The 72,089-nt window shown below is 38.8% G+C and overlaps 3 protein-coding genes across 6 annotated transcripts; all 3 read left to right on the forward strand.

Annotated features, from left to right (window-relative positions):
- Positions 1–20,285: 20,285 nt before the first annotated feature.
- Positions 20,286–36,642, forward strand: ttc12 (tetratricopeptide repeat domain 12). 4 transcript variants are annotated; one of them, XM_041235021.1, is made up of 21 exons: positions 20,288–20,568; positions 21,337–21,515; positions 21,956–21,986; positions 22,362–22,439; positions 22,555–22,676; positions 22,833–22,892; positions 23,338–23,409; positions 25,705–25,765; positions 27,252–27,440; positions 28,090–28,159; positions 28,790–28,878; positions 29,321–29,489; positions 30,458–30,550; positions 31,759–31,822; positions 32,149–32,283; positions 32,512–32,616; positions 33,328–33,396; positions 33,893–33,994; positions 34,638–34,737; positions 35,730–35,955; positions 36,284–36,642. In XM_041235021.1, exons 1-21 carry the CDS (start codon positions 20,514–20,516, stop codon positions 36,351–36,353), a joined length of 2,139 nt encoding a protein of 712 aa, XP_041090955.1. In that variant the 5' UTR covers positions 20,288–20,513; the 3' UTR covers positions 36,354–36,642. The 4 variants fall into 4 exon arrangements, with proteins under 4 accessions (XP_041090959.1, XP_041090955.1, XP_041090958.1 ...); XM_041235022.1 differs by lacking the exons at positions 20,288–20,568; positions 21,337–21,515 and adding an exon at positions 21,533–21,610; XM_041235025.1 differs by lacking the exons at positions 34,638–34,737; positions 35,730–35,955; positions 36,284–36,642 and adding an exon at positions 34,260–34,630 and having other exon boundaries at positions 20,286–20,568.
- Positions 36,643–41,575: 4,933 nt separating this feature from the next.
- Positions 41,576–46,193, forward strand: LOC121304076. The gene is made up of 5 exons (XM_041235044.1): positions 41,576–42,579; positions 42,849–43,082; positions 45,109–45,265; positions 45,494–45,620; positions 45,968–46,193. Exons 1-5 carry the CDS (start codon positions 41,597–41,599, stop codon positions 46,117–46,119), a joined length of 1,653 nt encoding a protein of 550 aa, XP_041090978.1. The 5' UTR covers positions 41,576–41,596; the 3' UTR covers positions 46,120–46,193.
- A 1,226-nt stretch (positions 46,194–47,419) lies between these two features.
- On the forward strand, positions 47,420–55,274 carry ankk1 (ankyrin repeat and kinase domain containing 1). Its single transcript, XM_041235060.1, has 8 exons — positions 47,420–47,708; positions 48,724–49,006; positions 49,803–49,954; positions 50,588–50,637; positions 51,092–51,247; positions 51,691–51,812; positions 52,114–52,156; positions 52,466–55,274. The coding sequence occupies exons 1-8, from the start codon at positions 47,521–47,523 to the stop codon at positions 53,767–53,769; spliced, it is 2,298 nt and encodes a 765-aa protein (XP_041090994.1). The 5' UTR covers positions 47,420–47,520; the 3' UTR covers positions 53,770–55,274.
- The last annotated feature ends 16,815 nt before the right edge of the window (positions 55,275–72,089 follow it).

The following is a 72,089-nucleotide window of genomic DNA, read 5'->3' on the forward strand; positions in this document are numbered from 1 at the left end:
ACAGTTGAAGGAGGATTTTTGCCGGAAACACCTTGAAAATAAATTATTTTGTAATATTTTAAACCTTATATGTACATGTTTGAAAAACATTTTCTTTCATGTACCTTCAATTTTGTACACTGCAGCATATATATATATATATATATATATATATATATATATATATATATATATATATATATATAATAGCGATCTCGCGTAACGCAGGCGGGCGTCTCACACAGATGGAGATAATCCACACACAGGCGGAGGGCGGGAGCAAACCCGGGACTTCTAGCACTGAAGCATAGCGCCGATACCGCGGTACAGAAGAGCCGGCTACTTTGCAAGGAGCGAATATCGTTCTTATGTCTTCGTATGTGATTACGTCACCTACCAGCGCTGCTGCTGCCTTCCCCCGTGCACGCCACAATTTATAATTATCATTTCTAGAATTTTCTTAAAAACAAAGAATTTTAGGAACAAATCTTTTGTAGAAAAACGTTTACTTTTGTGGATGAGGAAAATAAGTTACAAGAAATAGATGTCTACAATTACGAATTTCAGCAATTGTGTGAAATGATCAGGAGCCAGATGTCCTCAGCAAAATGTCATTCACTAAACAGCACACTTTATTCAGCAAGGGTCAGTACAGAACAACACACACGCACACACACGCACACGCACACACACGCACACACACACACGCACACACACACTAACCCAAAGAGCCTGGGATATAAACTGTGTCTACAGTAAAGGATTGCTTTCATTACCCGGTCCTGTAATTTTAGTTTTTAGCAGCAGTCATTATTATCAAGCATGTGTTTGACAAGGGCTCCATTAACAGCTTCCATTCAGTGGATTCTCCCCATTATGTTTTGTAGAGAGACACTCTGAAGACCGGCCTCGTGTCATATTATTATCTGCAATGTCTGCTTTCCAGCTCACTTGCTAACTGGCTAACAGGTGTATGAATGGGGAACGTTAATGCCTGATAGACACCTGGCTAGTCGCTTAACACAGAAACAAAACTTATAAATGTAGCATTGTACTGTTAAAATGTACTTATTATGTGATGTTACAATTTCACAAACACCTAACAATATTTGCCAGTAATAAGAAGGAGAGGTAACACTTTAAGTGTCTCTAATTAAGATGTATTTACATACTTAGTAAATACATGTGTATTTACACTTAGTTACAATGTACTTAATGTGTACGTTATTATGCATGATATAACTTTAACTCTAATCCTTTTCTGATACAACTGTGTACTTTGATAGATATATATATATATATATATCAAACAGGAAGATTTACACGTTACGTATATTGTAACTATGCATAATAACATTGTAATTGCAAGTTATGATTTATCTAACAGATGCTAGTATCCAAAGTGTCTTACAGAAGAGACTTGGGGGTGAACTATGCATCACTACTGCTGCTGCAGAGTCACTTGCAATAGGACCTCGGTTTTACATCTCATCTGAAGGACAGAGCACAAGGAGGTTAAGAGCTTGCTCAGGGTCACACACAGTGAGTCCATGGCTGAGCTGGGATTGAACCCAGACACTACTGCTAACAAGCCTCTTTCTTTAACTAGCGCACCACTAAGCCTCTTGCACTTGTTATGTAACTACGCTGTAATTAGAGACATATAATGAAAAGTGTTACCAAAAGAGAACTTGAGAATGAAACGCTATGCAATGTAACAGTAAAACAGTTCCTGCTAGACAATAGTGGAGCATTTTGACAGATATTTTATTATGGGTTGTTTTTATTTTTATTTTTATTTAGGTTCCTTTCAGTTTATTTAGAAAAGTACATATTAATAAAAAAAAAAAATAAGAAATAACTTGCAAATATATTATGATGGGTTTCATTTTACCTGGTGATTTCCCTGCAAAGTACATTGTCATTGACAGTCACTTAGTGTTTGCACAGCAATTTCTAGAAAATGGATATCAAAACCCCTTACAATAATTATATTACCTTCCTCTTGATTGCATATATTGACAGATATGTTGGCTAATACAGTGTTTAAAGATTAGTCAATCCTGTGTCAGTAAATGAACCATCTGCAGATAACCTAAACAAGAAACAGACACCCTCTACCACGGCTGTGAATTCACAAGCAGAGGCATCAGTCTGGTACAAAAGAGCATGACCATGACTGAGCAGCATGTATAGAAAAGCAATGAAACGTTCACAGTTCAATAAGCACATTCTCCAGATCTATGCAAACATGTTGGTGTGTCATACAGATGGATGGATAAACAGATAGACCCTTCCATATCACCCCAAAATCAGACCCTCCCAAACTCCCAGCCTGCATAAAGTTAGTTCCAAGTTTCATGACAGCTGATGAGCGGCTCTCCAGATACATGCACACGTGTAAGTGTGACGTGCTGGAGAACGGATGAACAGACTCCTCGTGTATTCCCCAAATCGGACATTCGTAACGCATGCTAAGCAGTGTTAATAACACCTAGAAGACATTGGAACAATGTGTTCCAAGCGTACCATTATATCTCCTTCGCAGGCGATTTCATCTGGGAGGGGGGGGGGGGGGGGGGGGGGGGGGGGTAATTGAAAAAAGCTTTCATTGCGCCTCTTAACATGAATACATTATCACTACTGTGGAGTTTAAGCCAGGCAAGCTGAAACAAAGGGCAGATCACCCCACTAGAGTCTCCCTGGACTCCATCTCTAGTCTTGATATACTGACTGACCTGGTGACGATGCTGAGCAGCGTCCTGTCTACAGTTATCACACCTCAGGAGGTGGAGAAGGCCATCACTCCACAGACATGGGCACAACTTGGATTTTAGGTGGTATTTTCTGAAAACATCCCTCGTTGAAATACCCTGTTGTAGGAAATTTTATTCATTTATTTATTTATTTATTTATTTATGTATTTATGATATGTTATTAGAGAAAATATGTCTCTTGGTACCTCAGACTGAAAAGTCTAAGATGTCAGCCCACATGTGTGTGACTTGCTTGCAAAGCACTTGTAATAATCAATCGAAAGCTGCCAGTTTTGTTTGCTCAGTCTTTCTCGTGTTCATGTTCAATGTTCTATTCTTCTCAAAACCATTAATATTTCTTAGATATAGGAGCTATTTTTTTTTTTTTATGATTTTAATAAAAATGCAAGTCCATCATTTTAGCTTGGTTTATTAAGAAACCAATTAAAATAAGTCCAGTTTCTGGATGTATTGTCACCTCAGGAGTATACTGTAGCATGCTAGTGATCCTTGTTGGGTTAAATTAGTTCAAGTTACACTTGTTTGGGCTTGAGGTCGATGAGAGCTTTGAGAACATCATCATCATCATTATCATATTAATTTATTATTATTATTATTATTGTTTATTATATCACATATTAAATTATTATCAGACACCCTCACATTACAGATAAGAGCCGACTTACAATTGTTACAAAATATCACATTACAAATTATTACATTGCAGAGTGTCACATTACAGATAAGAGCAGTTATAAAGTATCACGTTACAGAATATCACATTACAAATTATTACATTGCAGAGTGTCACATTACAGATAAGAGCAGTTATAAAGTATCACGTTACAGAATATCACATTACAAATTATTACATTGCAGAGTGTCACATTACAGATAAGAGCAGTTATAAAGTATCACGTTACAGAATATCACATTACAAATTATTACATTGCAGAGTGTCACATTACAGATAAGAGCAGTTATAAAGTATCACGTTACAGAATATCACATTACAAATTATTACATTGCAGAGTGTCACATTACAGATAAGAGCAGTTATAAAGTACAATAACCTCAGTGGGAAATAAGAGCGAGATTCCATATAAGGAAGAGTTTAACTGAGCTGTTGACTTATAAAATGAAAGAAATTTGCTGATGTGAGTAAAAGTCCAGTAAGAGCACGTAGGAAGTACGATACATTGGCGAGAACGATTTCAAATAAGAGCTATAAAAAAAAAAACAATGTGATGAAAAACTGGCACCCGGGCTGTTCTAGGCTTGGTCCTTTTTGAGGAGAGTCCTAGTTTAAGTTAATTTCAGATATTTTTTTTTTTTTATTTGGTCATTGTTCACACACTAATTGTTATATATATATATATATATATATATATATATATATATATATATATATATATATATATATATATATATATATATATATATATATATATATATATGTGTGTGTGTGTGTGTGTGTGTGTGTGTGTGTGTGTGTGTGTGTGTCTGTGTGTGTGTGTTCTAAATACATGTTCTTGCCATTCTCCATTCAATAAAAGCAAGACTGCATGACACATAGTCTGTTCTAAATGGAAAAAGGGGCTGAAATGAGGGATGGTGTGTTAGGGGCTCATATTACCAGCTGAACCCGAGCCTGTAAATGACAAACAGATGTATGTTAGTCTAAGCGCCATATTAGATCAAAGATTCTGTGTCGCACCCCGTGTAGAAAGATTCTGCTAGGGGTTCTCTAAAGGCTCTTAGAAAGATTCTGCTAGGGGTTCTCTAAAGGCTCTTAGAAAGATTCTGCTAGGGGTTCTCTAAAGGCTCTTAGAAAGATTCTGCTAGGGGTTCTCTAAAGGCTTTTAGAAAGTCACGCTGCCGGACTCAGACAGGGGCCCCTTCCTGTGAATAACAGATTTGGTGGAGTGAGCTTTTCCTTTATAGCTTTACAACAAACCATGATATTTCCATGGAGTCAGTACCCTTTCATTCGGCTGTCGTGTTTGGAAAACTGACCCCAGTGCTAGTTAATGGAACGGAGTTTACAGCAAATTTGCAGATCCAGTTGCTTTAATCCCCGCGGAGTCCTCAGAATCACCTTTGACCATTTTGCATGAACATACATCTGTTTCACATTTCTGGTTAAATTAGCAGCATCCTGCTGAGTTTAACGTCCCAACCCAACATCCTCTGGTAAAATTTCTATTTCAAAAAGTCATGTCGGACATTGTGAAATATAACTTAATCAAACAACCCAAGATTTTGGTAGCCAACTTTGGGGGAGAATTTTAAACTTCATGCCCATCTGTATTTGTCCATTTAAAGGCAAGTTTCCTAGTCTTCGTTATGTTAGTAGCAGGTTCCTGAACACTTCGTGCTCATGGGTTACGCCCTGTTTCTTCACATGCTGTCCAGAGGTACCTCTATGTGCATGGTGCCGGAAATACAACTAACATTCCTTTAAAAGACAGAGGGGCCCCTGCCTGAGAGGCACCTCATTTTAAATGGCGTGCTAGTCCCTTTCTCTACAGAGATCAATTCCTTTAAGTGCATAACATGTGTTAGTCCCCTAAGCTATATATAGTACTCCTTTTAAATGCATATATCAGCCCCAACATATAATACACACGCACGCACACACAGCCACACACAGCCACACACACACACACACACACACACACACACACACATATATATATATATATATATATATATATATATATATATATATATATATATATATATATATATATATATATATATATAGACACACACTGTATTTGTATTATGGTATTTGGCAATGGCATTCTTGAATGAAATATTTTTAATACAGATTAGCCCAAAATCCCTCTTTCCTGATTCAATAAAAACTGCTTACACAGCAATGCACTTTTTGTTTTTACAGACTGGGACTGAGAAAACGATTCAATTAAATACACTGGTTGTTTGCAGGACAGATGTGCACATACAGTAAGTGTTTCTTTCAGAACAATATTTAAATGGTACTTTGATGTAGGCTACATTGTTTAAGATATTTTTCACACCACTGCTAGAAGCGGGATGCGCAAATGTGAATCCATGAATAGAGGAAGTTAATCACCAGTCAGTCACTATTGAACAGATCCTTTCCTAATCAAACTCACTGAGTTTACTGGAAACAATGCCGCACCTTAGAAAATAAAACCTGGGAACAAAGTAGCGGTTTAAGTTTGTTGCACTGCAATTAAATGACGTTGCTTGGAGTATGGGGTACAGTAGAGTGCTGGAATTCTGTTTGTCTACAGATAGAGATCTGCTTTATTGTGCATTCCTGTGCTTCGCTATGGAACAGAACAAAATGTAACCAGGAACACGTGTCCACCTAATTCACTGTGGGGGTGGGAAACTACAAGGAGACTTGGGAGTACAAAATTCGCGTGGGTTTTTTGGTGACGTCATTTCTTAACATGTTTTTCTCTTCTGTTAATACATTTTCAAAACTGCAGACCAGAGTTGTTGTTTTTGTTTGTTTTTGTTTGTTTTTTTTTTGTTTTTTTGTATTTTTGACATGTACTCATGCTGGAGTTTACTTTTAGAAATTGAGGTGAGCAGTTTTATGATACGTTGTAAAACAAGGAACTTTTACAAGAAAGTAGCGTTTTATAGGTCGTAAAATAGGGTAGCAGGAAAATGCATACACCTAGCTTTATTTTAACATCGTCCCAGAAAAAAAGAAAAAAAAGACGCGTCTCCTCCTTCTCCGCCTCCCAGGAAAGTCCACGCCCCTAAGTGTACAATAAATTTAGAAGTTAGCCAAAGTCTTGGTTAGCATTTTTTTTATTCCCCCCTCTGAAAACCTCAGTTTGTTTTGCAGAGAAAGCTGTGTAAAAGATGGACGGAACCCAAGCTAAAGTTAACGTGCCGTCCTATCTGGTCTGGTCCATCTTAAACCTTTTGTGTTGTTGCTTTCCACTTGGCGTGGCAGCTGTGATATGCTCCTGCAGGGTAAGATGCAAAAAAACTAATAATAATAATAATAATAATAAATATAATAATACCAAACGTGGAAATTTTGCACTTTTAAAAGTTGAGTTTTTTCACTGTGCTTCGTTTAGTTTCTGTTTTTTGTTTTTAATTTTTTTTCATGTAAATACATATTATTTGTGTATACACAAACAATGTGTGTTTGCATATATATATATATATATATATATATATATATATATATATATATATATATATATATATATATATATATATATATATATATATATATATATATATATATATATATATGTATGTATGTGTGTGTGCGTGTGTGTGTGATGTTTACACTGTAATGTACGTGTATAGTTCCTATCCATTGTAATGTCCCTGTGCTTCGTTTAGAGCGAGAATGCCAGCGGAGTGGGAGACGTGGCGAGAGCGCAGGAAGCATCCCGAACAGCCAAGATTCTCAACATTGTTGGACTTGTGTGCGGAATCATTCTAATCATCATAGTGATTGTCCTCCAGGTCGTCGGGCGGGGCTAATAAATAAACCCACCGCCGATCCACGTTCAACAAGACGAACTCGCTGTGACAACCCCCTGTACCAGATGTTTGACCCAAAGACAGGACTCTCCCGCTTGTACCTCGTGTATAAACCATGTAATCAGTAATCCCGTATCTAATGTGGGATGAGAACACGAGAGGATCATATGTAGATTTGTAGGATCATTTGGGGATCATTAGCTTAAAGACTATGCATGTTTGTATTCATTGTGTTTTGTCTCTGTTATTTCTAAACAATGCCCTATTTTTTTAAATCTCATCTTTAATAACACATGTCGTTTTAAATAAACGAGTGTGTGCTGTAAAAACATTAAAGTTTGTGTTTCTTTTTTAAGAGATATTATTTGGTAAGTGCTTTTGTATTTGGAAGGTGCCGCGCATTCTGTTCTGAACGCATTCTCGATTGCTGCAGCGCATCCTCGCCCTCTGCTCCAATGGGTCATTATGACGTGCCGCTCTAGAATGAGAGCAAGAGTGAGCGCATTTCCTTCATATACCTCTCAGAATTCCCTTCTTCCGACAATAGGGAATTATTAACGACAACTTTCTTTCATAGTAAAACAAAAAGTCTGCTCACCGCTTGAATACAAGACGGGATGGGCTGGTGACGGTGACTCCAATTCCAAGATCCTCTCTTCTGCTCAGAGCGTGTACCGTGGAGGGGAGTCAAGCTGCTGGCCTATCCTCTTCTGCTTTATTATTATTATTATTATTATTATTATTATTATTATTATTATTATTATTATTATTATCTCGCTTGCTCCCGCTTGTTATGCCCAGCTAGGAGCGCTTATTTTAATTACAGTTTCCAGTCCTTTTCAATCTTATTTCACGAAATCGTTGCGCGGTTGTTAATTTGCACACAGTCACACTTCCTTATTTATACGGCAGCTCTGCTAGCAGGGCTATAATCAAATCAAAGCAAATCTGATTTTATTCATGAAGCGCTTTTAATAAGAAGAAAAGAACATTTACTACAATAAAAAAAAAAAACAATATAAAAAAATAAAAACAGCACGAGAAAAACAACATTTTAAAATGAAAGCAAATAAAAGCAACGAACGAGGAGCTCAAACCGAATAAATAGGAATAAATATATATATATATATATATATATATATATATATATATATATTATATATATTGATATATATCGTAGCTAACTATTCCCATTTTTCTTGCTTTAAAACGGCACTGTTCCATCTTTTGTCTTTACATTATATATATATATATATATATATATATATATATATATATATATATATATATATATATATATATATATATATATATATATATAATGATTTGACTGGTTGGATTCTGTCTAAATCTCCATCACATAGTCAGACAGCCCACTTTAAAAAGAAAAACAAGGTTGTTCCATTACCGTGAAAGCAAAGGCAGAATATTATTTTGGCTCAGACCACATGAAAGTGTCAGAATAGTACAGATCGCATATGATGATGATGGAGGAAGTGAAAGCGAGAACCCCACCCGCAGAACCCTACCTGCTGTGGTCGATAATAAATCTCCTGTGTTGCTGTTTCCCTCTTGGAGTTGTCGCTGTCATATATTCCATTAGGGTAAGCTGAACTTCAAACGTGTTATTATCATGCACTTCTGCATGTTCATTTAACATGCGTGTGAAAACATAGGTATAATCTACTGTTTCTCCATTATTATTATTATTATTATTATTATTATTATTATTATTATTATTATTATATAATAATAATAATAATAATAATAATAATAATAATAATAATAATAATAATATATAATAATAATAATAATAATAATGCAATTGGGGCAAGGTATATCGAGAATGTTTGAAATATTTAAATGAACAAATCATGTTTTTATTAAGTAAGACTGTGATTCTTGCTGTAATTGTACGGTGAATTAGTGGAGTAAATGAAAATATTTCCAAGGTTTTGTGTATTTGTAACTTTTTACATCACATTGACAATTTCTCATGTATTATGCTTAACATGCTCCTACAATCATGTTTAGAATATATATTGCCCTGACATGTCAATGTGGTTTGTTCAGGTGGAGAACGCTGTCTCAGTTGGAGATATGTCACGAGCGGCGGAAGCATCTCAAACAGCCAAGATCTTAAACCTTATTGGCGTGGTTACCGGAGCGCTAGCACTGATGCTGATCTTTGTTATGTATGCCGTTGTGATCACCCGCCTCAGTCCGTGATTCACACAAAGCAGGAATCGTATCTCTAGTTGTGTGTCCCTGTCTTGGTGTTAACTTTCCGCATGCTTTAAATACCGTGGTGTTTCCTTGTGATGCTTCTTCCTTTTTGGCTTTGCTGAAGAGCACATACCTTTGCACACTTTTATTTTTTTTTTGTTGTCGACATTATCAGTGTTAAACATCACTTTGGTGAGAGCTGCTTTTGAATACTGTTTCCAAGTGTGTTGTGCAGGTCCAGCTGTTAACTGGGGGAAGGGAACTTTTGGAATTGTGGGCAATAGCTCTCAACAGAGAAACTTTGTGAGCGGGAAGCCAGTGATCTGAACGCACCCTCTCAGTCGCTCTTGGGCCTCTTTTAAGCAGGAATGCACCTCATTATGTGTGTGTGTGTGTGTGTGTGTGTGTGTGTGTGTGTGTGTGTGTGTGTGTGTGTGTGTGTGTGTGTGTGTGTGTGTGTGTGTGTGTGTGTGTGTGTGTGTGTGTGTGTGTGTGTGTGTGTGTGTGTGTGTGCGTGTGTGGGTGTGTTGGACAGATTCCATGTTGTCATTTGATACTGAGCCGAGTTCAGTCATCCGCTAGTTTCCATCATAGCAGATTGAGAAGAACCCAGTTTAAGGTTAGTATGGAGGGTTAGCAGAATTTACAGCATGATTTTCAAAAGGGGCAAAATAAGAAGTAGGTTACACAGTGATTTCTAAAAGCTGATTCGGGTCACTAAGTATCTGGCTTTCAAAGGGTTTAGCTGAAACATGTCTTCTATTCAAATGTTGACGCTTTGAAAATACAAATCAAGTGACGTGGTTCCATTCATTAGGCTTTACAAATCATTTTGCCACCTGGTTCTTATTTTGCCCCTTTTGAAAATCATGATGTTAGTCTCTTCATTTTGCACTAATATAGGAAGTCACCTGATCTAATGCAGAGGACGCAAGAGAAAAAAAAAAACACCTCAGAGGCACATAGGTAGAATAGAGCTGTCGATTAATTATAATACCAGAGAAAGCCGGTGCAGTAGCAAGGTGAATTAAATGTTGCACATGCAGGACACACACATTCATGATTTTCTAAAATGGCAAAATAAGTCCTAGGTTGCCTTTTAAAACCTGATGTAGTTCCACTGATCACTTCGTGTTTTCAAAATGGACCAAAAGTTTTCTTTTGAATACGCCGCTGTCTACCACATTCCAAAGTAGGTCTAAAAAAAAAAAAAACAATGAAAGACTTAGATCCGCTTTTGCCTCCTCTGAAAATCAACACACTATGGAGCTAATACTTGACCTTTGGATAACACTGTCGAGGCAAAATAAACTACGGACAGCAGATGGAGCCAAAGGTAGATATCAGAAGCCAGTTTCACAGCTTGGTTTTACTGGTGAAGATGCAGCTAGAATAAGGCAAATCATTTCATTTTTCAATTGAGTTATATTCTAACTGGGGCCTCCAGAGTTTGAAAGGCTACTGAATTAGCCACCCCCCCCCCCCCCCCCCCCCAACACAGAGAAAACTATAAATCAGCTACCGCTATACAGACGATCATCTTGCAATAAGCTTATCTCATATTGGTATTGTTGCCAGCTGTGTTTTATATTTTGTTTGATAATTTGTCAGATCAGGTACTCACGAAAACAGGTTACATTTAATATCAACTGCATGTAGTATTATTTTAAAACAAAACTCGATAATAAGTAGAACAGTTGAGTTTTGCGAGAGGTAAAAGGATTACCATACACTACAGAAAGTCGTGTGTCAATCTTTGTTGGAAGTTTGAATGTTGGATGTGACATTTCCTGTTCGAATGTAACATTTTGGTGGTAAATGTTGCTCCATTAAATGTGCTTAATAACTTGGGGGCTCTATGAGGAACTGTTAATTGCATTGAATTTCTTTATGTAAGTGTGTAATTGTTTGATGTTTGTAATGCATAATGGATTTTATTGAATAACTGTTTTGTAATTTATTAAACTGTGTCATGCTTTTGTCAGACTCATTTTGGAAACAAGGAAATATGTATAAAAAGACTGTGGTTATCAAAAGGAATATAATGATTCAATGCAGCTTTGCACACCTTCAAAATATGAAATACATGGGTTTTGTTCAGCATGGGTGATAATAAGAAAACATGTTAAACTTTCTTTAAATTATAATCGGGTTGTGTTGGCCACCCATCGTATCGTTAAAAGACTCAAGAGTATTTAGAAATCAGAAAATAAACTTTTAAAAGCCTTTGACAAATAGATAAATGTTGTAAGGTGTGTGAGTAACAGATTTGATCAACGTGTACCAGTGCTTGTAAACTTGCTACAGACTGTTTTTGAACTGGTAATTTACAAATCCCTACTGATAATAAAGATTAAGCTATGAGTTTGTGAACACAGTGTAAACCTCAAGTGTAAAACAATCACTAAACTCTACCAAGCATTGGCGAAGTACACTGGAAGAAAGAGCAGTCTGCCTGTTACAGAAAAAGACAGCCCAATAAAGGGTTACAAACCACTTGATTGACAGGGCTAGCTGTACATTTATATAACCCTAACAATAGTACGTTACTGAAAAGCCCGTAGAATTTGCAGACAAACTGCAGCTTTGATGGGAGTTCACATTTAAATCACTAAAGTTTACTTTAACTTGAAACAAAGCAGAGGAAATTACATTCCCTGTTGTGCAATTTTGTTAAGGTGTCCTTCCTCTCCTCTGCTCTGAACACTCCCACAAAAATGAGGACTTCTCCAACATTTTCTCTGTTTAGACCCTAACCAATGGAATTCTGAAATGGCAAGACTGGTATAGAATTTAATAGACAGACCCACTTCACGTCCTGGGTAAACCTCACTGTATCTGCAGATTTAGTTCGATGCTGTTTGCCTACATTTCTAGTAGCAGTCCCAGCTGCAGGCACACACACAATTTCTCTTTCTTTGCAACCTTATTATTCTGCCACTCTGTAAAGTAAACAAGCATGGCTGTGGCACAGGTTACCCATTCATCTAGTGTAAGAGTCCCACGCAGAATTCCTGTACTTGAACTAAACGGGTAAACACAGTGGTTTATGCGATAAGGTGCTGTTTCAGCGAAGTCAAACCCGTTGTTTCTTTGTTTTATCCAACTGGACTGATTACATAAACTGGAAATACGCAAAGGAACACAAGCTAAAGAGATTGCATTTCCTGTTAGGCAACTTCATATGATTAATCCCGGACATTTGCAGCAAATTGTGTTGAAAGGTGGGCCCTTTATATCCATATTGTACTGCAGCATTCTGGATATTTTAGCCCACGATTACAAGCAAAAGACGAGGAAGCCTCTTTTTTTCTGTTTAGACCCTAACCTCCCTTCCTTGAGACCTTGGCATGTCACTGAACAAGCACAGCCGGGACACAAGTTATCACCTCGCTCACTGTAAAAGCATTCGGAAATATCAATGACTCCAGAATTCTCTACAGCTCACTTCACTAAGGGAGTCAGACGCACGCTCAGAACGATAACCTTCACAGGGGTTATCGCCGTGCATTCCTGTGAAGAAAGGCTAAACAAACCGAGCCCGTTATTTTACACACTATAAAAAGCTTTGTTGAAGTGAGGTTGATAGGAAATTATAGTAAACAGGCAGATGTAAACCACGCACACATCACACACATCAGCCTGATGAAACATTATTCAATAACAGGGCGTCTAAAATTATCAGCAAATCCTGTACAGCAAGCAAGCACGGTTTTTCCCATTCCTCACCCCCCACTTCTTCCCCTCTGCCTAGCGTTCATACAAATGATAACAACAGCCGAGCCAAAAAAAAACTCAAGCACATGCATCGTATTAAGTGAAAAGCTGGAGCTGGAAGTTTTTGAGTAAAAAAAAAAAAAAAAAAAAAAAGGGCCATTCCAATTATCGCCCATGATGTAAGCAACACTGTTATGTTTTATTAATAAACACATTTTAGCAGAAAGGGAACTTGATAGGCCCAGTTTTAACCATATAGAATACAACTGTTCACATTCATGCTTGCCTCTACAGAAAGACAAGACCCAAAACATTGTCAGCAAACTCAAAGTGAAACAATAATAACGCTGATATATATATATATATATATATATATATATATATATATATATATATATAGAGAGAGAGAGAGAGAGAGAGAGAGAGAGAGAGAGAGAGAGAGAGAGAGAGAGAGAGAGATAGATAGATAGATAGATAATAGGAGGTACAGAATAACGAATTGGCACTGTATTGTTTCGTGTTGCTCTACTTCCACTATTCCCCCAGGCGCTGTTGCAGTTAATTAAAAAGATGTCAAAGACACGTTACAATTTTGTTCAATGCAGTTCTGACGTTAATGGGGGGATTGTTAAACTGTGTGTTTCTGGGAAGATCGGAAAACCAAACCAAAATAAATAAATAAATAAAGCCAAGCTGAAGAAAAAAACAGGCACGTAATTAAGAAAAAACAAACAGATGAAAGGACTGTTTGAAAAATCCATCAAAGGAAATGAGTCACCCAAACGTCATCGCATTCCACTTTATAGCTTGTCTCAATTTATGTTTAATACCCAGACAAGGAGGAGATGTGATGCCGTTATTGGACTAACTAAATCATTGCAAGCTTCACAAGCGTCCAAGACCTCAAAGGTGTATTCTTCAGGTTATTTACTTGGCAGGGAGTCTAGCTATTCCAGTAAAACCCTGTTATATATTATCTTGGAGATAATCTGTTATTGTAGAAGTAACACTCACAGGAAGACACTATCCTTACTGAAGCATGACCAGCAATTACATAAATTCCATTACTATGGCAGCCCTAATTGTCCTGCATTATGGCCAAGTGTACTAAGTGTCAAAGACTTGAATATTAAAGCCGTGGCCAGTGTCTTTCATGACAATGTTGACAATACAGATTATAGTGTGTCTGCAGTGGCTTTGAATTACTCTGAATGGAGCTTGTCGTGTTGCAGAAGAGTGGTGCTGTATATTGTTCTTAAAGTTCTAACCCTAACCCTAACCCTAACCCTAACCCTAACCCTAACCCTGGCTTTCGTATGTCTCCTCTTATTTCATTGTAATGGTAGATTGCCTGCTAACTGTCATCTACCAAGATCAATGGACTATGGCAGTAAAACAGCCTCATTTAAGATACTATTAGCTAACCTTGATAACGCCTGCTCTGTTTATCCTATTTTACCAGCAGGGCTACTGAATTCTATGGGGAACAGAATTGAATTAAGTTTCTCAACCAGCGCCATCTCTCTCTCTCTCTCTCTCTCTCTCTCTCTCTCTCTCTCTCTCTCTCTCTCTCTCTCTCTCTCTCTCTCTCATGGAAAGTAAACTGTGGGTATGTTGTGGTTCAAATACCTCCTGTCCTCCGCCGTGCACTTAAATCATGATTCACTGACCAGCTGGCGCTGGTTGCTTAGGTTCAGCAGATAAGCTAAATAAAAAAATAGAACATGTTTCTGCCTGTTGTACTGCATTATTATAAACAAAGTCAGCAAGCAGATGAGTGGATTACATTACTGTAAAATTACGTAAAATCAAGTTTATTGACTAGTTTGAGTCTCCCTCTTGTGGACCAATAAGATATATATACCAGTAAATGTCAATACCGCCTAAAGTAAATAATACACAGTGACGTGCCTTGACAAAATCTACTGGGGTATCTGACTGTATACAGAGTGTAAAAAGCCATTTCAAATATTGCTTTGAAGTTCTCAATATAATTCCCAATAATGGTCACTATAGTAAGCAATACCGGGCTAAATTCAGCTGTTCTTGCCCTAGCATATTTATGCACCGCCTCTTCTCACTAATGATTGGACAGATGCAAAACCACGGCAGATCTTTACTTTCCCATTGGTTAAACTCCCAAGACCGTCAACTATTTATGTCCCGTCTCTACTCACTCATGATTGGACATCTGTATAACAAGGACCCGACCCTTGATTCCGATTGGTTACAATTACTCAACACCTTCAGCCCGGGTAGACTTTCAACTGTTTATGTCCCGCCTCTGCTCACTTATGATTGGACTGCAGCAGATCTTCCATTGGTTAGTCGCATTGCATTAGAATAACATGGAGTACGTTTCGCAGTATATAAACGAGCATTGCAAACTGACAGCTGTTGGCGCTTTGAGTAGCTTGCACCATTATGGTAATCTTTTGATAATCTTATCAAGGTAATTACTGTTTTTTTATTTATTTTTTTTTCACTCCATTGGCTGATTGGAAAGATGTACTATAAGGAGCATTATAGTATAGTACTGCTGTATATATCCAGAGAGCCCAATCAATCTTCAATCTGATCTATAGTTTATCGTTTTATTTCACAGGAACATCTTGACTGGTATTGGCTGTCAGGATGTATTAATCCTGGTACTTTGACACAGAGACGCATTTCCAGTATTTTAATTAGTGTGAATGGCTGTCACTGTCTTGAATCTGATTATCGAATTCTCTTCTAGCTGAATGACAGAATTGTCCTTTTAAAAAATGTTTTGAAGCCAGCCTCACCTTGCAGTACAGTAAAACAACACAAGGGGGCACTGTTGGATTATCAGATGGCTATGTGAACAGAAAACACGAGGGCTTCTCTGGTAAATGATCTAATTGTACAGACAGATCTTACAGCAACGTGTGAGTCAATACTGCGAATATACACAGTCAAACTTTTTTTTTTTTACCAAATTTTAAACTGTTTATTACAATATTAATAGGATACATTTTAATAAATCAGCGTGCCAGTCTATTTATTGTATGCTCTTTTAATAATCCAGCTATACATTCTTAGTGAATCTGGGTGGAAACTGAAGAAATCCTTATTGAAGTTGCTGAAAAGTCACTGAACCATCAAATCCATTTTGTTGCCCAGACTGCTCATTGTCTGCTTCTTTAGCACAACTTCCCTTTTCAACCCCTTTCTTGCAAGAGCGTGCACACCCCTCTACTCTGGGTCTGTGTTACTGATTGTCTCAAAGCCAGTGGACTGGGGTGCACACTGCTAAAGCACTGTGGGGTTCGGTTCACCTCAAAAGCTTAACCAAGCTGCTGTTTGTTTTAAAAGTCCGTGCACAGAATATTTCATAAGAGCCGCTCTAAACAACAGCAATGCTAGTGATTAATGAACCCTTACCGTGGTTCTTGATAAGAAGCAGCTGCAGAATGGATGATTTATTGCCAGCATGATCAGTCTAGTGTTACCATTGCTCATTGGAACTCCCCACCACAGTGTCCCCAGCACAGAGAATATACAAATCGTTTATCCAAGGTGTGTCTCTTAAAATAAGAATGTGTCTTTAAAAAAAAAAAACACACTTGCAAGTAACTTGCTGCCAAAAGCAGAGAAATAAAGAAAATATATTTTGAAATGTTATCTGCTGTCACGATTCTTCTCAGAACTTCATAGACAGACAAGCAACACAAAATACAGAACACGTGGAAACACAAGAGACTATGTACAGGCTTGTTACCAGCAACCAGTGTGTGACCCTGCACAGAGGGCAGACAGATAGCCCATACCCCAGAACACAATACGAGAGGCCAATCATGTTTGATACACCCCATTCATATTAGCAGTCTCATTTTCAACTAATAAGCTAAACCGATTTCCCCAGCTATATTAACTCTCAGGTGGCCTTGAAATATATAGTGAAAAGATGGCAGAAGTGGAGCTCACTGCTCTTCTCCATCCTTATTGGGATGGGTACAATCCACCCTCAGGCGCCGTGCTTTCATCTAATAAGGCCATCGATAATACTGAGCTGTAAACTCCAGCTGCTAATTACCTTTTCCAAAGCAGGGTTGAGGTGCCGTGGGATTCACCTACAGTCCGACACGCTTGATGAATTATCAGCCTGAACTGTCAGTCAGACACTTTGATGGGATAAGCACCAGTGAAGGCAACTGCAGAATTTACATGCGGAATACACTGACTATGAAGAAAAAAAAAAGCCTTAGAGTCATTTAAAGATACATTCTCGCACAGAGCCCCCAGGAATACACCACAGCAAGATGAAAAAAAAGTCTGTTTTCTGCAAGCTTAATGCTAACTATAAATATCTTGTTATATTGTTTGTACCGGATATCTATATTTTCAATCAACCTTACCCAGGTTAGACCTTATCCAAGGACCAGGGGTCACAAATGGAGATTAGACAAAGGGGCATTCAAAACAGAAAATAGGAGGCACTTTTTTACACAGAGAATTGTGAGGGTCTGGAACAAACTCCCCAGTAATGTTGTTGAAGCTGACACTCTGGGATCCTTCAAGAAGCTGCTTGATGAGATTCTGGGATCAATAAGCTACTAACAACCAAACGAGCAAGATAGGCTGAATGGCCTCCTCTCGTTTATAAACTTTCTTATGTTCTTATGTTCTTATGTTACTAGCAATTGTCTCTTCCCCTGGAGAAACGCTGTTATTCCAATCTACTGTACACACTGTATTAGAGAAATTGCAATTAATTACAGGTTTGAACAAACTGGGTTGAAAACGTATGCACTTATTTATAATCCATGCGTTAAAGACGTCTCCAAGTCAAAAGAAATGACATAATGTATTCAAATCCATACACACATTAGAAGATGCGATTAATTAAAAGCTGTTTGCTTTGAAACAATAACGGTGGCCATTAGGAGAACTGAGCTGATAAAATTATCTTTTGTTAAACAAACTGTATAAACGTATTGACTTCTCTTGGGGGCGCTTCTCTCTAGCCACTGTCAGTTCATTCTTCTCTGGAACTTGAGTACCTCATCTGACAGAGGATGGCTCAAGGGGACACCAGTCAATCTGCCATGACTGTGTTAAGTAATACAAATCTCTCTGATCCACAAGTCTTATGGCATCTCAGGAGGGTGCATTGGTCTGGGAGCAGGTTTGACAGTCTCAGTCACACTGCCTCTATTCATGTGTGATGTTAGGGAGATATTAAGGATATATTCCTAGTAAAACATTACACCCGGCTGTACATTCACAATGAGAGCTCAGCAGGATGAAGAAATTAACAGAGTTCTACAGAACACCACAGAAGGAGGACTGGAAATGAAATGCCAATTGGATAAGTGGGTGGTATTTAAGATCTAGATATGATTGGCTGAGCGCATGCAGTGCTCGTATCACGGTAAAGTATATTAAAATGACTGATCTGCAGTATGTGGAATATCATCTCGTGTGCTCAAGATGCAAGTGTGACAGACGGAGTACAGGTAGAGGGACACCCCAACCTAGCCGCACAGTCACATTCTCCCAGTGAAAAAAACGACGTCATACACACAGTACATACGGACGACCGCCTCCTCTGCATCCTCGTACTCTGTGAAACAATTGCTTTGCTTATCATGCACCAATTAAACGCTTTAAACAATACTATAATTGCACAAAAAATAGCTATATTATAATTGATGTGATCTGCCCTTTAAGGTGTTTTTTTCTTTCTTTTTTTATTTATTTTTACTCATAAAACAGTTCAGTCAGGCATTTCTCTATAAAGACCACCTCATTATAATCTCCAGTTTATTCGCCTGTTGCAGAATAGCAGTGTTGCTTTAATCTGGGATTTTTCTGAAGACCGTGACCATGCATCAGTTTTTGCAGCTCTGAAAACCCAGGAATCTGTCCCTTGATACTCTGACATTATCAGAGGGAGACATCACTCATTTGTCAGAATGGAATTGCTTCTGCGGGCAGTTTTTTATTTGTTACATGGATACAGCAGTTGAAAACCCATGCATTTTCAAAATGATGAATCAGATAGCACATTTTATACACCTTGTAGGAGGATGCACTTATACACTTGCAGGAATGGGACAAAACGTTTTTTTGTTTTTATTTTTTACTGTATTTCAGGTGGCCATTACTCAATATAATGTTCTAATCCCTTCCTTCAGTGTTGCTGGGGATTAACAATCATCAGAACAGCCCTTGGCGTTTTCACTTTCTGATACTGCTCTCCTCAGCCTGCAAACCAAGCAGGACTGCTGGCAGAATTGCAGAAGGCATCGCCCAGTCATACAGGATAAAATATTAAAATAAATATTCCATGATATTTATGATGTTTAAAATAATTATACAATGGTGTCAGTTACATATAGCACGTCCCCTGCCATTGTCGCATAGTATCCATGTTTGGAAATCATGTTAATAATTAATTTCATCACCATTTAATCAGCGGTTCTACCATATATATGCACAATTAAAGTGTGACATATAGTGAACAAATGTAAGGCTAGATAGGGGCACTATATCACCAGAATCTAACACTGACAATAACACACGAGTAATCGTTTGAACACTCACTTCTATACACTCGGAAACTTAGCTGGAGTTTCTGAACTGTTAAAACAGTTTCCAAAACATCTGTCCACTGCTGGCACTATAAATAGAATGAACTAAATGTTCAGTACATTTTTATATAATAATAAAACTATAGTTTTATAATAATAAAACTGTAGCTCTGTGTTTGTTTGGCGGTATGGAGATGGGAGTAAAAAAAAATGTGCTCCGGACCTTGACCTTTGTGTAAGCAAGAATTTTGGACCTTCACTAAAATAACTTACCCCTGTGTTAGGGACTGAAAAACTTTCTGGGGTCGCTCGTCCTACCTACCCCTTTACAGCGACCGGTAACCATGGTAACCCGCTAAGCGTCCTGACTGACTTGTAGTTACAAATCTGCACTGTTCAAAAAGTAAAGGTAACACGTCGTTATCTTAAAACTATATAACAGACGTCGTTCAGGCACGGCACAACTTTTTTTTTTTTTTTTTTTTTTGTACTTAAATAAAAGTTAAGAGTCACGTTAAAATTATGGAAAACGTGCATCGACGTGCAACGCAGACAACACACCGGTGCCTCACTTCCGGGATCGTGTGTACAAACAGTTTAGTCTCTTTCTGTGAATTTTTATATCAGTGGCTAAGCGTTTGTAAATGTCTTGCACCTGCACACACAGTAACTAATGATATAGCCGGCAGTTTAAATTAACCTGCTTTAATAATACTGTTTGCAGGGGACTCGTTTCAGATCGTTTTGATTTGACCAAGAAGTAAATATGACAGCGGAGGCGGCCGATCTGGAGAAGTTTCTGAAGCAGGTGGACCAGATAAGTAAGTATAGTAACTAACTATTAGTACAGTATGTGTTGTGATGTAGTTCAGCTGCTTGTCGAGTATAGCGAACAGGAAGGGCGCTGAAGCATTATTATGCTGTCTGGTGTTTGTCGAGGTACATTAACTTGCTACCCGCTGTGCATTTCGTGCTGTTACTGTCCTGTTGGGTTTTGTGTTAACAGGTCATTCTTTGGTGTCTGCTGCCTGCATTCTGGTTAAGCCCTGTGCTCTCTCAGCTTTATTATAAATTACATCCCTATGTTTAAATTCGTGAAGGGGCTTTAACTGAAGCTGCAGGGGCGCAAGCTGGACCGCTTGCCGTAGTAACTGATTCTAGTTGGCAAGAGTAGTCCCATTAATGATTTCTTTAAACTATATCGAGCACACCTTTAAGCCTGTAGCGTTATACTGTAATGCAGTTATGCCTGTAATGAGCTGGGTTTTCGGTGGATGTATGCTTGCTGTTCTAGAGTGCAATAGTGTTTTTTCATAAAGGTTTAAGAGTTAAAGCTCAAAATGCACCCTGTTTCTGTGACTGAAACCTGGTTTGGGTTGAGACCAAATGCAATCCAATAGAAATGTATTTTTATATATAGCATCCTTTATACCATGGCATCCCAGAGTGCTGTACATAGTAAAAAATACAAAGAGAGCTCATATGTGCAATACACTCCAGCTACAGCTGATTATATAAAAGCACCTTGAAAAAAAAAAAAAAACATGGGCGATCAGATTGATTAATAAAGTTTTTGCTTTCTTTCCCAGGTGAGCTGGTGAAGGAGATGAACTCCAACGATGCTGTTTCACAACAAAGAGCTGCAGAAAAGGCAGATCAACTGATATCAGCCCTTAAAGAGAAGGGGGAGGTGGACGAGCCGTGCAAGACGAGACTGAACCGAACCGTAATAAACAATAAACCAGCAGAGAATCGCGCAGCTCCCTGTGTGAGAATACTGCCTTCAAACTGAACTCCATGTGGCCTAACAAGAATAAGAATTCATAGCCGAGGAGCAGAGCACTACAATCCTGCTCTGCCATAGTTGAGTTACCCTAAAGATACCTGCATGTGTTTTAGTGCCAGTATTGCTGATAACATGGCAGGGTAAACGTTTTTAAAGGGGTGGTACATGAAAAAAAAATATCATAATCATACTCTTTTACTACTTTCTTATGGCGATGGCTAATAATAATCTGCATAGTTGTATTTGTTGATGTGGGTCCCCCATGTGCTGCTTGAGTAATGGAAGGGGTCAGTTTGTGGTTTGGTAATAAAGCTATTCCTTTAGTTACTGCCGCAAATTGCTAAAGTACCTCCAACTGGTTTTCAAATGAATGCATTTCCGTGTAATATAGGATCAGTTGTCATTTCCAAAATATTTTTCAGGGTTTACGGAATGATGCAGACACTAGCCAAGGTACTGTGCCCTTGTATGCAAAAAAATAATCATAATAATAATTTTGCATGCTATGAAATGTGTACTGAGTCATTTTGCCTGTATTGTTTGTAAGATGAGTTAATGCTGAAGTTTGATCCAGTAACTGCTGTGCTGTTTTACACTGCTTTAGTGTTTCTGTGTTTGTTTGTGAATTGTGTGTTTTCTTTTTTTTTTTTTTAATATCAATGCAAAACCTACAACCTCTTCACATTAATCAGGCTCTGGTGCCCCCATTGATGAAGTTTAATGTGATTTCTATAACAGTGTCTTGTATTTCTGATCTTTAATAAAAAATATTATATTCACTTACCCTAATGATATATTGAGATATATGTCTTTTTTTTCTTTTTTTAGAGAACTTCATGAAGCTTTTAGAAAAGGACGCACTCGAAAGATCTGAAAGACGTAAAGAAAATGAATTGTTGGCTAAGGGTGTGTAATTACATGCATACGTTGTTCTTTTGTCTTTTTACTGGTGTATTATCCTCTATGCTGACGGCATTTGTTTAATTCATTATAAATAAAAACTGACCATTCCTTTTTGCAGCATTAAAAGAAATGGGAAATGAGGCGTTTGCCAAAGGTGATTATGAGACCGCAGTCCAGCGCTACAGTGAAGGACTTGAGAAACTGCGAGACATGCAAGTCCTCTATACCAACCGGGCACAGGTTTGTACTGTACAGGGAAAATCAGCTTTGTTTATGGGTTAGAGAATTGGGTGCAGTGTAGGGCACAGCAAAACAGCAGCACTGGCTGTTATAAAGAATACGATCAGTGCTTTAATGTTTGTGTCTTGTAGTGATTACATTGTTTTATTTTGCAAGGCTTATATCAAGTTGGAGAAATACAAAGAAGCTGTAAATGACTGTGAATGGGCATTAAAAGTAAGTACTGTGTATCTTTATAATTAGCTGCTTTTTCATTTTGTAGAGAATCGCCCAAAGCTGATAACAATGTGCAACACATGACTGTTAAAGTTGAATAATGTGCTAGCACATATTTGATCTCATATACATGTCCACTGATGGTTTCACATGGTGTTGATGATAGTAACACATTACATCGCTTTGTAATTTCATTTAATCACTTTCTTTTGGTGTCTTCTCTCTTTTGAAATCAAACCTGAGAAACCGAGAATAATAACTCCTGTTGCAAGGCTGTATCCAACATAGTAATCCTGAACTGATACAGTAGAGAACAGGAGGGAGTGCTTGTTAGCTGGAGTTTATTGTGATCCAAATTAATTCCATCGGGAGGCTTTTAACTTGCTCTGCAGCTGCACAGTGTACTTGAATGGCTGTTCATTATTTATTTATTTTTTCAACACAGTGCAATGAGAAGTGCTTAAAGGCATATGTACACATGGGAAGAGCTAACCTTGCATTGAAGAATTATGAAGAGGTAGGTTTATATTATATATTCTCTTATAATACTGATATAGGCACAAGGGAGACTGTATGTGTCAAATTGGTTTCTTCAGCATCTCTTGCAACTCTTTGGTCCTCTGACAGTCTGTTTCCTATTTGCTATCCACCTGTTGACTTCCCTGATGTGCTAACTGAGACTAAAAACTATAGTCCTTGTCCTTTTTTTTTTTTAACCTGGATTAGGCAATCTGTGAAAAAGGTTCCCAAGAAAAGGACATTTAAAAGTTTGAAACAGCTGCCTGAACTATGAGACATGCTTTTACTTAGTTACTCATTTTAACCGACCTCTGTAATTGTTCTGTCATCACTACAAACATTTCCCAGTACAACCCCTCCTAATAATAAAAAAAGAAAACACTGCTGCTTAGAAAGATGTTCTGAAAATCCAAACTGAATTAGAAATTGTAAATGTGCCGTTGCAATATACGGTAGTGTGCTTCGAAAGATTAACTAAAATCACTCGGACGTGATTAGTTCATCCAGAATTGCGTTTGCCATATTAATCCCTTGTCTCAGCACAGTTTACGTTTAATTGAGTATTGCCCTTTATTCTTTTGTAGAAAGTCGTGAATGAAATTGATTAAAGTATGTCTTTCTCCCAGTTGATTGGTTCTATTTAGCATTCTCCCCATGTGCTTGATGTCTGCTCTTCACGTTCCTGTTTAACACATTTTATTCCCCATTGCTTTTCACTCAGTGGAAAATCTAATTGATCCGGTGAAACGCGTTTTGTGGGCAGCTGGAAGTATCTTGTAATACAGTAATAATGTTAGTTACACAGCTCACATATCTGTGATTAAATGTGTTGTGTCCGAGCTTCTCCTCTGGGCTAATCCAGTATGACATGCTGAGCTCAGGGTTTGACAGCAAATCATTTACTATTATAGGAGCATTTTTTAGGATTGGGTGTTTTGTAGAGTTTTAAATGGACACATTTTTGAAGGTTGAACACTTGCTTTCAACACAAACTTTTTTTTTTTCATTGCAAAGACATCCCGAAATATACCAACATATTCTTCTGGTTCTGTGGTGTCAGTTTAAACAAATAACAGGCGTTTTAAATAAAGCTGTCGAAGGATTTTTAATAAGAGGGGCTCCCGAGTGGCGCAACCGGTAAAGGCTCTGCGCATGGAGGGCAGTTTTCACCCTGTAGCCTGGAGGTCTCCGGTTCGAGCAGGCTGTTCCACTGCCAACCCTGGACGGGAGTTCCCAGGGGGCGGTGCACAGTTGGCCGAGTGCCGCCCGGGGAGGGGAGTGCTTAGGTCAGCCAGGGTGTCCTGGTGATCTTGATAACACTATAGTCTAGTTAGTTGAGTAGGGGCCCTCTTTAATTGTGAAGACAGCTGTGCATTAAAGTAACATACAGAGGCAATATAAAAAACATTTTTAATATAAAATAGCACTTTAGATTTTCTCAGTGACTTTGTGTAGCAATGCAAGCTCCCTCTCAGTGGTCTACTTGCAGTTGGAATGAACCCAATACAAAGGTAGGAGATGTAGCAGTTAGAGTTGAAGTTGAAATATTAGCAAATCCTTAATTTAAACAATGATAGAGATTACCAGTAAGAATTCTAATAAAACTAGACTGTAAGACTGGCTTATTATAAACTTAGATTTGTTTCAGTTAAATTCCCCTATTATTGCTTGCTATGCCCTTTACAGACTGCACAGCTCTACTGCACAAGGGATGGCTGCCCTGTATACTGTGTAACAAGCAGATCACTGCCCAGCAGCTCCCAATTAAAGTGAAAAAAAAGAAACACAGACGGTACACAGTTATGTAAACTAACAGCTGTGTTTAATGATGTGTAGTTGTTTCATATCTGGGATCTGACGGAAATGTATTTCTGCGTCCCTCCAAGGAGATACAGCGATAAGCATGTGCTTGTATAAAATTTAAATCCATGCTTAAACCTTTGTGAGGTGGGTCAGCCCAAGTTCGTTCCTTTTGCTGTATAATGCATTTTTCACCAAAGGGAATAGAATAACTACATGGGGATTTTCCCTTATGCTTTCCAATACATTATTTTTTGTTGTTAGAAATTGCCGTAAGTTTCAACCAAATTAGGATTGTCAGACCTTTCTGGTTACGAAAAATGCTTGTGTGTGCTGGGAGAGTAACCTCATGAAAGCATTCAAATATAAGAATAGAACTACAATATTTAAACATCGGAAGGTACAGTCACTATAAAACCTCTACTGCTGTAAAGTCAGATTTTGGATTTTTGTTCTAGTACAATATGAATTGTCTTTTTTCTTTTTTTTTCAGGCTCACAGATGTTATCAAAAGATACTGGAAATTGATCCGATGCAAGAGAGGCTGGTAAAAGGTGAGACCAAGCCACCGTGCCTTGCTAAAGCTAAGGTTGTGTTCTGTGTTTTTGCATTCATCATTATTTCTTTGAAAATAATTATATAAAAAGTCAGCCCCCCCCCCCAAAAAAAAAAAAAACTTATCAATCAATCGTTAAAATAAAACTTATCATCAGACACCACCCAATTGCTAAAACTTGTCTAAATTTCACAATTTAAACAAATTGTTGAAAAGCCTATTGTGGTTCATTATCTTTACACCAACATTGATAAGAATTCAGAGAATTAGTTCTGAAGTTTGTGTGGTTCAAGGGGAATAGCAGATCTAATTCTACAGAGGTTTGCTGGAGATGCTTTTTAGTCAGAACAACTATTTGTTCTACCATTTAATTGAAAGCTGTCGTGGTTTACTGTCTTGTTATGTGCTTGAGTACAGTTTGAAAGCTACCAAGCTCTTTATTCAAGCATTTTACAGCAAAGGAAACGTAGAAATACTAAAAGAAGCACAAAAAACGGTCTAAAAGAAAAAAGCAAAGCAAAGTGATTAAAGATGAACGACGAAACTGCGAGATATATACTTAAATATATATATATATGAATTTAAAACTGAACAACATAACACTTGAGATTGGATTTTTCTGTACAGACGTCTTGCTTTTGAAGGTAGCAGCTGTTTTAAGATGGGGTAACTTTTTCTTCATCATGGTAATCAGCCAATATAACAAAACCAGTAAACTCAGCTTTCCGTGATATTTCAGACTGGCCAAGTGTCTTTTTGTTTTGAATAGCAAGCACAGCAGATGTCCATGCCCTTGCACCGTACTGTACATGTTAAAGTAATTCCAGCATAGGGAAGGACCTCGACAGCGTACCCCACATGAAGGGCAATATGCTCAAGTGTTGCACTGCACAGAAAATCAAAGAGCTCCTGCTGTTCACCTTGCTGTCACAGTAAAGCCAGAGCAAGGGGCTACTGTTAGACCAGAACGTGTGAAAACAAGATATATTATACAGCTAATTTCTGGTGATTTTTGTTTGATATTTTGTGAACGTGTTTTGTGAAATGTATGTGTGTTGTCGCTGCTCTTTTTATTATTTTTTCAAATCCTAGTTTTTATAATCTTGAGCTTCATAACATTGCCACTCCAGGTTGTACTCAAATTTCTATTATAAATGATGTAAACATTCATAACTTTTTATACAGCACCTGTTAAAAGGTTCCACATGTTTAATGTCAATATATTGTGTGTGTGACTAATCCATTTACAGTTGATGGTATATTGATTTCTCCTCTGTGCTTAATTATTTTAGTATTTTTGTTGTATTGGATAATAGACATGTTGTATCTCAAGAGCAATGAATCGAAAATGTATGGATCTCAGTTAAACAGCTGGATTCAGGGTCTGTTTTTAGCACTAGTCATTCTGTCTTTAGATCGGAGTGAATGCTAGATGGATGCCAAAATTAATTCGGTTGTTTTAATAACACATATTTTGCTTCAAGATTACATAAACCAGGTATATTGTGAAGAGAAGAAAAATACCCAGGAGAAGGAAGCACTGGAAGAATTTGAACAAGGGAAAGAGAATGCCACCTCGCTGCTTGAACTTCTTCAGAAACTTGCGAAGCCCGATCAAGTAAACCTTTACTATGCTGGTGGCATACGACTTTTGACGGAAAGAATTAAAGATTGTAAGTGTTAACAGAGCTAACAAAGGTTTATAGCCCAAGCAGACAAATGTTTCGACTTATGCCTTTATCAGCCAGACTTTACCTTTTAACATGGTATTGACACATTGCTTTTTAAATCTTCGTTTCTTTGAAGTTTAAAGCATTTCAGTGCTATTAGAGAAAAACGCTTTATAGGAGGTTGCTGAATTGACACACTCAGCCTTTCTTCTTCTTTTTAGTCTGTTTGTTTTGAACAGTGCTTGCCAGTGTGTCTCAGGGCAGGTCAAGGTTTTTAACATTTATTCAGCCTCGCTGGAGACTAGATTGAGTGCCAGAGTGTATTACACAGCATGCTGCACAGTTCTGAAGGAGGTTTCAGTCACCTTGTCAAGTCTGCTATTCAGATAGCTTTGCACTGCTTTGTAGCTGCTTCTGTATCCCGCCTCATGTTTTAGTGAGGATTTCTATACTGTGCATATACAAAACAGGAAAGCAATGTTGTGCCAGAATTCATTTCATGTGCACTGACGTCTCTCCTTGTTTCCCATGACCTTGAATTTTGGTTTTCGGTTTCGAAAACTCAGCAAGAGTCTTCATGAATGATAGATCTGCCAACCAAAGCCACAGCCCCGTGCTTGACTGGTTTGACATTATCTTTTATTTATTCTAGGCACCGAACAGACATTATTCAGAATAAACAATGGCTTCAGTGTCATCAACAGCAATATCATTGTACAAAGGTAAGGAGATCACGGCTGTGCTACTACACATGAGTTAGATAGTGAAAGGTACAGTGTGGTGCAGAATGGACAATTAAAATGTTTCAGTACTAGAGATCAAGGTAGTTCTGAAAGTCACTTGGTGAGAATTCGAGCATGCAAAGTGAGCTCTTGCACAAACCCTGGTGTAGTATGTGTTTGATAATGGTTCTTGTAATGGCAGTCGGCTTGCTTCATATGAATACACACAGCTTTCATTACCCTTTCTAGTGTGTTATCCACAAGGAAGGTATAAAGTCATATTTTTTCATTCAAAAGCGTCACATACCCTAATTATTATACAGTGTTGAGTTTTTGACAACAGCATGATAGTTTAGTATTTACCAATAAAAGGGAAGAGAAGAATTTTTCTGCCAATGAGATCAACCCATGCCTGTGTAGAGGTAGCCTGTACTTTTCACATTGTCTTTAAGAATTGGTAATTAATCCTATTACAAACAGAATGGTATTCAGGATAGTATATTATAATAAATGAACACATTTAGTAAAATGAGAATATGATTAAACACTTCAAGCTATCTTTTGTCATCACCTGTTATAAGAGACTAGAATGGTCTGAAATGAGATTAATATGCACACTGTTCTTCACAGGAGTCTCTCTGTAAAATCACAGGATCCTTTTAATAACGAACTGTGCGTTTCTGTGCTGGTACTCTGGCAGGCAGTTTGCAAAGGAAATGGTAAGCTAATTGATTTCAGACATCTGTAACAGCATTCAGTCTGTCCAGTCCCTGTTTCTCAAACTAGCCTGCGCACACCCACAGGGTAGTTGATTGCGGAATTTTCAACGTCTAAAATAAGCAAAAAAATTTAAATAAAGGAGAGCAAAACATTGAACACAATAAACCTTTAAATTAGAGGGACTTAATTGTTCTGCCGTTCCTTTCATATTTGACCTTGTTTGAATGGTAAACTTCCAGGCGGTAGTGCCCTCTAGTCCGTTTTCTTCTGCTTGAAAGTTTGTGCCCATGAAAGGTGCAACACAGAAAGCTCTCTCTGTTTAACCACAGCCTGTCAGTGTCAATGAGAGCTTCTCCCAAGGACCATCCTGTCTGGGTGAAGGAACCGTTCAGAATCCATCTACGTCATCTTGCTCTTATAAGGAATGCTGTTGTGTTCTAGAGGAAAACCAGCGTGTACTGATGCAGTGGGCCGGCAGCACTGAATGCCTGATTGAAATGCTGGCGTCGGAGAAGCCCGAGATCCAGAAAGAGTGCGTGGCTTTGGTGTTGATTTACTCACTGACTGAACATGGAAGGGCTTTGCTGCTTCGAAACCTGGATCTGACCAAGTATGCTTTATTATTCTAAATCTGATACATAAGATGCACACAGTTTTTCTTTCTTGAAGCTTGTATTGGCATTTGAAGCAGACTTTTTCCAGTGGCAGGTTTCAACAAAAACATTTTTTGATTTATTCTTTTCTTCGGTTTCCAGCGTTGATAAGATGACTGGGTTGCATGTTCTAGGCGCATGTCTCCATTAGCAGACCCTTCCACAGCAACAAAAACTACTGAAGCTGTCTTTCTTTGTTTCTGTTGTAAATGCAGTGCTTGTGACAGGGGAGTGACAATGGTGCCATTCTAGCATGTCCTGAGAGCTCTGCAAACACCTCGATCTGGACTTGTCTTTCAGTCCCGCCGCGACCGTATTCTTGTGACAGGGATTAACGTTGAGACCACAGAAACAAATTGTCAAAGGTCAAGCGAATCATTCCATTGCGCCACCTTAACCCCTCAAAAGCATTGTGCTGTATGAGTTCTAAAGAAATATTTTTGAATTTATTTTAAAAAGTAAATCATGTGTTAATTGGATGATCAGAAAATGATATGTCTGTCTGACATTGTAACTTTTAAAATGAAGGGACATCCACACAATTATTAAACTAACAAATGAAGTGATAGAGCCGGTATACAGCTATGCTCACAAGTTTTGCGTCACCTAGAACTTCACGTAATCAAAGAAACTACAAAATGATATCGCAGAAGTCTAATGGAAGCCACAATAGTAAGACAGTATTTGATTAAGTAGAGTGGAAAATTACAAAACGTTGTGCAATTCCACATGTTAACGTAACGTGATTCAGCAGGTTCCCTTTGACTTTATGAAGCAAAACGAGCTAATGCTATAGGGTGATTGATGCAAAACATTTGGACAGAGCTGTAGAGATATTTCCAGTTTGACTGTATTATATTTTCAGTAAGGTCCATGTGGAATACCTTTTCACAATTTGTTCATGAATTTTCATTTCTTTTTTCAGGCTGCTGGAAAGGTTGATGGGATGCATGCATCATCAAGATGTCATTGCAACCAATGCTGTAGGAATCATGGCCAACTTAGCCGTTGAAAAGAAGTAATATAGCTTTGAGGGTGTTGAATGTTGCTGCAATTGAGTGTTATTGTGATGAATGAGATTTGAATACACATTGTGTTTAGCTGGTTTCGTGTGTCAGTGTCTGTTTTCTAGTATTTGCAAAGTTAAGCATGAAGATGCACTGAACCTCTATGGCAGAGTTACTAGATCAATATAAAACATGCTTAATTCACAACAGAGGTGGGGTGTAACTAAAGGCTAGTTGTTTTTTGGCAGAGGTATACCACATTGTACCTTTACAACCTTAAAGTTTACCGCAGCAATTCTACATGGTATTTCTGTAGGTTTATCATGCTTTTCCCACACTATCCAGTGCATTTATCATAGTTTGCCGTGTGGATTAATGTACTTTACCATACCAAGCTATATATTCCTGTGCTTTCACTATGCTTTATTATACTTTGCTATGCTTTTACTATGGGAAACTTTTCTAAGGGAACCCTGTTAATGAGAGCATAGTAAAATAATCCATAGCATTGCTCAGCCAATGTAAATGAGTCATTCAGTGTTTCCTTTGCCTTATTGGATTGCAATTAAAGCAATGAATTCCAATCAGCAGAATACTATTATTGAGTTGTATACTAAATGTGTATTGCTCATCTGATACTGCTTGATGAAGATACATTTAGAAATGAAGTAACTTGACATTTTAATCTCTTGAGTGCTGAACCACATTTGCTGATGTATTGCTTCACTAGATGATTAATTAAACGCAACAAGAAGCCATGCAGAGTACATGCAAAGGTCAGAGTGTCCACGTCTATACTTTAACAATGTCAGTTAATAAACACGCTAATTGCAAAGCAGAGGAGCAGAGTTCCTTTCAGAGTGCTTTCATTAGTTCTCGCTTTTGACACATGTCTGAAAGGTCTTGTAACAGTCCTTGGTAAGGCAGATTGATTATTTTTGCAGTAGCTTTGATGTTGTGTAAATGCGTTCCCTAGACTAGAAGTTGAAATCCACCCCTATGTCAAGTGAGTTATGCTCTCATTACTCAGGCATTAGCCTAAAAATGTGTCTGCTGTTCTTTACCAAAGAATTGTGCCTAAGAATCTGCAAGTGTGTTTCAAGTTATAGATAACTTCATTATCACCCTGTACTTGTATAGACGCCTGTGCACCAAACTTGAGTTGGTATTGAGTCAAAGCTCTGCATCGTCTTCTAAATCTTGTCTCTCTTTTTTTTAGGTTTAGAGTTCAGTTTAGACCAAACTTTGCAACAGCTGTTATGCCTCATTTTATTACCCTGCTGGTAAGACCTTTTAAAAAGCCGCCTGCTTATTAAAAAGGCCAAGCTTGGCAGCTGAAGGGTGTTGATTCACTGCTTCATTAGGGCCAAGTTAGCTCCTATTTCTTCAATCTTGGCTAATTGTATAGTCGCATATGTTTATATTGGCTGACCCCTTTATTCTAACTGTGTTTTTGTACATTTTACAGGGAACTCCTATACAGCTGTATAAGGCTTTAACGAAACCCACTTGTTAAGCATGTATAACTCTGTAAGCGTGTGGTGAGTTAAAGGAACATGTTACAATTAAGACACCTTTGCTTTTACCTTCCTTATTCTCACCCGTCTAGAGGAGCCTCTCATCCTCTAATCGCTCCGTGCTTCCTCAGTGCATTTCAACAATGAGCAATATGGCAGGAGACGAGGGCATCCGGAAACAGCTGGCAGACTCCAAGGAGTGCTGGGAAGCCTGCCTAGTTGCCATGGTAACAAACTATAACCCAAGAAACGTTTTTGACAGGGCAACTTTAAAAAAAAAAAAATTAAACAGTCAGTCTGTTCTACAAAAATCTGATGTCCAAAACTTTCTGGCTGTCTTTTTTTTTTTTTTTTTTTTTTTTTTTTTTTTATGTTACTGAAAGGAGATGGGGTAAAGTGTTTTTAAGTCACACGTTGGATGCCAGTATAAACTTTCTCGTTTTCTTTTTCGTCAGGATGACTATCTGTCTTCCAGTAAAGACTCGCAACACAGAGACATTGCAGCTGCACTGCTTGGCTTGATGCTGAATCTCTCCCTAGAACGCAACGCTGTAATTCAGGTTAGAAATAGCTTGCTGTGCTTCCACTTGTACATCGATGCAACGCTATTTTGCAGTGTATGGGAATTTTTTTTGCGGTTGCCTGTGACGATGGTTCCAGTTGGATTTGTAGCTGGAATGGGGTGGTTACGCTTCAACCTGTGTAGCTTCCAGGTGTTCTTATTCTTACTGCGATTGGCTGCAAAGACAACGGGGCTAGCCAGAGAGTGGCTAATGTTTGCTGGGTTGTTTTTTTCTTGTGTACAGTTTCCTAGTTACAGAAGACATTGTATTGTGGGAGATGTAGTTGTTAGTGGAAGTTTTAGGGGAGGTGGGAGGGGAGGCAGGCGAGCTGTGCAGCAGTATGAGTATTTTAGCGCATTACATTTAAATTGAGTGCGTATTTGTGAGTTCTTTTTTTTTTTTAATGTGTACAAACTTATCTGGACTGCTGGCTATTCTAATCTAGTTGTGTTAAAGAATGTATTCTTAAATAGCAAGCACCTCTGTCAGGGTCTAATTTCTATCCTTTGGAAATGCATTGCAGAGCAGCGTATCATTATATAAAGTGCTGAGATCAGTCCCTTTTTAAAGAACTTACTTTGGCATGGTTTTTCTTTTAAACGGAATGCTATGTCCTACTTGTGCTCTAACTTTTTTCCTGACAGTCACTAAATCTTGTGTGCCGACTTTCAATTAGTTTTAATAGTGCGTCCATGTTTTTCACTTCAGGGGGAAGCTGTTAATATCACGGCTCGGGGTGTAACTCTGCTGTGCTGCATGGATGGAGACATTATTACAGTAAGCAGAACTCCTTTATTAACTCCTTTTTACTCTATCCATGCATTTAATGTATGAGCCTCTTAATTAAAATACAGCCACTTTAGCTCAAAGGTGCATGCAGAGGGGTGTGTGGTGTTTTCATTGAGTGTGATTATAACAGTTCAGATTAATTGCTGGCTTTTTATATTCATGTTATGTGATGTGTGAACTGCTTATCTGTGCTTTGCAGTACTTGCAGTAAAAGGGAATGATCCAAATGCAACTTTTGTAGACTCTCATGTTACTTCTTGTTGGGCCTCCTAAAGTCAGTACCTTGAAAAACCGAAGACCTGAGTTACATACAGAAAAATCTGCACAATCTGCACAATTCACACACGACATCCTGGACAAAGTTCTGTAGAACTCGAATCCTAGGATTACCAATGGCAGAGCTCAATTTGAACCGCATATTGTGTGGTGCTTTGCTTGTGAGCTTATGTCCAATGTCAACATGTGCTGTATGTTGTTGTTTCAGAAAACCACCCGTCTACTGAGCCACATTCTCCCACAGTCCAGCGAGGCAGTGGATGAGGCAGTTAAGGCCGGAACAGTGAAAAAAATGTTCAAACTCCTTAAGGTAATGCGAACAAGAGCCAAAACTCATACTTGCCCGTGCGCTATGCTGTCATGTGCTAACTACTGTACTGTGAATTCCAGGCAGGAGGTCAGGTGACCGTGTGTTATGCTGTCATGTGCTAACTACTGTACTGTGAATTCCAGGCAGGAGGTCAGATGACCGTTATGCTGTCATGTGCTAACTACTGTACTGTGAATTCCAGGCAGGAGGTCAGATGACCGTGCGTTATGCTGTCATGTGCTAACTACTGTACTGTGAATTCCAGGCAGGAGGTCAGGTGACCGTGCGCTATGCTGTCATGTGCTAACTACTGTACTGTGAATTCCAGGCAGGGGGTCCGGTGACCGTGCACTATGCTGACATATGCTAACTACTGTACTGTGAATTCCAGGCAGGAGGTCAGGTGACCGTGCGCTATGCTGTCATGTGCTAACTACTGTACTGTGAATTCCAGGCAGGGGGTCCGGTGACCGTGCGCTATGCTGTCATGTGCTAACTACTGTACTGTGAATTCCAGGCAGGAGGTCAGGTGACCGTGCGTTATGCTGTCATGTGTTAACTACTGTACTGTGAATTCCAGGCAGGAGGTCAGGTGACCGTGCGCTATGCTGTCATGTGCTAACTACTGTACTGTGAATTCCAGGCAGGAGGTCAGGTGACCGTGCGCTATGCTGTCATGACCCTTGCAGTCTGTACCAAACAGAGCAGGCAGGCTTCGGAAGAGCTGGTGAAACTGGATAAAAGTAAGCAGTTTAAAAAGTGATTATTTGGGGGAGGGGGTTATTTGTTCTGTATCTATATTTAAAACATGCAATGCGGTTATTTGCACGGGTACATGTTTCACAACAGCAAGTAAATGTAGCTGCGTTTTATTATCCTCTTAATCTTCATTATATAGTCGATGTTAACAAAGACAGTAGTTTGAATGCTGCATAATTAATTTTCTGACAGCTCATTACAGCTGATTTATTATTATTATTATTATTATTATAATAAAAACTTTAAATTACTCCTATTAAACACATTAGACCATTGAGTCAGCCCTGTTTCACAAATGTAATTATTTTTCAATGCAGTTGCTTTCTGTACAAAATGAAAAGACACGCAATATTTGCTTGCTCTTAAAGATGTATTATCCTGGGTTATCGTTCCCTTTCTTCCTATTGTAAAGGCATTATAACAAAGGAGGAAGAACAGTGCAGAAGCAGAATGAGCAGATGAATTGCCTTTTATTTACAAATACACTAAATAATTAAATCAACAAAACAGGCAAAAACAGACATGTCAGTGACATTCACCCCCCCCCTCCACCCCACCAGAATCAGAGCTACGAGCTGCAGAGAAAAGCAGATCACCACGACCTATATCCACTGGGTGCACATGGTAAAATATCACTTTGACATACACACAGACTGAATATGCGGTTCTCTATAGACACATAAACAGATCTGATACTCTTAATAACTTGTGCCAGTGTGGGATGAGTAGGGATCCTGCTCTACAGTATATGTCACTTTCCTTGGGAGCCCATTGTAAAAGTAAGCCTTGTGGTAAGAACATAAAAAAACTGGAAGAATTCCTGGTTGATGATCCAGTCTTCTGTGTGAATGGGTTAAATCTCCTGGCGTTGTTGTCCTGGTTCACTGTGTAAATACATATACCGCAGGGAAACACAGAGAACAATAACAGAAGTGTGTTTGTTTTTTTTGTTTTGTTTTGTTTTGTTTAATAACAGAGTTTTGTACATTGGTAAAACTTCTGTCTGTGGAGGATGAGCTGACTGTGGGCAATGCAGTTCTCTGCCTAAGTCAATGCATAGACATACCTGGTGCAGCCACAGCCCTTCTGAACTCTGACATTGTGAAGATCTTATTAAAATGTGCTGGAGGCGACGCGAGGAAAACCACAGTCCAGCAAAACGCAGCGATCGCTCTAGGGAAGCTGTGCACCGCAGAACCTCGGTATGGATTTCATTGTCGAGCCCTCAGTGTGGCGATGCTTTTAAAATGCGGTATCCACACAGCGATTATTAATCACAGTCTCTTAGCTCGCAGTTTTCATTTACTGTGCTGACTTGCGTTAAAAGTTGTCAATTTTGATCATGCGAGATTTACATGGAGAGGTTGTTGAAGATTGCCAGTTACATGTGTGCCGGTAGCATGTTGTGTGTTTATGTAGATATTTTACATAGTTGGCAGTTTTATTTCTAAGCATATAGGCAATGTTTTCTTGTGCTGAGATGGAATGCTTTTTTGATTCTAACTTGATTTGCCCTTCTTGCTTTTACAGACACCTGAGTCTACTTCGTCAACTTCATGGTTTAGAAATTCTTAATTCCTGCATGAAGCACATCAAGTAGTGCTTTATAAGCCTGTATATACAATGTGTGTATCTACTTTATACTGTGTTTATTTTTTTATTTTTTTTAAACTGCATTTAAAAAATGACAGTGTTATATTTATTGTGCAAATGTAGTTAAAGTATTCTTCAAACAATGTGTCATTTTTCCCTTACTGCAAGTCCTTTCCAGTGGTTTGCTTTTCTCAGTTTTGCTTGAATATTCTGCAACTTGCTATAATTTGCTCCCGGGACACTACTATTTTTTTTTTTTTTTATTGTTTTGTTGCAATAAACTGTTGACTGAATGACCCAAATGACTGTTTCTGTTTATGTATCATTATTGTTTCCAGAATTAGTATTCCTTAGAGCTGCACAAGTTGGTATTTTGCATTTACTGCATTTTTGCAGTGTGTGGATAATAAAATAAAAATGACGACGTGATATATTCTTTTACTTGGTAACTTTCTGAACCTTCATTATTTGTTTTACTCTGTATCCTGAAAACAATGGAGAACATTTGTGTTGTGTTCATGCTGAACTGAGTGACTTGACTCATTATTTAAAATTCCCTTTTCGTCATATATTATCCTAATGGCGCATTGCAAACAAAAAACATTTTGCAGACGATTAACACAGCAACCTGTGCACGTTATGCTGTTAAAATCAGCCATCGACAGCATTAGGGATGTCGTTTGTAAAGGCATGCAGCTCTTACTGGGATAAATGATCTCTCTGTCACTGAGTTGCTGAAGCAAAACAAAATAATTTAGATCTGTAGTCTTGTGAGGATAGTGTGCTTGTTCTGCAAATGAGAAAGTGGACATTGTATTATATGTCTTTCATAGCCTGCACATAAAGCAGCAACAGGGGCAGACAAGCTTGTCATAGTGACAGGAGCAAGCGTTTTTCACCCCAGCTTGTGTTCCTATGCAGCATGTTCTTATGCAACACCTTGTTCTTATGTGACACCAAAATAACTTGGCTTCACTTAAATGGCTTTTAGAAGTAAAGAAAAATAAATCTTTTGTGATGTGTGAGCTCTTTTTTTTTGTGTGTGTGTGTCAGCGCTTGGATTGTGTGCCCTCACTGGTAGAACATGTTGGCTATAACTAGCGTTATTGTTAAAGCAATCCAATCCTGGTATAAAACGAGAGCTTCGAATATACAAGAGCATGCAAATCAGAGACTGAAGTGAATTGCAGATCGAGCAAAACAGATGCAGCGTTGCAAGATGAAACTGTGAAGCTTTCGAATATGAGAAGCAGACTTTATTTAAACGTATTAATCATCGGACTGTTTCAAATGACAGGTAAGAATCTAGTTTTATATATTTTTTTTAAATATATGATTGCCGATATTATGTACAGCAAAATGCAATGCTTCTGAAGAATCGATATTCAAAATAGTTTTGTCTTTTGAAGATAAATACTGCATGTGCCAGTAGCCAAATTAGCCTTGTTAAATGCTCTCTGATTGTTTTAATAACATGTGTTAGACTGTATGCTTGCATCTGTTCCTAAAACTGTTGTAAGTGAAAGAAATGCATGCCAGCCTGCATGGTGCTACTTGCAACATGTTGTAAAGTCAAACCACGTATGCTGGAACGTTATAAAGAAATCTCCTTGAACAATCTTGTAGCACTCTGTCTGTTTAATGTATACCTGTCATGTTACTTGGTGCAGCACGCATGTCAAGCTTAAGGGTTTTGTAAAAACTTTTTAAAAAGTAATATGCACACTGAAGACCATTGCATTCTACTCAGAATCAGTTAATGTTTAAATCATTAAAACATTTTGTTACACAAAGCCAGATCCTAAATAGAATTTATATCTGTCTCTCTTTAAATCAGTGGCATAGACCCCTTTATCTCCATTAAATTAGCTTTTTTTTAAGTAGAAACATAGATATATACTTTCAGATTTAGTTTCAAATTAATCGATCCTGATCACCAATATATTTGTTTTTCTACCTTTTTTCTTTCTTTTTTTAACATTTCCTATAACAGCTACTTATGAAAATGAAGGACTCAAGAAATATCAGACACTTTCTCCAGAAGACAATAACTTTGAGGGAATTAAAACTCCAATAGCACAAGGCAAAGCACCTCCCGATGCAATGCAGAAAGCAGCAGTGCATCTAGAGAATCAAACTTCTGAGCCCCAGATTGTAACTTCTTCATCAGATGGAATGCTGTTGTCCACACAAAGCAAAAGCCACAGGCAAGATAAGGATGAATCAAGACATTCAACTACCAAAGAAGAACTGATGAGTGCAGTAGTAGGAAGCATTTTGACAAAAGATGGATCAGCTTTACTCAGCCAGACTGATGAGAGTTCTCTTGCAAGCACTGGCAAACTGCAAAGTCTCACACTAATCTCTAATTATGAAGCAGCGGTTTTGGCATCAACACTGGGATCCAGTAAGTCACTGATAAATGGGAGTCCTACAGAGATGAAAACTCTGTTTGGTGGAAAAGAAATTGAACACATTTCTTCCGGTCAGACTATGGCAATAAGCAATAATCTTGCATCCCTTGTATTTTTATCTAAAATGCCTGGTTCTTTCACAGAACCTAGTCCAAAACCAGCCCCCACTGTTTATCAGACAAGCAAACCTGATGTGATAACTACAGCTACAGAAAAGCTGTCGAGGACCGACAGGCCACCTTTTTTACTGGAATCATCCAAACTAGCAAACACAATACATAATGGCATCCTCCCCCAGCAGAAGGAATTGCACACAGCAAAAAGTATTGGAGATTTTATAGTTTTAACAACCTCTGAGGACAAAGCAGGTGTAGAATTGATTTCTACAACTGATAAAGTGCACATGCTGAGCATAAGTTCAGTTAGCCCATCTAATATTCTGCCAAATTCAGCTGGAACAATAATTACAAAAGTGTTCAAAACTACCGGTACTCCTGCTGATAATACTAGGAAACCTACAAATATAAAAACCTTAACGTCAACCATAGAAGTGTCTGACAGGCACACAGCTTCTGCCATGCCACTCACAACTAACAGTATTGGATATATGCTTGAAGGGCAGCTTGATTTAGTAGACGAAACTTCAGCTATAACCACAGCTGTAACTAAACGAAGCCCTGACACATTATCGGCTCTGACTGTGACAAGCACACAAATATTGCTTCCCACTAAAGGTAGTTTGATGTCAACCGCCAGCTCTGAATCGATTGTATTACCACGTGCAACAAGACCTGTGTTATCTGCAAACATTCAGAAATCTAGTGTGCCGTTCAGTAAGGGTCTGTTAATGTCAGCTACTTTTTCGTCGTCTGCTCTGTTTCAAGATGCTTTAACAGAGCGCGCAGCTAACCGATTTCAACAGGAAGCTGCTGTATCCCAAGCAGCGAGTACAGCCGTTACATTTCTTTCTCTCGAGCAAGATCTTTTGAAAAGCAGTTCAAGAAGTGCTGCACGCTTTATAACAATGGAACCTTTTGCTCAGGACATCTCTTCAAAGAGAACCCCTCAGCAGACCAGCATGGAGACTGATATCCCAACCACCTTCACCATGACAAGTGATACAAACTTGAACACAAGTGCCGACAGACTGCCGAGCCATTTAAACAGTGGTTATTTTAGACATGTCACAATAACGCCAAGTCCCGACAGTCGGAATGTAATCGTACCGAAAACAGTGACCGAGGGACAAGGCGTTAGCAGTGTTTCAACAGTACAAAATGGAGCTGGGGTGCAGATAGATGTGGCACGATCAACCAGTGTGGCTCACATACCTGTTAAAATCCCCCCATCACCAAGACCCCACTTGTTCATCAGCAGCACTTTGCCTGAAGTTCACAGAGGAACGCAAAATGTAACACCGACTACTTTCATAATTTTGAATCCCAAACCAGGCAGAACAAGCAAGCCTATCAGCACTGGTTCAAATAATCTCTTATTACTGAACAGTCATTTGACAAGCAGTATTCAACAAGAAGAGAACAGTTTAACTTCTGGATGCTCCAGCTGTGTTACAGTAACCCACTCTTCCCCTGTTTCTTCTCATCCACCTCAAACACCTGTTGCCAAAGATCTGTTAATGAACACCACTGTAGACTCCTTTGGTCATTTCCTCCATGTTTCTTCAGAGAAGCCCAGCACTTCTCTAAGTATAAAACCACTGTCCCTTCAGACTCTGTCAGATGTTTCCACACCAGTGTTGCATTTAACAACTCCAGTATCACCCAAGCCTGTACTTCCCTCTACCTTACCCAAATTAAATTTGATTCAGGAAACACCTGATCACAAGCTTGCACCCCCAGAAACGACAAGAGGATTACTAAACATTGAGGAGGTCTTCAAAGTCATAACTGGCTTGAGCACTGTTCAAAGTATTACCAAAAAGCAGACAGCATCTTCAGAATCCTTCTTGTTACCAAAACCAACAATGCCTTTAAACACGGACACTGCATTTAGAATTGAAGATGCATCTCGGTTACTTACTGCCAAAGCCCCTTCTCTAGTTCCCGACGTACTATTCAGCAAACCTAACAGCACTGATGTCAAACAGCAGCAGGATTTACCCTCGGCACAAATTCTAGAACTGGACTTGACAGTTGTTCAGACAACTACCCAGCCAATGCCTTTGCCTGCCTCTGAAACTGCAGCTTCTGAAGTTAAAATCCAAAGCAAAGAGAGTGTCACACCTCCAGCCACATCCAGCACATTTCGAGACATGAATGCATCCAACAGGTCTCCCAAAAGAACCGCCTTTACTGCCAAAGCCTTTGACATCAAACAAAACAAGACAATCATTTCAGACTTTAGTGCCTCATCGCACCATGAAGAAAGCACTAAACAAATTAAGTCTCCCACACCAACAATTCCAGTTCTAACAACAGCAGCGAGGTCAACTCTCAATCCGACCCAACAATTTATAACTGAAAGCATAGAAAAGCCCAGCACTGTCAACAGTAACACAACACAAATCAAGCCAGCAAAACCTCTTACAGTGTCAACTGTCAGCAATTTCCTAATCAATACCTCTGTACTAAACTCTACAACAGTTACCTTTCAAAGAACTGGGGCAGGAAAATCAACAAGTATAATGACTCTGCATGCAACAACCAAAGAGCAATCAATAATCACAGGAATGCAGGCTGTAATATTAAACAATGTTTTTACATCAGGTGACGCTGGTCCTAGTTCACCTAAAAGAAACATCAGTCATGATGACCGAAAAGAAATCAGAGATGTGGCAACAGGTCAGATTGTCGTGTCACAGAATACAATACAAGAGATGGTTTCTATTCCCCAAGTTCTGAATGCTGGGCTTGTCCATACTGTTTCAACGCAGGGTCCCAGTGTCAACACTAAACAATCTGATGGCTCTTCCCAATTTCCACACAGAGACATGCAGTCTGAAACAGAGTTTCTTCTGCCTCTTTCTGAAATATCAACACCTATTAATCCTTCCGGAATTGCAAAGGTTTTAGGTCTGCAAGATACAACTGGGAATAAAATGCCAACTGCTGGTTTTGAAAGAAATCATGAATTCACAAGTATGTTAAGTGAATTAAGCTCCACAATGCCTAGTCCTCTAGTTACAATCAAGATTGATCTGCCTACTGTTAATGTTGCCCAAACACCAAAGAAAGAACTGTTAAAAGTTAATGCTACAGACAAAGAGACACTGCTTACTGTAACAAGACTACCTCAAGAAATATCTGGAGATTTAATGATTAACATGGCTTTGCCTGTCCCTGGAAAACCCCAGTTGGTAACTTATTCGCAGAAACAATCAACTTTGAAGGAAAATGCTTTGACCTTGCCCGTTTTAGCAGATCCGATAAATGTAACAGATAATGTTTCACTAGAAAAAGGCGCTTTTTCACATCCTCCATCACATTCCGCATTGGAGGATTTTAATAAGCTAGAGTCCAGTGCTTTATCTAATCAAGTATCTTATAAAAACCCAGTCTCCGTTTCCAAGGAACCCTTTTCCACACGCAAGCCTGACATTCAGACATCAGGGATATTAGAAAAAGAAAGCTCTGCTTCTTCAGATAATATGGATCATAGAGAGGAACAAACTGTAGAAGCACTAGCAGAGACAGGGTTGGAGCCAAGGGAAATATCTAGACCCTTTGCCCTCCATACTGCCAGTGAAGTTCCTCCCATGCAACAGTCACTGAAGTCAAGGTTGTATTTACCAGCGTCCACAGTGGAAGGAAACGATGTTCAACAAATGTTGATGATGCCTTCTGCTGTTTATCTGAGCGGGTAAATAACATTATTTATTCATGCATTGGTATTTATTTATTTGTAAATAAGATGTAATAGTTATTAATAGTAAAATGAGGTTGTGTGTTTCTATGCAGTTTTATCTGTGAAGGGAAATAAATACCAGTATAGTCTTACCATTTGCACTGCAAGTGACTTTTGTGCGATGATATTGATCGGTGAACTCTGTTGAAAATGCAGGTCGAGACTACATGCGTACTGCACTGTAGCACACATTCTTAACCGTGGCTGTTTTGTTTGTTCTGCAGCTTTGCTGTTGTTTCCGATGATATATGTGGCTCTGGAAACTACTCGGCTGAGATGAACCTCAATCTGGGGAGAGAGCTAACCCCAGGCGACATCATCCCCCCTCAAGGAAATCTTAATGTTGATATTAATCTGAAAACTAATAACAGTCAAATTCATCTGGAGATAAGGTCATGCTGTCTCTCGCCTACTGCTGAACCAGACGAAATCAATAGCACCTGCTGTACATTTGCAAGGTGAAAAACAGAATAAACAAAGAAAGCAAGCCTGCACAGGAAATAGGAAAACCTGGTAGTTCAGGAGGGATAAAGTCAAATAGCAAATAACATCACGTTGTTAAAGTACAGGCATACAGAAGCTCGTTGAGTCACTAGACTGCTGTGTGCTTTGTTTTGTTAAACACAGGCTCCCCCGAGTTTATTGTACTCTACAATGGTCCTCATCTTCCCAGGTGTAAGATGCATTCAAAGTTGCACAGCATTTGAATGCAGGCATCCTGTGCTATAAATACTGATATTTGCAATGGGAATGCTGTATGCTTTGTCATTGTTTTGCTAAATAAAATGCTCCAGCAGTAAACAGCCAGGTTAGGACCCTAACAACATTGAAGGAGCTCTTTGCAATTTGTCTTTTTTGCAGTCTAGATATTCTTGAATACTTTCTTAGTGTTGGCTAGATGCCACACGAGTTCTGGTCTCTACTTTTTCACTATACAGACTCCTGATTGGTTGTGCTGTTAGGAAGCCCTGCCAGGTGAAATGACAATGAAAGTGCAAGACTATCTAAAAGCAAGGCTTGCAAGCAGAGACTTCTTTAAACAAGAGTAGTACCCTAAGTCCTGTTCTAAAATGACAATACATGCGTTGTGAACTACACATTTAAGACCTATAATGAACGGATACGCATGGAGGGGAGAGTTTCTGGAGTGATTTTGTTAACTGCGATCACTTTAATGACATCTAATGCACTGTGTGTTGGGTCTGTCTGTTTAATTTGAATGGGGTTTTGACAGTCTATCATTGGTATTATTAATAGCATTGCTTTGTTATGCTGTCTTTACACTGTTGTGTTTTAGTTTGATTCCACTGTTTAATACTTGTTCAGTTTTGAAAAGTCAACTAAACGGCAAGGACATTGGGTTTTCATTTACTTTGGCTTTCATACTACACAAAGCTGCACAAGGTTGGGACACCTCCATGGGGTTGCAAATTATAGATTTACAACCCCTTGTAAGCTACTGCATTAATGAAACTTACCAAGCTTTTAGCCCAGGTTCTTATCACTGAGAAACAGAATTATAAGGATGGATGGCAAACTAAAAATACCTTCTGCCTTGAAATTTAGATAGTTGAAATGGTCTAATAAATGCTGAGCGTGAATAATTTCTTGAAAGTTGAATAACCAAAGTCTCCTGGTTCCTGGTTCATTCAATACAGACACCATTGTTTGGGGTGTTTAAGAGAAAGGCATGGGTATATTTACTTTAAAAAGGTTGTGCTTATGAAGGATGAAGGATAGCATCTCCGGCAAGGATCGGGCATAGTTCCTCCAGACACCAGGAAAACGTCTCCTCGCAGCTCTGCTGACAGAGGTTCCACTGTCTTCTCCTCGCAGCTCTGCTGACAGAGGTTCCGCTGTCTTTCCTCGCAGCTCTGCTGACAGAGGTTCCATTGTGTTTAATGTGGACTAATGTTCACTTGGGTCTCAGTTGAGAATTAGCCTATGACATCACTTCTCCCTTTCTGAGATACAGTTTATTAAAACATGTTAATTTACTGTAGTTAGGGAGTCTTTTTCATGCCTTGTGCTGTTGAATGCCGGTTAACTACCCCAGGGGTGTATCGAAGAGATTATTTTAGTTCATTATTCTCTCAAAATAGTGAATTCAGTTGCTGTAACTGTATTGACCTTTAAATGCTTGATTATCCTTGAACTTTGAAGGAAGCTGGGTATATTTACATGCTGTACGCTGTAACATTTGGCTGCTACTTTTAGTTTTGCCTTTGTCTAATTCTCCCACAAACATTCTGAACCTAATTACTTGACTGAATGGCGTTTGCCTGTGTGAAAACTAAACAATGATAAGAGGGCTAGTTAAAAATGTGACTGAAGTTAATACATTATTGGGAAACCATACTGTTTAATTGCGCTGCTGATAAACAGCATATTATACAGGGAGAGAGAGGGATATATCTTAAATGATAACGAGAGGGGAAGAGCACATCATTAAAAACTGTGCTTGGATTTGTTTTGTTTTTACAGGTTGCCTTTAGACTCCAAGGATGTTCGATTACTCCGAAGCGGACAGTCTAAAAGAGCCAGCTTCACCATCCAGCTCTTTCAGATGATCAATTACTCAACGGCATACTTACATTGTGAACTGGGCATCTGCTTAAAAAACCACTCTGAATGTGAAACTGTAAGTAAATCCCAAACTATTCACCTTAGCAAGAGTGTCTAAGGATTTGAAAACTGTGCGGAAAGCAGTGTGTAGGGTCCTTTACACTCTGTGGGTCACACAATATTAGGTACAAGCAGCTTTGATCACATCTCAATAGTGAGTGATTTTATCAAGAGCATCTGTTGTGAATGTTCATATTGATCATTCAAAATAATTGCATGCTTTTTTTTTCTTATTATGTTGCAGCAATGTTTTAAACAGAGGAAGCGGTATACAGAACAGGGAGCTCTACAAAACTTGCTTCGTTCTGGCAACCTGATTTCCTTTGGTCCCATGCTGAAGAGAAGTGCCGAGCCCTCTCAAGAACAATGTGGTATTGGACTTTTCAAATGCTATTTTACCCTTTTTCTCATTTTACAACTTAGGACTATTTTTTTTTTTGCCAAAAGCAGCATGCATGTCTAACATTTTAAGTAAAAGCTGTTAATAATAAAAGTGGTCTTAATGACATGTGGCCTTTTTGGGTGCTTTCTGCAAGTAAATTCTTCTAAATAGTACGGATTTATTTGCAGGCAAGATTTTTCTGAAATATTTTGGTTTCAGCTTTGAACAACAGCAGACTTACTTTATAGCCCTACTGAAAGGAAAGCAGATTGTCTCACACGTTGACTCTGTACTTCTTATCATACCTACCTGCCCATTTTTGTTTCTTTCTCATAGGCTCAGCAGCAATGAAGAGGATCATTATACTGCTGGGGTGTGTGCTTGGGGGCTCTCTTTTGACGTGCACCTTCCTGTTCATGTGGTTAGCTCACAGAAGGAGAGCTAGAACTGTCTCTATGTTTCAACTGGGTTTCATTGAATATGCATGAAGTGTTTACATTGACCTTCTTGGTTCTTCTACTGGTGACAGTTTACATTGTACCAATTTGATTAAACATGGTCCCTCAGCTTACCCTGATAAATGACTGTCTTAATGTATAGAACTTCTTGACAATGACCTAGGCTGAGTAGATACTGGCATTGACACTGATCTTGAATTCAAAGGCTCCTGGATTCAGGGCACATTGCTAGTGCAAAACAATGTGTGGCAAAGGAGCAATGACTTCTTTTATTTTAACATAAGCAACGTGTTATTAAAAAAAAGCATGAAGGACATAATCGTATGAATCTACATAAATACGCCCTTTTCCTAGTTTGATTCCTTATACTTTATACAAGAGTGCCCATTATTTCAATTGGCATTGCAGAAGTATAAGCCATCGTCACATGATGCTACAGTATGTCTTTGACTAGCACAGCTTTTTAAAACGATGCAGGAAAAAAGTAACCTAAAGGGAATTGAAGTGCTTAATTACCACAATGATGTAGCATCACCACCATACTGGCTTTGCACTCTGCTGACACTTGTAAACTAGTACCCCAATAAAAGTTTACCACTGCATTTTTGCATGGTATTGTTTGCAGTTTTCCCAGGCTTTTCCCATGGTTATACTGCTCTATGCATTTACCGCAGTGTGCCATGTTTATTAATGTGCTTTACCATACCTCCCTATTCTTTCCAATGCTTGCCTGTGTTTTACAGGGTTTTCATTGTGCTTTATTACACTTTGCTACGCTTTTACTATGGTAGACTCATGACGGCAGGTTTTACTGGGTGCAAAAAAAAAACACATGAAAAAGCTAACATGTAATTTCAGTTTTTATCTCTCTCTCTCTTCTCTCTCTCTCTCTCTCTCTCTCTCTCTCTCTCTCTCTCTCTCTCTCTCTTATATATATAAAAGCAAATTTAAGTGCTTAATAATACCCCCCCCCCCCCCCCCCCCCCCCCCCACACACACACACACACACACACACACACACACACACACACACACACACACACACACAAAACAGGTCAATAACATATATTAATTACATAGCCACTTCAAAAGATAAACAATGCTTTTGCTAATGGATTGAAGTATGACAAACAAAGCCTATTTCAGCAACAATATCACCTGAAGGGAACTTGAAGAACATGCATATTAAGCAATGCAGGGAAGCTCAGAGTAAGTAATACAAGGTAACCTAACCGGTTATAACCTGAATCACAGCCGTCTGTTACAAAAGAACCTGCTGCTTTGAAAACATGCAAGAGGTTCGAGTTACAAAAACTCTCCACCTCTAAAGACTTCCCCATTCTCTTACAAGGAAGTATACTTTTATACTGATTAAGAGCTTGGGAGCTCCTGGCATATGCAGAGAACCGGTGCTTGTGAAATCCAGCGTCCATGGCTTCGACTGAGGAGAAGCAATTGAAAACCCTGAAGATTTTTACTAAAGAAGACTTCCATACAGACTGGGTCAGGATTGCAAGTGGCGGGTTCGGCCAAGTTTACAAAGTCAAGCACAAGTTATGGAGGGAAGCGTTTGCAGTGAAATGCTGTTCGTCAGGGTCTTACGACACCGGCCTGTACAGGTAGCAGGTGCTTTCTTGTAGCTGTCTTCAGATTTGCCTGGGGCAGCTTGTAAATTATAGATTGCCATTTGTAAGAGTTAGAATTTATTTTATTTTATCTTGCAGGTTAATCGTATCCTTGTCTTGGTAAATTTACAGGATTTTTTAGTTCTAATAAATAAATACTATTATCCATATGAAAATGTTCATAGATTAATTTACTTAATGGGACTAACAGTTCTTTACACCAGACAGCCTGAGGCTTGGGGCCCCCCAGAGGTCAAAATGTGGCCCTTTCTGTTTTTGTTTAAAAAACAGTTCGATCATTAAAAGTATTTGGACCTTGAAAGTAGAAAGCATAAAATTTAGCTTCTTCTAACCAAGCTGAAAGGTGTTGAAATAAAAGAATACTAACTAAAACTAATTTAATCAGGCAAGATATTAAGAGTTCTTTGTTTAAAATAATAATGTATTTTCTTGCTTTCTAAGACATTACAGAGGTTTAATATTGAGGCTTACTGGGCTCCATGGTGATGGGGGGAATGTGATGTTCCTTAAGGAATGTAAACAAACACGAACTGCTTTCTGGTTAAAGAACACCCTGTAAAGGAATGCTTTTAATAGACAGCGCGTTATATTTTACAGTACAGTTGAACACATTTCTAAGTGTATCCATTCTTCACACAGTGTGCCTGTTTGACATGAGAATCCTGTTCAGTGCTCTCCCCCCTAGTGTAGTGACTTTCTCAGGTGGGGATGATCTGACAGACGTTTTCCCCTCTGTCCTTGCACTGCGCTATCACCATGGTTGTCTGGTTAGCTCGCTGGTCTTAGGTCAGCTGTGGCTTGACCTTGTGTAGCTGCTATCCTGCCATCTGTAATCAGCATATCATCAACCCTGGGCCTGGTACATGCCTCACATCGGTGGTGGTTCTGTGCTGTGTACAGTCAGCATAAAGGAGGGAACATGACTTTTTAAAGGGGACACACAACAGCCTCTACTGCTTGCATAACTGCCTTCCATATTCCTTTGTAGAATCATGATAGAGGAAGCTTCCAAGATGGAGAAAATGAAATTCCGATACATTGTCCCTGTTTACGGGATCTGCAACGATCCACCGGCCATAGTGATGGAGTACATGAAGAATGGCTCTTTGGACCAGATACTCCCTACCCACAATCTCATGTGGTCCAAGAAGTTTGAGATCCTCCACGAAGTAGCCCTGGGCATGAATTTCCTGCACAGTGCTACTCCACCCTTGCTTCATCTCGACCTGAAACCCGGGAACATCCTTCTAGATGAAAACCTGCATGTAAGGGTAAGGGCAGCCGACACTTGGAAGCGATGGGGTGCAGTTCCTCATTTAACCAGCAGAGTTTGTTTGTGTCGATAGCCCTAGCATACTTCAGGGGGTAACTGCAAGCTACTCTTACACTGTCTTGAGGCATCTTGTAAACACTGCCCAGTGGCAGAAAAGAAACCCGTGCCCAGTCACATTGTCAGGACATAGCCCTATAAGAAGGAAAGAGGCACAGACCTGTGTCGTTTTGAAAATACAGACAAAATCTTAGAAATACATGCATGGAAACACATGTTCTAGAATCTTTCCTTTTATACCAGCTTGCCGTTTAAGAAAGGATCTTGTTATCAATGCGCTGTGGATTTTCATATATAACAGAACTTGAGTGATAAAAATGCTGAAGTCATTATAAACTCACAAATATTTGATATTCATTTGATCATGAAGATTTTTAGAAACACAAATTCAGGGGCTGGACAAAACCTTTGAGAAACTTGAGTCGACAGACATTTCGGCTAGTGACTTCATAGTGATTAAGACAGTATGCGGTGGTATTAATATCTCAGTTGGAAAGGGCTGGCTCTTGGGAATAGGTTTACACCGTAGTATAGTGGTATACTGGGAATAATTAGTGCCGGCGTGGCAATGTGGGAAATGTGGGGAATCTCTCAAAGGTATAGAAGAGAGAGAAGGAGAGGAAATTAGACAGTGTTGGTTTTTCTGTGTTGATTCCAAATGGGTCATCACTTGTACTTAGCCAGCCATACGTACATAAATGTGTGGACCAAATCTGAGGGCTTGTTTTCTGTCCCAGATTTCAGATTTTGGCTTGTCCAAATGGAAGGAGTGTTCCAGCAGGATGGAGTATATTGAGCTCTCTGCGATCAGAGGAACGCTGAGCTACATCCCCCCAGAGATGTTTCTACAGAACAGCAAACCTCCAGGAACTAAAAATGATGTGTACAGGTAAGTGCTTTTTATCAGGGTAAGCCAAGACCACCTGCTCTCTGGCTGTAGGCAGTCTAAGACAAGAGGCAGCTGGAATGTTTCAGGCACCTGGAGGAAAGATTATCAGTTGCAGCAGATGCAAAGCCATCTCGGAGCTTTACTTGAGAGTCGATTTCCGCATTTGTCTTCCAGTAAAGGAAGATCACAGACGTGATCAAGTTAGAGACACAACATTGCAAAATAAATTAGCTAGGAATAAAAAAGAAAATGAAAAAAGTGCCATGTTGGCAGAGCATGCAGCAACAACAGCCGCTCAGTAGCTGGAGGTGAGCTGGCACCTGCTCTGTGCATGCAAACAATTCCCTGCAGGCTCACTGGAGTACATCCTCTTTTGGGCAGCGTCTTGTATTAGCATGCATTTCCATAACTGTAACTCTCTTTAATTAGAGAAACTTTCAAAAGTCATGCCATAACAGTGGAAGTTAGAGCTGCTTAACTTGTTTAACTTCGATCAGACAATTTGGGGCATGGCTTCATGGCTGCTGTGTACCAGCTCTGTTACATTATTATTCGTACAGTTCATTCTTTGAACCACTAGTGAATTTTAATTTTAGGAGAATCAGAGTAAATGTCCTGTTTCTATTTTTACAGCTTTGCCATTGTGATCTGGGAAGTCCTAACTCAGAAAAGGCCATATTCAGGTATTAAATAGAAATTGTTACTGCAAAACACATGCATTTACGACATGTTGGAGAAAATACATTTTTGAACGGTATAGTTTGGATAAAAATGTGATCTAATTGTACTTGAGCAAAGAATATTAAAAAAAAAAAAAAACATATACAAGCTACTAAAATTTGAAGGAAAAAAAAGTAAAAATACAGCTTTAAAACCTGTGGTGTTATATCATTATGCAACTAAAGCTCTAGCTATAAGATTAGCTAATGAGTCAAATCCTAGTGTTGAAATTCTAAAAGCCCTTCGAAACAAACATCTAGAAGAAACAGACCCACTGTTTATCAGTTCGAGCCTGAATCCTGGTGACTGTTTCCTTAGGATTTGAGTTGTTTTAATTGTGTTCCTTTCTTAATTAACGTGGCATCATTTTTTAGAGGGTGGTTTACCTTCTTAAATGATGAGTTTTCATGTACTCAGGAGCCAATATGATGACGGTGATAGTAAAAGTGGCCGCTGGGAGAAGACCCGGTATGGAGGATGTCCCAGAGGACAGGCCACAGGAGTGTGAGCAGATGATCAACTTGATGCAACGGTGCTGGTGTCAGGAGTCAAGTCGGAGACCTTGTTTTGCAGGTAACAAAAACACATGTGTTAAGATGAAATGTGCAAGGAGTCGATTCTTCTGCGCAGAGTTTAAATGACGAACTCAGTCGGGTTTGGTGCAAATCAATGCTTATGATTGTATTATTAACTTGAATGTGATTAAACCCCCCAAGCCCATTCCAGCTGGAAAGGGGCTACATGCTGAATATAGAGGATTCCGGAATCGATTTCTCCAGTGTAGCTTGAATCCAATTAGATTGGGTATAAAAACAGGTCAGTTCAGGAGTTTCAGGTAGTAGCTTTAGTATGGTTCTCTTGGGATCTTATTTTAAGGCAAAGACAAATCTAATTACATTTTCTTTTTCAAAAACTGTTTCAAGATACTTTTCCAGGACTCTCAAGGGCAAGAATCATTTCTTAAGGTAAATGTATGAAACAAATTAACATTCATTAAACATCTCTACTTGACCTAGACATTACCAAAGAAACAGAGGTCCTCCATGAGATGCTGAAAACACCAAACCTGGGTCAGAGACCAAAAGAAAAGGCAAAATCACACCAGCTTCTCTACTGCAAAACCTCCAACAGCATTAAAGTGAGTAGAGCTGGGGCTGCTGATTTTCTGCCTGGGAGATTTCGAGTCGGTCAGGGTGACAGCTTCAAGTTCAAACCTCAGTTCACCTTGCAACCTTGTTTTGTGGATAGCAGAAGTTATATCACGGCTTTTAACTGCATAACATGTTCATTTTGCCCAACATGAGAGGCGTTGGAAGTGGGAACGTTTAGCTGTAGTTATAATTCATCATGATTCTCATATAACAATGTGTTGATGTTGTCAAATTTTGTTAGGTTGCTATACTGCTGTGTCTCATCCATTTCGTAAATCTCTTTCAAAGGTACCTAAGATGGCACCAAACACAGAAATAAGCAATGAAAGTGGTGAGTAATGTTTTATTTGTGCTTCATATTATTGCTGTAAGCATAATATTAATGATATGCTAGTGGCAGAGTCATTATTTGGCATGCCAATGAAACAACACACACAAAAAATAAGACTGGAAATATGATCTAATGCCATGGTACTATGTTGGTAACTTTTTTGTGAGGGTGAGCAAAGATGGGAAACAGGTACATATGAGCAATAGTTGGACCTATAGAGCTGGTTGGCACATCCAAATTAGCTGTGAAATGTGATGTAAAATGACACTTATGAAAAGTCATGTAATGGTTGTTTTCATTCTGTGGCAGATGAAGAAGGATCTGAAAAAGACATCATTAGCACAATGACAAAAAGAGACCTCTCTATTTTCAAGAAGGTACTGAAGGAAGAACACGTGACCATGGTTTTTGAGGACAACTACTCCTTGCTTCACTATGCTCTTGCCACGGGAGACACAGAGATTGTAAAGGAAGTTCTGAGTTTTGGGTCAAAGGTAGACTCCCAAAGTGTCAATGGGTACACGCCTTTGATTATAGCTGCTCTATATAAATATCTAGACTTGTGCTCATTGTTAATTGAGCATAAAGCAAATGTGAACTTGAGTGATGAGGACAAGTGGACCCCTCTCCATTTTGCCGCTCAGAATGGTGATGACAGGATTGTGCGCCTCCTTTTAGACAACGATGCAGACGTGAACGCCAAAGAGCGTGACGGTTGGACGCCTCTTCATTTGGCAACTCAGAACGGCCATGAAAACGTTGTCCGGGTCCTCCTCCCACGCCAAGCCGCCATTGACCTTCAGGAGAACGAGAACCGGACAGCCCTTCACATTGCAGCCGCTTTTGGCCACATCAATATCCTCAAACTGCTGCTAAGCCAAGGAGCCGACCTGAACAAAAAACAGAAGGGCTGTCAGACGGCTCTGCATCTGGCCTCGGAAAAAGGACACTTTAGAGTTGCGAGGCTTTTGGTGAAAAGTGGGGCAGACCTAAACAGTATGGATAGCAACCATTACACTGTCCTACACATGGCTGCTTTAAAGGGATACAACGGAATATGTAGGCACCTGCTAAAGCACAGTGCGAATCCAAATCTGACAACCATGCATGGATGGACACCCTTGCACCTTGCTGCTTTTAATGGCCATGCAGTCACGGTTCGGCTGCTGAAGGAATACCATGCGAAGCTCAATGTCAGGGGAGACATGGGGTGGACGCCTTTGCATTTGGCCACTCGCAGCGGCCTAGAAGAGGTCATTTCTGAGCTTCTTGAGGCAGGGGCTGACCCCAACATCGCAGAGGAATCCGGATGGACGCCGCTCCATCTGGCTATCCAGAGAGAGAGCTTTCTCAGTGTCCTCAAGCTGATCGACCATCGTGCGAACGTCAATGCCAGAAACAGGTACGGGTGGACTCCTTTGCACATCGCAGCACTGAAGGGGAATGCCCCAATAGCAAAGGCTTTATTAATGAACAGTGCTGAGCTAACCCAGGATTTAAGCGGCTGTACTGCACTTCAATTAGCAGTGAGAAACCAGAAGGAGAACATTGTAAAGTTGCTCAAAGGTGAGGAAGATACAGAAGATGGTAGTTCTCAATTAACATTTAAATAACACACATACTAGCTTTGTTTCCATCAAGGCTATATTGTCGAGCTCTCTGTTTTAGTGGCAGCGGTAATCTGGCAAGCAGACACAGCCTGGATATAATGATGATTCTTAAAAATCACGGGGAGCAGTACAGGTCACTAACAGAAGAAAATAAGTCACACATGCTATGAGGATCCTTCACAAAGCAGGTGACTCATACCTGTATTGGCTCGTTACTGGAATGTGGAACCTGCTTGATTCCTGTTATGATGCTCTCACCCTCATTCCAGTCTCAATAAACAGGGCAAAAGTTTCTGGTGCCTTTTGCAATCTCATGGGGAGACAGCAGAATCCGTAACAGTCGTTCATCCAACAACACTACCTGTAAACTAGCCAACTGAGACAGTTCAACAAGTTGTCACATTCAATATATACAAGACAGTGATGATTTTATTTAGCAACAATGGGTAATATACTGCAGACTAAGCTAAGAAACTAATCCTATAAAGCCCTGCATGCTTGTTAATCTGGAAGGATAGCTATTATGGACAGAGCGCACTTGCCCTGCAGGGCTCTAGTGACTGCCTGACTTCAGTGCCATTTCCTATTTCAAAAACAACAGCAGAGTAATTGGATTTTATGGAAATGTCCCCATTGTAACTATCTGGCAAAGATCTCCCTGTGATCAAATAATATGTGAAAAGACAGACCAGTCCTTTGTCACCAGCTTTAAAGGTATTTGTTGTCTGATTAGTTTGTTATCTGAAAGAATTCTCTTGCAAGTGTTCAGAAAGCAAAAGCCAGCTTCTGGGCTGAAGTGATTTTTTACAAGAGTAGTTTATTGAATTTCTAGGCTGTATAAATTGTAATGATTTTGTATAATAAAACCGAAAGGCATGTATTTGTAGATTACAGTGTTATACATTATTTAAGATTTTTTTTTTTTTTTTTAACTTCAGAAATGAAAGAGTTTAATAATTCTAAAGCACTTATTCCAAGAGTATGTCAAAGAATAATCCTCTAATTTGTGCTGCTGTGATGAAACAACTAAATCATTCAATGCATTAGAACCTGCCACTGTGAGTTTGCACAGGCATGGGGCATTTATTCTGTGCTTTTCCCGTGGTTGTTATGCATTTTCGTTGGTTTGTTAAGTTTATTTTTTTACATGCTTTGCCATATCTCTCTGGGCTTTACCATGCTTTCACTGTGCTTCATTACACTTTTCTGTGCTTTGACTGCGATAAGCATTTATATGAGAACCACCTTATGAAAGGAAACAAGACGCTAGGATCATTGTATTAACTGCCTAGAATGGGAACCCATGTCACAGGAATATATTAACGGCAAGAGAAAACTGAGCCACTTACCCCTGACTGGTGGCTGCTGTTCTGGTAACAGGTTAGGAGGCTTGTATGTTTAACAATGCTAAAAAGTATATATTTGGCACATTTGGATAAAATAAATAAATACGCACAACAGTTGTTGTGTCTGCCTCTGTTCAGCTGTAACCTGGTCTTTTGTGTCTTTTTTAAAGGTTATTTTAAACAGCTGTGCAGCTTTGTGTAATATAAAGAAACTGGACTGGCACCTCACAGGAGTGTTTTACCTTCAGAAAAACATGCCAATAAACTGTTGAATTGAACCACGACGAGGCTGGCACCGGCAAGAAAAGAAACAGATTGATCAATCCCTGTTGCTTCACTGTACCCTTATACTGTGTTTGGATTCCACAGCCCAGCACAGCAGCTGCAGGTGGGGTGACTCTCATTCCTGCCTCTGATTTTCCTGATACTTGCATGAATGCCTTTTGGTAGATTCTCGTCACGTTAAAGACCATGGTTATGTGAAATTCAAATATCACCCACCTTGACAGGTTACGAAAGGATTCGATTATCAAACTGAAGTGATTAAGGATGGTGTACGCTAACATTATCTGAAGTCACATTCTTTATATCATAATTATATCATTACCATTAATATTTTACAAGCTCTAATTATGGCGGTAAATGTCTGCATAATTATTATAGTGTAACAAAGTGGAACTATAGGTCTAATTAAGAATAAATCACTCTGCTCAGGTGCATATATTTGCATATATATATATATATATATATATATATATATATATATATATATATATATATATATATATATATACACTTTATTAAAGACTTCCTTTCACATAAAAATAGTTGCAGTTGATGTATATGGTAGTTTTCAGACCTTCACATTAATGGATAGATTGCGCAAACATTCCTATGCAAAGAATGTTTGTTTGCATTGCATAGGGATTGTCTGCACACACAGCAGAGATTACCAGGGACTGTGCATTTCCTTCTGAGGTCTTTCCCTGATGGCAATCTGCAATCATGCTGCATCGTACCTGGGTTGTTTAATATGTGAAGTGCAATCACATTTTCAGCATGTGCATTATATATTTAGAGAGTCTTTTGTTTGTTCTGGGATTATCGGTTCATTCAAATGAATGTCACTCAAAGGGCAAAGGATTTCTTAGAAAAAAAATGTAGAGAGTGAAAGCGAATAAACAAATAAAAAGCGTGATGTAAAAAAAGACATTCCCTTTATTTTCCCCACAGGATCTGAAGCTTTCAAAATTATTTATTTGAGAAGTAGTTGCTTAATATCACCTCCCACCCCCCTTTTCCTCCAATACAGGCTGGACTACAAAGGCCAGGGCTGAGCTCCCTGTGGGCCAAGAAGAAAACTTTACTTGACCGGGATTCGAACCGGAACGCTCCTGTTTGCATGACTCACCCCGCTTTTAAGAGCCAATGAGAACCTCATCACTTATGTTTTATAAATAGCACATATCCAGCACATGGTGAACAATGTATAGTGAAATGTTTATTTTTCATATGGGCCACTGCAGCTATCACAATCCATTCCAAAACAAACCAGCAGACCACAGCACAGCACAACAAGACTGCTCTGGATTCGCAGCATGAAACTGAGGCAGGCTCCTGGGGCACGCCACACAGAAACCCACAGAAATATTCTTCTCTCTTGCTCAGGACCAGTTGCTCCACTAGTTTTTTTGTTTTTTGTTTTTTGTTTTTCTCTGAAGATGCCCTTGATGTCAACAGAGATCCTGCACCTCCCTTTTACAAGGTTGAACACCTTAGGCACTCTTTAATTTGTATAACAATGGAGCACAAACTGTGGACAAAACAAGCTGGCACAGGCTTCACTGGGATTACTGCAAGAACTCCTGTGCTGTAATGTCAGAAGCACCACAAAGCACAGATACAGGGCATACATTGTAGAGAATAACTGAAGCTCCCAGGAGAGGCTCTTATATCTCCCTAATTGCTGAGCCTGTCTTTCTATATTAAACTTGTGTATTTTTGCTATGCTTGGCTGCAAGATGCATGCTACCACGGCTCTAATAGCTTTCATTTTTCTTATTGATAATAATGTAAATGTAATCTGCTCAAGACCTGTTATTCATTTTGAACATGTCTTCTGGCTCTTCAAATCCGGGAGGTAGCAGACGCTGACTCCCGATGACCTTTTGAAGCTGACATGCATCTGAATTATTATTTATTTTTAATGTGGGATTTGTAGCATTGTTTAATATTTATCCCAATTCACACCTGTCGCATCGCTTGTCAGAAGAAAGGCTGCAGAACTCCTTGAGGGAGTAGCTACGTTCCAATAACCTGCAGTACACAATTCTATACGTCGCACTGTGCTTTAATCTTCGTTAACATAGAAATAATGGGCAATAACACTTTTTGAATGTGCATCAGATTTGACATATTCCGTTACTGTCCTCATTTATTTTTTATCTCATGCGCATATGTATCTAGAGCTCTATAAGCGATGAGGTTATTTCCTCCATGTCAGGGTGGAATTATACTTGCAAGTTAATACATCGTGTGTAGAGTGACTCTTGTGCTTATTGTGTAAGAGATGTGTTCTCGTGCAGGCTGGGTGAGAGGACCACAGAGAAAAGCTGAGCGGTTCTGGCTGCTCAAACTGTGTGAAATGACGTCTCTTATAAAAAGACACCTTGTGCACACCACGTTCACTTATTATAAATCACACAAATGAACTCAGGAGTAGCTTTAAAATGATTTTTTTGTACAACATATTATCCCCCCCCCCCCCCCCCCCCCCCCCCCCCCCCTCACCGGTCGTGGAATGGTTCAGTCTGAAATCAACTGCCCTCCCTAATTCATGCAGGCCTACAAGTAGCAGGTTGTCATCCAATATTTAAAGCCTTAGGAGGATGTCCTTAAATAAATCAGTGAGACATCCTCCTGCGGAGAATAAAAACTATTTACAGCCATTGGGTTCAATATAGTGCATGATAATGGAGCTTCTCCCCATCAGGCGAACCACTAAAGGCATCACATTTTTGACAATATATCCTTAATGCAAAGATGTGCTGCTGTATGCAAGATACCTTGCAACAAAGGCAGCATCATAAATTTGTGAGGAGACCTTGCTCAGATGAATCTAATGAAACTCTTTTCAGATAAAATCAATTCTGTTGAGAATAACTCTTAGTTATTATCAGCCAAACAGCAGCTATTGATTTCTCCGTGACCTGCAGCTTTCGCAACAGATCGCAATGCTAAGAGATCAATACCATTGCCCTTTTTAATGATGAATGTGTCTACAGTGAAAAATATCTACAGTGAGAAATAGAGGGGATGTAAAAGAAAGCCTATGAAGAAGAAGAACAAAGGCTGTGTCACAGATCAGGCAACACACATTTTTTAAATTGGGAGAGGCAATTCAACTCAATAGCTTCAAATAGCTCCCGGATTGCATTAAATTGGACCGCGCAGACCACTTTCCTTGGAATTGAATCATTCAGGAATTTGCATATGAATGCATTTTCATTTTTGTACTACACACACACATTATATATACACAATATTCTATCATTATGTAGAATGCCTCAATTTTCCTTATGATTCATATGGAAAGTCATTCATCTGTAAACCATTGTTGATTGTGCCTACAATAGAGTACTGGCAGTGATATGAATGCAGCTCAACATTTATTAGGGTCGTATTCTAAGATCACGTTAAACATTTCTTAAACATAACTATACATATGAGATGTTATTAGAAAAACAACTTGACTCGCTTCAATTGGCTTGTACTTAATTCTGAGTAAAAAAAAAACAAAATAAAAACCTTGTAATTAAATAATATGTTCTTTCATTCAAAATGTGACAGATTACAAATGCAGGAACCTAAAGTGTCATTAATCTGCACTGAACGCATTGTAAAAATCATTGAAGCAATAAAGATATTGAAATTATTTACTACTCTTTACAGGTTTAACAGGCTTTTTCGAAACTAGTAGGTTTCAGACAGCCCCTTACCCCTGCTAGCTGACCAATGCATATTTAATCTTCTTTCAAGCTTTGCTGAGAACGTTAGTGTAAAGTAAATCATACACACATACTGGTTCAGTGTTTCAACGAGCACAAATGCTTTATTATCTAGACCTACATTTTTAACCCTTTTTTCATTAAAGTCTCTTCATAGAAGACTTTTATGTCACCACAAGCTGGGAATTTGTTAGGGTTTAATGCTACATTTAGTCAGTAAAAATGTCAATCAAAATTATTATTTTTTTTTTTTTTTTAAATAGAGCAATGTAATCAATCCTGCAAATCTTGTGGTTCTTTATCTTTCCATTATATTAAAACATTATTTTAATAACTCATAAAGCTTTGTGAATATCCCCTTCGATCACAATTTTTTTAGAAATTTTAAAACAGTTTGTGTGAACTTTATGGATTTCGAGAATGTGTCCTGCCAAAACATTAAACATTAAAAAAAAGAAGAAAAGACATAATGCATTATAAAATAAATACATAGACAGGAAACTTAAGGTACAATTATACACACAGTGGCTGAAAGGTGCACACCATCGCTATCACTCAGTTTGATTACATGCCACCATTCTGTGCTGATCTTTCATCAAGGTGTTCCTCTCCAGGTGCCCTTTGAAAATAAGTCCAGGTTGATTATTTGTATCTCTGGCGTCGGCTGCTATTCTAAGCTGAAGAACATTTCATTTGTTTTGTTTTGTTGTGGCAGGACTTCCAGACTGAGAGAGCAATCCCATTTGTGAACAAACAGGCACACCTTGACTGATGCCTTAAATATGACAACATATACTTCTAACCGCCCGTTCCTTTCCAAAAAGCCTACCTTGTTAAAACAGTACCAGAATACACACTGTCATAACTGGTGAAAATCATCTGTCTGCTAAGCATTTGATAACACCATTCCTCGATCGAGGACTTGATCAGTCACCCTGTTGAGACACCCAACCACAGCACAATCAGATAGGACACTGGTAACTTCACATTTCAACCCCAAACTAAGGTGACTTAAAAGCCTAAGTTGCAAACTAAATAGGAACTATAATTAAATCCTAAAAATGCCCTTTTATAGATTGAAAAATCATTAAGCTGCGTGTGGAGTATATCTTCACTTACATTATTACTTACATTTCTCAACAATGGTAATTTACAGAGATCTTGAAGATTAAAGGCATTAAATCAATGAGGATGTCTATGGTCTAGGCATTGCTGGTTGCCTAAAAGAATATCCCTCGGTTCTTGAAGATTGCCCCAGGAGAATGATTTGCCTTTCAAGTAGATCCCATACATATTCTATGTATTTTGGGCTCAAGAGACCAGAATAGACAGCACACTCCATCCCTTGCTGTTTTTAATGTCTGGGGCCATGACAGCAACTCATCTAGTCCCCGGTAAAAAAAAAAGTCAGCCCCAGATACTGGCAGTATAATATTACTGTAGCATGCGTCCCTCCCCGAGATACAGTGGATTGATTGCAGAATTACATCTCACTGCTTCCCAACACCACAGTGGATTATAGATATATATAAAAAAAGGAAATGTTAATATTAATCTTGTCAGCCAATCTCTTATGCCTTTGAAAACTTTTTCTCTGGGTGAATATTAATATATAATGCAGAATCGTTTCTGTTAGGGCCAAGGGGTATGTTTATATATGCAGCACCAGTGTGAATCTGCATGGTATTGGAGTTACTTTTGCAATGCTTGTCCCCGTGGCTACACTGTGCTTTTACCATAGTTTACCTTGGTTTGCCATGTTTTTGTAATATGCTTTGCCATACCTCTCTGGGCTTTACCATGCTTGCCAATGCTTTACAGTGTTTTTAGTGTGCTTTATTACACTTTGCTATGCTTTTACTATGAGAACGTTCTGTAAGGGAAAGCTGACTACTGGGAATGCATTAATAGGATTAAAGAATCATGTGATCTAATGATCCAGTCAAATAAAAACAGCTGGGAAGGACCCGTGCTCGTTTATCCTCATCAGGGCTGGTAGTTTTAACAGCCCCAGCTGGTTTAAGAGCTGATCATTATGGCTGAAAAGCTGGACGATTGTTTTTTTTTTTTTTTTTTTGTAGAAACGAATTGCAATTTAATTTACATGCCCTCCCCTATCTCTCATGGCTCAACAGCAATTGGATTACGCAGTGCTATCCTGAAAACCTTAAAATGGAAACACAACACAAATTATGAGCACAGCAAGTGTAAAATAGCTTCTGAGATCTTTGACACCATATAAGATTAAACTGCTCTGCGAATACGCAGGTGTCAGTGAATAATTATCACATGTTATTGCAACTGCTGTTCATATCAGTGAACCAGCCAAGCTTATTAAATCATAATATGCAGAACATGAAAAGTTCAGCTGTTGAAGGTAATTGAGTTGTAAAAGTTTATCTTATTTAGTTCTTCTTTATATATTGTTGGCTACATAAGGATTCAACTATATTTGTCATATATAAATTGCAGTGCCTTATTGCAGTGCAATATTTTGGGAGAGGCAGAATTTGCCCTTGGATGATTTATAGGACCCACAAAGCAGATCTTTTTCAACACAACCAGGTAAGGTAACAACCTTGTAAATAAATATATGTTTAAACTTGTAAGGGGAGCTACACATTGGAAGGCTATCATTGAAAGAGGTAGTTATTTTAAACACTATGCTTCTTAAAAAATGCTCATATTGAAAATCAAGCTATCCCTTTCAATTAGGATAAATATATAGAATAGAGACGTGAGGTTCAGGTCAAAAGAAAAGCTCAAAACCACAATCCCTCCTGCTGTCAGCAGGGTTTAGAAATCCATATTCCACATCACAAGCACCCCACGTAATTCACACAACTGGGTCCCCTAGTGGAGAGTGCAGGTTTGAGTCAGTTGATTTTCACTGGGATTCCACGGGGAGTGTTGCGTTGGCTCTGGTGCTCCTGTGGATTAGAACTGAGTTACCTGACAGTGCCCCTTCAAGCCAGAAGCCTAGTGAGGGCAAGCGGTCTGGCCTTTGTCTTCCGGGGAACTCCGCTGTCAAGATAACGGGTGTAAAGAAGTGGCTGGCTTGGCGCTGGAGTCTGAAGCTGGCACCTCTTCTGAGCTGTTGTGGCAAGGAACATAATTGGCGAGAACGACAGGGTAAAAGAGAAATGCCCAGGACTGAAGCCCTTTGTTTAGTTCACGAGGGAAACAATGAGTCTGGTCTTCATGGGACCCACCCACATCACTCTTAATACACTTCATGAACGTGACTCACAGTCACCACAAAGAGTACAAAATGATGTTGAAGTCTAACTGCTGGAAAAGCACTGCAATGTTACTGTAATAGTTCAGCAAGACTGAACTATGAAATCATTTCTTGGGAAGCTATTAACTGAAAGGCCACAGACTGTGAAAGAACCCTGACAGATCACAACATTGCAGGTTTTGCGTCAGTCTAAAAGCAAATGTACAACACAGCATAGTGCTATGCTCACAACATCAATTAAAAAAAAAAAACAGTGAAAACTGCCAAAGAAACTAGAAACAACTAGTAACAGGTAAGCATGATCTCTCTGACGGCAGATTTTTCTAATGAATTTTTTAAATTATATTAACTGTATGCAGATTACGCTTCAAGTCAAAATAAACTGATACAAGTCTATGGTGTAAAGAGCTTTGCATTTTATATGCTTTGACGTTTGTTATACCAGTTTAATTCGTAGAAAGCGTTTATATCTGTTTAAACATAAAAAGAGTGTTGCTGTAAAAAATAAACACAAGGTCTTCACCTGCACCAGTCTCTCTCTCTCTCTCTCTCTCTCTCTCTCTCTCTCTCTCTCTCTCTCTCTCTCTCTCTCTCTCTCTATATATATATATATATATATAAATATATATATAATTGATTGCCCCGGACGATGTTTTCCAATGAGTCCCAGGCCACCTGTGTAAGAGTATACAAAGATTACCCTCAATTGTTATCAAGCTATTTTCCATTAGATACTGACCAAGGTATTATCATTTGTTTCAGGACGCTTCACGACGTTCAGGGACTATAATCACATTTTCATTAATAATGAATATACATTTACAGTGAAACAGTCCCTGCTTATTCAATGCACTTGACATGTACATTAAAAAATAAAACCCTTTTCTGATACGTGCTTACATACATCATGATTTACACATGAAGTGACTGTGCATACTAACACTGTAATTATGTATAAGTGCACATGCATTTACTGTGTAAGCACTATGCAAAGACACTGACAGCGGTTTTAGGAGAAAGCATTGAGACATACATCAGATTCATATGAGAATGAAAAGGAAAATCCTCAAGCATTTCTTGAAGAAGTGAGACCCTCCTGGGTGTGGATAACAAGAACTAATCTGGGCCTGACAATCACATCACAGTATTTCCATGCTTTACCAAGGCAAAGCAACACCAAAAACTACTGTTGCCATCAAAACAGCACCCCCCCATGACCAAAAAAAGAAGATGTGCTTGCAATGTTCCTCAGACTGTATTTACTGCAAGACGTGAAACTTGGTCTGTTCCTCATATTTAACCACCTCTCTAGATCAGTTAACACCGTGAGAAGAATGAAAGGTTTTGCTGAGCAGAAGAAGTTGCTCTACTTTTGCTTACTCTGCTTCCCATTAGTGACGTGTCAGAGAGCTGAAGTTGGTATACCCAGGGAGCGCCTGTGGAACAGCACACAGGAAAGTGAAGTTTCATTTTCATTCTGAGGCTCCTCTCATTTCTAGCCCCCACAGGATGCTAGAATCTAATAACCTTTATTGTAATTACTCTGATAAGCACTTTTAATCTTGCCTCGGAGTCAGATATAACAGAAAGCTATTTCCGGATTCGCCTGCAACAGAAGGTCATCTGTAAGAAGTAGAACCTGACACACAAGTAAAATAAACGATTAAAGTCCACACAAGGGGTCTCTTTATATAGGAAACTTGAGATAAACCACGCTGTCTCCAAAAATAATAACAGAAACAATGCAAGCACCAAAGTGTCAGTCCAAAGAAATATTATGTATGTACTGATTACTATCACCCATGGAAATAGCAAAGATAAACACGAAGCCAGAAAAGATTTCTCATCCTGCTTTAAAGTTTCCATTTTGTTCTGAGACACAGGCACCTATTTTGGAAAGCAAGCATATCCCAATTAAACATTCATCACACAGGTCATTGTAGAGATCAAAGAATTATGAAACAATAGAGGATGAATGGGAATACTGAGGTAATGTGATGTTCCCTTACTTGATTATCATATTTAATACTTAATGGCTGATTGCTAATCAGTATTATTACCCATAAACAGAATGAGGCTGAAACTGAATTTGTGGCCTAGTTAGAAGCACAATGGGGCCTGTGTAATTAGAACCAAGCTCATTCCTTTAAATGTAAATGCAGAAATAAGTAGAGGTCAGGCTCTCATCAGCAATACAATATTTCAGTTTGTCCCAGACTACGTGTAAAGAAAGTATTCAAAATGTTGATTAGCCCTCTAAAGTGGTGTATATTTCATTAGAATGGAAAGCCACTATTGTTTAGCGAAGAGATCCAAGCTCAATTATTATTATTATTATTATTATTATTATTATTATTATTATTATTATTATTATTATTATTATTTTTATTATTCCAGTTTACGTCTCAGGCTCCAGATATAACATTTCATTGGTTTAAAAATCTATATTTTTTTATATGAGTTGGAATCTCAAGCTGATGACACTAAGAAAGCATGTCGTATTAGAGTTGCCTTTTACAACAATCTCATTTTGCAGTGTTAGGAAAGCTCTCTTAATAATTGGGAGCTTGACTCTGAAACACAGAGCAGAGAAGCTGAGCAATGTTCTCTAAAGGCTGACAGAACGAAATGTTTCACAAGGCTTGAAATGATGTGGACATAGTCGTACTGAAACAGCTCTCTTATTTGGAATGGAGCGGTCCTTAACATTGGCGCTGTGGATTTTGCTTTAGCTTGCATTGCCTCTCCTTTTCAACGAGTTATGCTGTAGCGAGGATTAAGTGCATTGTGTGAGATTAAGTGATTTCTCTCAATAGTCCACAGTTGCATTGTTATCTAACACTGAGCAGTGGTTGGGCATGTTGAATGCTGATATAATTGCCCCTTTTCTTGTCCAGTATGACACACGATTGGGTTAACCAGTAGTGAAGAAATCTTTGGCCATCGATCTGTTAAAGAACCTGCAACACTTTGTTGATGATCTTGTGTCTCATGCAGTAAAAACAGCCAGCTATGATAGAACTGGACTGCAAGATTCACATCATCCTGAAGTGATTCTAAAAGAGAAACAACATAGGTCAAACAAATCGTCTCCTAATCTAATCGAGCAAAGCGCAAGCACTGTTATTCTATAAACTAGTATATTGTCTCCTAATCTAATCGAGCAATGCACAAGCACTGTTATTCTATAAACTTGTGTGCATGGAAAAGTATTTTAAGGATATCATTAAGCAAGGCGCAGTTACACTCCCTTCTTCGACACTGTGCAGCCCACAAGGAAAACATTTATTTTGGCATAGCAACACTATCGATTGCATCTAGAAATCATTCGGCAGCCTCTATCCGTCTTTAGAGAACAAAAAGGTTGCTTTAGCGTTGACCGTGTCATTCTTTAATTATAAACAGCAATCCGGGCACATTAAATGCGTTTTGTCTGATGATGAGCCAAGTAATTCAGAATCAATAGAGTTAGCAATGGTGCAGAAAAACATCTCGCAGAGAACACTATTGACGTGAGCTCTCAGGTCTGATCAATAATTCTGATAAGTCCTGCATGTCTCAACAAAGAAAGAACGCTATTGGAGCCTGGGGTCAGTGCAGATTCATTTTGGGGTCATTGGAATGTTTGGGGGACACATGTGAGATTATGGCTGGCTCAGCACAATGTGCTGCAATGAAACCGAATTGAAAATCTTTTTTGAGCCTACGGGGGGTCATATTTATGTTTGTCAAGGAACTAGTGTAATTGAATGAGACGTTTTCACCTTAATTGAAATTTCTAACTATTGTGTGCTGTCTCTTCGGAGAACTGTCTCCTACATCCACCAACTTTCAACCCAGACGGTAAAATCTCATGGCAGATTAGCAATGCAGTTTGCATGTACAGCTCTGGCCAGGCGTTTTGCATTGCCCTATACAATTAACACATTGTGCTTCCTAAATTCAAATGAAGCCTGCTGAATAATGTTACGTTAACATACTGAATTACACAGCACTTTGTAGTTTTCCATTTACTTAACGAAAAACTGTTGTTTTTTGTTTGTTTGTTTGTTTTTTTAAATATGGCATTTCAAAATCTACTACTTTTATAACTTCTGGCAGACTTTTGTAGTATGATTTTGTAGTTTCTTTGATTATATGATGTTAAATAAAATATTTTAATTGTTTTCATTTTTTTTTTTTTCTTAATTATGTCACAATCCTAAAATTGGTGACGCAAACATTTGGTCATAGCTGCAGTGTAAAGAACCTAACATGGACCTTTCTCATCAAACAGCGACTCTTGGTATTCCGAAGAAAGGAAGACGTTTTTTGATTAATGGCACAGAAAGTGGAAAGGACACTGAGTTAAACGCAAGGGTCTTTTTCATTTACTAACTTAACAAGATGTCGAAATTTTACTGACTGAACGTTCCAGTGGAACTGATGCATGGTGGAGGAATTCAAATGAAAAAGTAAAAAGCCCTACAGCGTACCAGACCATAAATCAAATGCAGTGCACCACTCAGTATTAAGAGAAAACAAACAAACCACAGTCAATTCTTGTTAGGAATACAAGGGACTACATTATTGAACACACAATGCCCGTTGGAGGATGGGTGCGAAGCGACGTCGATGTACACTGCAAGTGATCATCTTAGCTGCAGGCTGGTCTCCTCCACCAATAGCTATAGAGCTTTTAACCTTCATCTCAAGAACAGAAAGCGTTACCTACACAGTGTGTATTGTGAGCAAACCTTGAATTCATACAGGGGAAAACATGGTGGCATGTGTGTGTTGTTTTTTTTTCCCCTCATTTGAAGTCAGAACCTGGTTTACACTTTGCACTGTTAGGTCATCCAAGATTAGTGCTACTTTGGTAAAAAGAAAGTTTGCTTGAGTTACGTTCGCTTAGTTTGTTAATGTTTCACATGTTATTTTATACTTACAGCATAGAGCTAATACGATTTAACCAAACCTGACCTATAGAGTGAGCATGCATTGGTAGTCATATGAAACAACAGGTGTTGGTAATGTTAAACCAGTTTGCTGGTGGTGATACTGGCAGAAGTAGAGTTGATATGGAACTCCGCTTGCCCCCAGACTTAGAATGGAGAATGATAAGGCATGTGCAGAAATGTATGAGGAAAGAGGTAGGAAACAAATGAGTTAATTCCATGTTTGACTACAATTTTAACACTTGCATGCCCTTTTGATAACAAATTCTATTGTGTTTTGATTAGCCACATTTTAATTTTTAAAAGACAAATATGATTGATGAATATGGTCCTTAATTACCAGCAAATACAATTTGTGGCTATACAATATTTGTGGCTATTCGGTATATTGGTGCAATGTATAGATGCTTTGTTCATCTTTAATGCTTCGTTTATCTCAGCAAAGATAATCTAGCTGTATAATAAAGTGATGCACATGAATATGTAAAAGGGAAAGCTATGAATTCACTTCAAACTGTTCCAGTTAGGAAGCAGATAATACATTGATGCAAGTTCAATGATAAACAGAAATCAAAGTTACTAATTATCCTGTATTAAGAACATGCTGATCTAATTACTGAAGATGAGGTGCTGATTGGGAATGTGTAATTATATATCTTATTCAGCACAGACAAACGAGCACGTCATTAATATTAACATTGTGCTTACAATGGGACTTGAACAGTATGATTTGGCTTGGGCTGGTTGTAGTAAATGTGTTTACACTTAGCACTTAATTGTCCATTGTTTACCTACAAAGATAAAAACACGTTCTGATGTTGAGTATAATTACATTTGAACTAAGGGGGTGACGAGTGTGGTGATCTTGTGATTGATGTAAAACCATTCAACAGCATGATGTGTTTTAATGGTTATATCATATGGCGGTTTATCTTTTTGTTGATCACATTCCTTATTTTCCCCATGGATTGAAATATAGAGACATAAATACAAAGCAAACCAATGTGTTATTTAAAGAGCCAGTATCGTGTCTCTATATAAGTTATAACAGTGCCTGTTAGATGTACTGGACCTTGCCGTGCTGGTATCTGTCTTTGCAGATCACTTGAAATAACTTTCTGTCATGTTCTGGAATGATGAACTGCTTGGGGCAATTCTGATCAATCTGGAAGCTTGGTAACACTCCAGTTCTGGAATTAGAGTCTTTACTCTTTCTGGCCAGGTAGCAGCAAGGTGCATCCTGATAAAAATCAGAGGGGTGAGGGAAGCCCTTCGATGTAAGGAATTTCATATCCGCTTGTGAAATCAGGAATGTACAAAAGGATTCCTCATGTCATCCTGAACTGGGGCTCTCCGATCAGGGAAAACCAGCAATGCCAAAACACTTTTTCAGGTAAGTTAAAACTCAGAATTGAAAACGCGTGCCTGTACAACACTGGCTATTTCAATGCAATATCAGGTCTCAAATGTGCCTTTTCTGAGCTTCAAAAAAAACCCCTCTGACTTGCTATTACAATGAAAACCGAACAAGCGTTAAGTTACCTGAACTACCCCACCCCCCCACCCCCGCAGTTATGTTAAAGGAAGGTCAGTGAACACATGCACACGTGCACATCCCCAAACCTATTTCATCTTTTTGCACGAGGTCACAAGTCTAAGGCTCTGTTTAGACTGGTCCAAATCCACAGAGTCGTATAACAGCAGATTTTTAACAGCACGTCCCCAAGCCACGTGAATAACATTTTCTTCAGTAGTTTAGCAAAAACTTTCAAGGTTATTTTAACATGTGTGACGTTTTCTTCTCTTTAGGAGAACTCTGGGGTGGGTGAGAACACAAGCTGCCGAGCCTTTGCTATCTTTATGTTGACCTCGTTTTTTGAACACCGGGTGCTTGCCTTGTGAACTTTCTAAACCACAGTTTAAAGCAAAAGCACTCAGGGGTTTCCAGGCTTTTTAAAAGCAACAGCGTCTCGGTATGTGCTTTTAAAGAAATGAATCCTAAACCAGGGTTAAAGATTCATGGACCACCCCAGGCTTTGCAGAGCGTGTCTTCTTGATCCTTCAAAACAAGGTTAAAGGAATGGCAGAATTCTGAACACCTGCTATAGTTCCATATCCCCTGACTCTTCTAATGCTACAGGAGAAAAATATTTTTATGTTTTGGGTTTTTTTTTTTGCATTATCATAACACAACTATGACAATATCAGAACAAATTATAAACTACACTTGAAAACATAAATGGATGTACTCATGTACACTAATGTATGCGGATGGACTATATCAAACAAAAAACAAACAAAAAAAATTGTCTATAAAAAGTAAAGTCAAACTTGATGCTGTAGCTTTATAAACCTGGTATTGCACTTAAACACATAGCTAACTATTACATGAAAAGCCTTGCATTTTCTGAGCACAGCAAGAGCATGACTGCCCTCGGCACAGAACGCTGCTCTTCCACTCTCCTCATCGCAGCAGCATGTCTAATTCACATGAAAAGCGTCCGCAGCTGTCTGTGTCTTTTGTAATTGCTATTACTAGCATTATTATTTCCAAGGTCAGCATTTCCACATGCTCTTGAGGCTTGTGTATATGGAGGCCTTTTCTCATTCCTTTTCATTTGTTTTCCTCATTAAATAATTTCAATCTCACAAATAAGGTGTTGTTTTTATTACTTCTGTCATTTATGAGCACAATAGTTAATCGTGCTTCAACCTTAAGCCTGTCAAACATCCGTCAGAAATAAATGAAACGGAGCAAATACACAAAAGAAATCTGTTTCTGAGATATGAAATGCCGAGAAATTGGTGACACGGAGAGTCACCTACAGTTGTTTCAACCAGAATGGATGCCAGAAGCATTTAATGACTATTTAACACTTCCAAAAGCAATCTATAGTGGGCTTTATTGAACTTCAAAATGAACTGTCCTTTTTCATTAAGATGCTCCATGGACCTGTGGTGGAAAATAAAAACAAAAAATTAATATGTGAGTGGCAGCGACCACCCTCAATCGGTCAAACTGAGAAAGAGCACATTTTAAACACTGTTGCTCGTCCTTTCTGTTTTCCTTCTCTTTGATCTTCAGGGATTCTCACAGCACAGAGAGAAAAGGTGATGATACAAAAAGAACAGGAATGGAATGGGGAATGGCACTCACAATGTGACCGAGGGCACTGCCTTCGATGATCAATGCAATAGAATAGCTGCTTTGATATATATATATATATATATATATATATATATATATATATATATATATATATATATATATATATATATATATTCTGCAGTGTGCATGGACTTGTGCTGGCTTGACATTTGGACCATAATATCTTAGCAATAGTACTGTTTTGTCTAGAAGGGACAGGGGAGGGCAGCAGTAAGGGAGAATAAAGCCTGGGAACGATCGATCAAGATTAATGGCAGCAGTGTCCAATCACATCTGCAAGCTGCATGCTCGCTCTTCCTGTGGAACTGCGCTGGTCCCCACTAGCATGCCAGAGGGAAGAATGAAAAGCCAAGCACCTGGCATGCCTATTATCTCAATAAACACAGCCATTTAAACCAGGCAGATTCTTACACCAACAGACAACTCATTGCCCTGTGTATTTTCCTGTTGACAGTTCACTTGATGGGAACTTTAATATTGGAATTGGGAGTTTTGACTTTCTCCCAGATATTACCTGAAGCTCTGAATTCCAATTCACATCTACCTCAAACTGTCAGATATAATTGCTCTGCAGTTATATATATATATATATATATATATATATATATATATATATATATATATATATATATATATATATATATATATATATATATATATTTTCCACTCTGAATATAACAGCAGTATTACAATGTGCAATCACACCGAAATGCACTGGAGCGGACTTCATATAAAATGCATGGTTCTGTTCATTAAATGCGTATGACTGTAGCAAAGTGCCCGCCCCTGTGTGTGTTTTGTGTTATATGTTGTGTGTTAATGTTGGTGTATAGTCATTGGTACACGGGATATAAACGGGGCTGTGTAACACGAGTGTTTAAAATGTATATTTTGTATTTAGGCACGAGGATTGCACAGCACTTCACGTGCAAGTAAAACGTAATAATACGTGAGCACGGGGAGTTGCACTTTATTAATTCACGTGCAGTTGTACCGCGACTCCAATTGAATGATTGATTGGCAGTCGAGTCTCGGTACAGCTGCGTAAAAGCTGCACGTCTTCGCCCACTCGAGCTTGTGTGTTCGGCGAGTAGAGAACGGGATTGGAGACGGAGGTAATAAAGTTAATAATAACGTAAAGTTAAAGCATCAGCTCACCGTGATTGTCTCTTTTGTTCTGGCGAATGTGTCGTGTTCTTTGTTTGTTGCAAGCTTTTTATTTACTGTTCTGTTCACTCATTGAATGCTGAGCGAAACCATTCGCTCAGCTCCACCAAACTGCACCTATCTCTCTGTTTATATTCTGGTTCCTGTTCTGGTCTGACGCCCCCCACTCCTGCAGTCTGTGACAATGAGCATTCAAATATAATCTCCTCAGCTATTGTATGTTTAGTCGAATGCATTATGACCTTCAGGGTCCACATACAGCAATCCATTTCGTGATGTGATTGACAATCTTTTAGGAAATTCATTATAAAGCAGCCATGTGTACTATTAATAATACAATGAAAGTGGATTGTTATAAAGAGACAGTATTTAATGGGTGTGAAATAAATTACAACGGGTTCAGCTTTTTTAATGTGTATAGTGCGGTATCCAAAAAGCATGTTAATCAGATGTTTA

This window comes from Polyodon spathula, chromosome 36 (assembly GCF_017654505.1).
Source record: "Polyodon spathula isolate WHYD16114869_AA chromosome 36, ASM1765450v1, whole genome shotgun sequence".
Lineage (NCBI taxonomy): Eukaryota > Metazoa > Chordata > Actinopteri > Acipenseriformes > Polyodontidae > Polyodon > Polyodon spathula.

Coding starts and splice junctions, on each gene's coding strand:
- LOC121304076 (XM_041235044.1), top strand. CDS start 41,597: ATGGTTTCTATTCCCCAAGTTCTGAATGCTGGGCTTGTCCATACTGTT. Junction 43,083..45,108: donor ACCTGCTGTACATTTGCAAG/GTGAAAAACAGA, acceptor TTGTTTTTACAG/GTTGCCTTTAGACTCCAAGG. Junction 45,266..45,493: donor ACCACTCTGAATGTGAAACT/GTAAGTAAATCC, acceptor ATTATGTTGCAG/CAATGTTTTAAACAGAGGAA.
- ankk1 (XM_041235060.1), top strand. CDS start 47,521: ATGGCTTCGACTGAGGAGAAGCAATTGAAAACCCTGAAGATTTTTACT. Junction 49,007..49,802: donor ATGAAAACCTGCATGTAAGG/GTAAGGGCAGCC, acceptor TTTCTGTCCCAG/ATTTCAGATTTTGGCTTGTC. Junction 50,638..51,091: donor TCAGAAAAGGCCATATTCAG/GTATTAAATAGA, acceptor TCATGTACTCAG/GAGCCAATATGATGACGGTG.
- ttc12 (XM_041235021.1), top strand. CDS start 20,514: ATGACAGCGGAGGCGGCCGATCTGGAGAAGTTTCTGAAGCAGGTGGAC. Junction 23,410..25,704: donor CATTGAAGAATTATGAAGAG/GTAGGTTTATAT, acceptor TTTTTTTTTCAG/GCTCACAGATGTTATCAAAA. Junction 31,823..32,148: donor CTCATTTTATTACCCTGCTG/GTAAGACCTTTT, acceptor TCACCCGTCTAG/AGGAGCCTCTCATCCTCTAA.